The sequence below is a fragment of the Choloepus didactylus genome, chromosome X (genome assembly GCF_015220235.1).
Source record: "Choloepus didactylus isolate mChoDid1 chromosome X, mChoDid1.pri, whole genome shotgun sequence".
Taxonomy (NCBI): Eukaryota; Metazoa; Chordata; class Mammalia; order Pilosa; family Megalonychidae; genus Choloepus; species Choloepus didactylus.
In genome coordinates, this window is record NC_051334.1 from 144,378,938 (window position 1) to 144,451,026 (window position 72,089).

At 39.8% G+C, this 72,089-nt stretch overlaps 1 protein-coding gene and 1 pseudogene across 1 annotated transcript; one reads left to right on the forward strand and one right to left on the reverse strand.

Moving 5' to 3' along the window:
* Positions 1-24,274: 24,274 nt before the first annotated feature.
* Positions 24,275-24,497, reverse strand: LOC119522013 (annotated as a pseudogene).
* Positions 24,498-36,513: 12,016 nt separating this feature from the next.
* ATP1B4 (ATPase Na+/K+ transporting family member beta 4) lies at positions 36,514-52,249 on the forward strand. Its single transcript, XM_037822164.1, is given in 9 exon segments — positions 36,514-36,576; positions 40,509-40,770; positions 44,732-44,860; positions 45,121-45,225; positions 48,147-48,343; positions 48,975-49,031; positions 51,243-51,338; positions 52,092-52,119; positions 52,122-52,249. Coding segments are annotated over 9 exon segments (1,065 nt in total).
* Positions 52,250-72,089: the final 19,840 nt, after the last annotated feature.

Here is a 72,089-nt window from a genome sequence, read left to right on the forward strand (position 1 = left end):
GGAACTAAATCCACAGGGACTGTGCATTTGGTGAAACCAGAAGTCTGGATTCTGAAACAAGTGAGTGAGCCTGCTGAATGTCTGGAAGCCATGCTGCGGTGTGGGGAAATTGTGGGTTGGTGTTTGGAGGCAGACTAGTAGTTTTTTTAAAAAAACCCAAAATCAGCTGCAGATACAGCAGTGAGAACCACACAGTGAAGCATGGCAGGAATAGGCTGTGTGAATGCCTCAATATCTGGCATGGAAGATAGCCTTTCATGTACCCACTGCTAGTTGTCTCAGAATGAGAAGGGCAGAGGGGAGCCCAAAGAGGAAAAAACCCATGCCCCTTGCAGCCATCTTCCCAGTGGGCTGGGAATGCTCCTGCCAGCACCAGAGACACAGCCCAGAGCTGTGCCAAGGGACCCAGTGGGACAGGAAGTGTTTCTGGCAATACCACACACATGCCACAATATCGGGTGTAGACAGTAGCCTTTTGTGCACCCACAGCTAATTGTCCCAGAGCTGGGAAGATGGAGCTGTTTGAAAAAGGGGAAATTAATATGCCCCATTCAACCATCTTTACAGCTGGCTGGGAACGCCCCTTCATGGCCCAGTGGCCCAGGTCTTCCCTTGAGGGATGGTGCACACTTGTGATGTGGCACAGCCTTCCCTCAGCAGAGGCCCTAGAAGGGCACAGCTTGGAAGAAGGACCCATCTAGAAATCCCAGGGACCCTACACCAATATCAAGGACTTGTAGATCAGCAGCAGAGACAATCTGTGGTGAGACTGAAATGAAGGTTTAGATTCTTGCAACAGCCTTAAATCTCCAGGAACACATGGGAGGTTTGATTATTAAAGCTGCCCTGCCTCCCTAACGGCTCAGACACATGTCCCACATTCAGGGTAGACAGCACCAACAACACACCCAAACTTGGTGGACCAATTTGACCCCACAAGAACCAGACCCCCACACACCACAAAGACAATGTTGGGGAGAAATGACTTGAGGGGAATAGGTGACTCATGGATGCCATCTGCTGGTTAGTTAGAGAAAGTGTATGCCACTGAGCTGTAGATCTGACAAATTAGAGATTGGTGTCTGAATAATACTTCATATCCTAAAAGAACCCTATCAAGTAAAGCAAATGCCAAGAGTCCAAAAACAACAGAAAATTTTAAAGCATATGAAAAAACCAGACAATATGGATAACCCGAACCCAAACACCCAAATCAAAAGATCAGAGAAGACAGAGTACTCAGAGCAATTAATCAAAGAACTAAAGACAAACAATGGGAGCATGGCACAGGATATAAAGGACATGAAGAAGACCCTAGAAGAGCATAAAGAAGATATTGCAAGAGTAAATAAAAATAGATGATCTTATGGAAATAAAAGAAACTGTTTACCAAATTAAAAAGATTCTTGATGCCCATAGTACAAGACTAGGGGAAGATGAACAATGACTCAGTGACCTTGAGAACCATAGAATGGAAAATGAAGGAACAAAAGAAAGAATGGGGGAAAAATTGAAAAAATCAAAATGGATCTCAGGGATATATGATAGAAAAAATAAAACATCCAAATTTAAGACTCATTGGTGTCCCAGAAGGAGAAGAGAAGGGCAAAGGTCTAGAAAGACTATTCAAAGAAATTGTTGGGGAAAACTTCCCCAACCTTCTACACAATATAAATACACAAAACATAAATGCCCAGTGAACTCCAAATAGAATAAATCCAAATAAACCCACTCCAAGACATATTCTGATCAAACTCTCAAATACTGATGAGAAGGAGCAAGTTCTGAAACCAGCAGGAGAAAAGCAATTCACCACATACAAAGGAAACAACATAAGACTAAGTAGTGACTACTCAGCGGCCACCATGGAGGCGAGAAGGCAGTGGCATGACATATTTAAAATTCTGAGAGAGAAAAATTTCCAACCAAGAATACTTTATCCAGAAAAACTGTCCTTCAAATTTGAGGGAGAGATTAAATTTTTCACAGACAAATGCTCAGAGATTTTGCTAATAAAAGACCTGCTCTACTTCAGATACTAAAGTGAACCCTACCAACAGAGAAACAAAGAAAGGAGAGAGAGATATATAGAAATTTAACAGACATATATAGAACATTACATCCCAAATCACCAGGACACACATTCTTCTCTAGTGATCATGGATCTTTCTCCAAAATAGACCATATGCTGGGATGTAAAACAAGCCTCAATAAATTTAAAAAAATTGAATTTATGCAAAGCACATTCTCTGACCACAATGGAATACAAATAGAAGTCAATAATCATCAGAGACTTAGGAAATTCACGAACACCTGGTCTTTAAAAATGAGGGAGAGATGAAAACATTCCCAGACAATCAAACGCTGAGGGACTTCATCACCAAGTAGATCAGTCCTATAAGAAATGCTAAAGGGAACTGTGCAGGCTGAAAGGAAGGGACACTAAACAATTGACTGAAACCACATGAAGAAATAAAGATTTCCAGTAAAGATCACATGGTAAATATAAATAACAATATTAGTGTATTTTTGATTTGTAACTCCACCATTTACTTCCTACAGGATCTAAAATACATGAAGTTTAATGATAAATCAGTGGTTTTGGACTCAATGTAAAATATGTAATTTTTAATAAGAACTACATAAAGGTGGGGGAATGGAGGAGTATAGGAACACAGTTTATGTGTCCTATTGAAGTTAAGTTGGTATCAAAGAAAATAAGACTGTTATAGATTTAAGATGTTAAATTTAAGCCTCCCGGTAAACACAAAGAAAGTATCAGAGAATACGACCACGGAGATGAAAAGTAGAGTGTGGGTTATGAGAAGTGGGGGAAGAGGCAATGGGGAGTTAAGAAATGAGTGTAGGGTTTCTGTTTGGGGTGAAGGGAAATTTCTAGTAATGGATGTTGGGAAGGTGATGGTATTGCAACATTCTAAATGTGATTAATCCCATGAATGGAATGCTAGGGAGGGGGTAGAATGGGAAGATTTAGGCTGTATATATGTTTCCACAATTGAAAAAAAAGATAGTCTAAATAGATAATGACAATTAAATGCCAAGGATGATCTTCAATGGAATCTGAGGATGGAGAAGAGGAGGCTCAAAGGAACACAGTTGGGACATAAGAAAAAAGAGGAAATATAGAATGTAAGTTTTGTATCAATGTCAAATTTCTTGAACTTCTTAGCTGCACTTAATGGGATTGCATAAAAGAATGTTCTTGTTCATGGGAAATGTATATGTGAATTATATTGTTTGTTCAAGGATGTGTGCAGCTTGCTCTCATATGTTCAGAAGACAGAGCAATAGATGATGGATGATAGATAGGGAGGGAGGGAGGGAGGGAGGGAAAGAAAGAAATGGTGGTGTGACAGGATGTTAAAGTTGGTGGATCGGGGTATTGGGGAAGGGGTTTTGGGGTATGCTGGAGTTCTGTGTGTGGGGTTTGTATTGTTTTTGCAACTGTTCCTGTAAGTTTGAATTTATTTCAAAATAAAATTTAAAAATAATAATAGAGGGATATATGGACTATAATTAACAGTAATATTTTAATATTCTTTCATCAACAGTAACAAATGTACCACACCAATATTATGGGTCAATAATGGGGGGAAAGATAAACTGTATGGGAGGATTTGGGTTTTCTTTTTTCTTTTTATTTCTTTTCTGGAGTAGTGAAAATGTTCCAAAATTGATCATGTGGATGTATGCACAACTATGTGATGATATTCTGAGCTATTGATTGTATACTTCAGATGGTTTGTATGGTGCATGAATATACCTCATTAAAATTTTATCAAAAATTCAAAAGAAACAAACATGGCTTTTTTTTGGGATACGTAACAGCTTCAAACTACCATGTATCCCTCGTTTCTTCCATTAATGCCAACTTTTATATTAATTTGATTTTTTGTGTTGTACCATATTGAGTGCCTTCTCATGTCTATCTGGACATATTTTTCATCTGTTTTCCTTGAGGTTACACTGGGGTTAAATTTGACAACCTAAATATGTAACATCATACTTGGTTTGATACCAACTCAACTTCAATAGCATACACATACACTTTTCTCATACATCTCCATTCTCCTACCTTTTTTTTTCTTGTTACCACTAATATCTTTGTGCATTGTTTTTCCAAAACTATAAATTCATAATTTTTTTATGCATTTGTGCTTTAGAACCTGTATGAAGAAGTGGAGTTACACACCAAACAATACAATACAATAATACTGACATTTATAATTACCCAAATGGCTACCTTTACTAGAGGAAGTTATTTCTTTATACCAGTTTGAAGCACTGTCAGTCTGAAGAACTCCCTTTAGCACAGCTTGTAGGGCAGATCTAGTGTTGATGAACTCCCACAGCTCTTGTTTATACAGAAATGTATTAATCTCTTCCTCATTTTTGAAAGTAAGTCTTGCTGAATATAAAATTCTTGTCTAATAGTAGTTTTCTTTCAGCACTTTCTGCATTTCAACCCACTGCCTTCTTTCCTCCATGATTTCTGATGAGAAATCAGTATGCAATCTAATTGGGACTCCCTTGTACACAACATATTGCTTTACTCTTTTAGCTTTCAGAATTTTCTCCTTTTCTTTTACACTTGAAAGTGTGATCAGTATATGACAGTCTGTATTTTTCTCATATTTATCTTGTTTGATGTTCTTTGGGCTTCTTTGATGTACATATTCAGCTTTTTTGCCAAGTTTAGGAAGTTCTTTGTCATTATTTCTTTGAATATTTGTTCTGTTCCTTTCTCTCTTTCATCTTCTTCTGGGACTCCCATTATGTGTGTATTGGTATGCTTGATGGTGTCCCAGATGTGTCTTAGGCTATTTTCATTTTTTTATATTTATTTTTTCTTTCTTCTCCTGAGCTTGACTTATTTCAATTGTTAAGCTTGCTAATTCTTTCTTCTGCTAGCTCCAATCTGCTGTTGCAACCCTTCTGGGAATTTTTCATGTCAATTACTGTGGTCTTCAACACCAGTAATTCTGTGTTGTTCCTTTTTAAAATTTCTCTCTCTTTTCCAAAACTCTCATATTCTTCATTCATTGTTTTCATGATATCCTTTAGTTATTTCTCTGTATTTTCCTTAATCTCCTTGAGCATTTTAATTTTATTTAAGTCTTTGTTTATTATGTCTACATTCTGGTCTTCTTTGTTGGTGTTTCCTGGATTTATATCCTCTTCTTTGGATAATCTATTATCTTGTGTTCCTTTGTTTCTCTTGTACTCTCTATGCACACCATACATTTTAATGTTAAAATGATAACTCTGGGGTTTATTCTCAAGACGTATGTTTCATGATTTTGTAACCAGCTGGTAATAAGACAGATTTTCTTGAGCTTCATCCCTCCTATGAGAAAGGTCTGTCCAGGGCAAATGCAGAGTGCACAGTCCTCCCTGTTTTTTCTGGGCCTGTGTCTTGTCCTCAGCTTTTGCTTGTTAGTTGTTTTGAAGTTCCCCTGTTACAGGAGCTTGGATGCCCCCTCTAGTTCCCTGGAGACATACCTCCCTCTCCTGGGTGTTTAAGGTAGGCAGGCCTTTGTCCCAGACTGTCCACCTGTATAGTTTTTTACACTTCCTTTGTTGTCTTCTTCTGCTCTCCCCAAATCTGAGCTTTCTTGAACTGCACAGAAAATGCAGCCCTTCAACACATTTTCCCCATAGTATTGACAAAGTGTAGCATCTTTAAGTCTCCTCTGCAGCTGCCTGTGCCCAGTGTGAGTTGAAACAATGTCTGCCCTCAGAGCCAGGCCCCCAGGTATCCAATGCTGCCAATGAAAAGCCATGATCAGCAATCAGCAGTGCCCACCCCTGGTCTTGGGGAAGAGAATTTTTAGGTACCTTTCTGTCACCAGCAAGCTAGCCAGAGTATGGACCCTGTGGCAGCCTGCTGTGAGAGTCAGAGATAGCACCAGTAACTGCTACACAGGTAGAGCAATTTACTGGTCTTTGCCATAATTTACCAGCCTCTTTCTCCCACTTTTCCTTTGATGATAGACAGTATTCTACTTGCCTCTGGAGTTTCAACATAGTTGTTTCAGCGAGTTACTGCCTGTTTATACCATTCTGGTGGAAGGACTGAATGCTGGAGCTTCCTACTCTGCAATCTTCCAACAATCATCCTACATGATTAGTTTTATTGTATTTTTTGTTATTTCATGTGGATTTGAATTACTGTCTCAGGTCACTTGCTTTCAGCTTGAAGAACTTCTTTTGCTATTTCTTGTAAGGCATTTCTGCTAGTAAATTTTCTCAGTTGTTGTATCTAGGAATGTTTTTATTTCAACTTCATTTTGAAAGAGAGCTTTCCTTGCTATAGTATTCTTGTTTAACAATTTAATACTAATTTGAATATGTTATCCCACTTCTTTTTGGTCTCCTTTGTTTCTGGTGAGAAGGAAGCTATTAATCTTATTAAGACTTGTGGTGGTTTGAATCTTTTATGTACCCCACAAAAGTCATGTTCTTTTATTCCAATATTGTGGGGGCAGACTTACTGTGGGTGGGATCTTTTGATTGGGTTGTTTCCATGGTGCTGTAATCCACCCAATTGTAGTTGGAACCTTTTGATTGGATTATTTCCATTGACATGTGACCTGCCCATTCAAGATAGGTATTAATTAGTTTACTGGTGTCCTTTATGAGAGGATAAAATGCAGAGACATTTTGAAAAGAGCTCAGAGACACTTAGAAAACACACAGACACATTTTGGAGACAGCCATTGAAACCAGACCCATGAGAGAAGCTATGAGATGAAAATCAGAGTTTGCCCCAGGGAAGCTAAGCCTGTTCTTTTTTTCTGCCATTTGAAATCTACTGTAGAGCCCCTTCCAGTGATCTTCTTATTTTGGTTACTGTACATTTCAACTTCAGAATTTCCATTTGGTCCTTTTTAAAATAATTTCTATCTCCTTACTGATATTCTCTAAGCCCCAGATGCTTAGAGACAAACAAGCAAGAATGCACATGTGCTGAGAGAGAGAAGCTAAAACAGAAGCCCAGAGACATTTTGGAGAAAGCAATGGAAACAAGAAGCTAACCCTGGGAGAGGCCCAGCAGTCTCCGGCCAACTGCCTTCCCATGTGAGAGAGGAACCCCAGATGCCATTGGCCTTTTCTCAGAGAAGTTATCTACCTCTTGATGCCTTAATTTGGACATTTTCATGGCCTAAGAACTGTAAATTTGTGAACTAATAAATCCCCATTGTAAAAGGCAATCCATTTCTGGTATATTGCATTTCTGGCAGCTTTAGCAAACCATAACAGGGCCCCTATGTAAGTTTTGCTTGTTGCCTTCAAGATTTTCTCCTTGTTTTTGGCTTTCTGTGTTTTTAATATGGCATGTCTGATTGTGGATCTCTTTGTGTTTATCCTACTTTTTGTACATTAGGCTTCCTGGATGTGCAGAATTAATGTTTTTCAATATGTTTGGGAAGTTTTCAGCCATTCTTTCTTCAAATAATTTTCTGTTCCTTTCACTCCTCTCCTTTGGTACTCCTATTGTGAGTATTTAGTGTGCTTGATGGTGTCCCACATTTCTCAGAGACTCTCATTTTTCATCATTCCTTTTCCTCATCTTTGGATGACCTATTCTCTATCGTTCTATCTTATGTTCATGAATTCTTTTTTTCTGCCATTTGAAATCTACTGTAGAGCCCCTTCCAGTGATATTCTTATTTTGGTTACTGTACATTTCAACTTCACAATTTCCATTTGGTCCTTTTTAAAATAATTTCTATTTCCTTATTGATATTCTCTATTTGATGTGACATTGTCATCATACCTTCCTTTCCTTCTTCAATCAAGCTTCCCTTTAGTTCTGCAAACATATTTATGTATGGCAACTTTGAAATATATTTCTGTTAATTATGACTTCTGGTCACTATCAGATACAGTTTCTGTCACTTGCTTTTTTCCTGTGTATGCCATACTTTACTGTTTCTTTGCATGTCTCATAATTTTTTTCTTGTAAACAGGATACTTTAGTTATTTTGTAGCAACTCTGAGTACTGGCTCCCCTCTCCAGGACTTGCTATTTTTATTTGGTTGTTTTTATGTTTAGTAACTTTCTGGATTAGTTTATTGAAATCTATTCCCCCATGACCATCTCATTTTGAAGTCTCTAATGTCACCCTTCATGTGGTGCATCCTCAGGTATACCCACAGTCACCCTGGAATGACAGTGGTTTTCACAGGACTCTCTTTCTCTCTTTCCCTGACCACACCAACTCTAGTAATTGCCAACTGATTAATTTATTGTTTCCAACAATACCTTGGGGCATAAAGCCAATCAAATTCAGGCTTCTTCAAAGGCATAATTCCTGAGGTAAGTGTTTGATATTTGTTCTGACTCCAAATGGGCTCCTCCCATCTATCTTTTTCCCCTATTCTCTCTGCAAACACACTATCCTACAGTATAGCCTCTATCTCCAATGAATCTACTGTCTCCTCGCAACTGCCTTTCACCACAACTTCCACATTTTCATGGCCTAAGAACTGTAAATTTGTGAACTAATAAATCCCCATTGTAAAAGGCAATCCATTTCTGGTCTATTGCATTTCTGGCAGCTTTAGCAAACCATAACAGGGCTCCTATGTAAGTTTTGCTTGTTGCCTTCAAGATTTTCTCCTTGTTTTTGGCTTTCTGTGTTTTTAATATGGCATGTGTTTGTGGATCTCTTTGTGTTTATCCTACTTTTTGTAGTGCACCCTTAGATTTGTACTTTTCCATACTCTGTTGCAAATGAAGTCAGATCCTTTGGGAAGAGATTCTGAGCTCTGTTTCATGCTCTGCTTTTCCCACTGGTCAAAATCTCTGAGCCACAACTCTGGATCTGGGAATGGAGACAACGGCATGCTCTTCTCTGAATGATACCCCTGCTCTAGAAGCTGAGTGTTCAGTGGAGGGGGAGACAGTAGCCTTAGGCCTTCTTGGCTTGCCTCTCCCATTGTGGAAACACCACCTTACAAGCCAAGGCAAGGACAATCAGGGCCTCAGTATTCCCAGTGGTGCTGTGTCTAAGGTACAGCCTCCATCCCATTAGTGGAGGCTGGGTAGAAGAAGGAGGCCCTCACCTCTTGACATAACCTGTCCAGAACATAGCCTCAGCAATAGGTAACTGGGGGTAGGATGAGAAATTCTGACATTCTGCCTGTTCTAGTTTGCTAATGCTGCCGGAATGCAAAACACCAGAAATGGATTGGCTTTATAAAAGGGGGTTTATTTGGTTACACAGTTATAGTCTTAAGGCCATAAAGTGTCCAAGGTAACACATCAGCAATCGGGTACCTTCACTGGAGGATGGCCAATGGTTCTGGGAAACCTCTGTTAGCTGGGAAGGCATGTGGCTGGTGTCTGCTCCAAAGTTCTGGTTTCAAAATGGCTTTCTCCCAGGACGTTCCTCTCTAGGCTGCGGTTCCTCAGAAATGTCACTCTTAGTTGCACTTGGGGTATTTGTCCTCTCTCAGCTTCTCTGAAGCAAGGGTCTACTTCCAATGGCAGTCTTCAAAATGTCTCTCATCTGCAGATCCTGTGCTTTCTTCAAAGTGTCCCTCTTGGCTGTAGCAAGCTCACTCCTTCTGTCTGATCTTATATAGTGCACCAGTAATTTAATTCAGACCCACCCAATGGGTGGGCCAACACCTCCATGGAAATTATCCAATCAGAGTCATCACCCACAGTTGGGTGGTGAGCATCTCCATAGAAACACTCAAAGAATTACAAGCTAAATAACACTGATAGGTCTGCCCACACAAGATTACATCAAAGATAATGGCATTTGGGGGACATAATACATTCAAACCAGCACACTGCCCCTCCTGGGAAGATAGTTCTCTGACTGGGATCTAGGGGGAGCAGGGCCCTGTGTTCTTGGCTGCACCAGTCTGGGGTGGAGTTTCCATTTCAGTGAACTGGGAAGGGGAAGTGAGAGAGTGGGTCTTGGTTCAAATACCACAGACTCTCACTGTTGTTACCAAGTTTTAGTTAATTTTCTTAAATAAACATTTCTTAATTTGCTGAATACCCTAAGGACCCATTTCCAGAGACTTTAAATGGTTGGGATTTTTTTTTTCATAATTTTCAAAAGTTTAATTGGGGCACTCATCCATAGAACTCTTCACACTGTCATGACATAAATGGAAGTCCTGTGCACATATTTCTGCTGAGCTGTATTAAGTTAAGTTGGAGACGTCAGGACCCTTGATCCCTAAATAACTCAGCATGCATCTCTCCAAAATAAGGACATTTCTCCACATAACCAAAATACCATTATCACCCTGAAATAAACTAACATAATTCTATAATATCATCTAATAACCAGCCTATATCCAAATTTCTACAAGAATGTCCTTTATGGTTCTTTTTTTTTTGGAGGAGGGAGGTGGGATCACACATTGCATTTCATTGCTTTGTCTCTTTAGATTCCTTTAAGTTAAAACAGCCCTCTCACTTTTTTTTCATGATACAAATATTTTTTAATTCAATTTTATTGAGATATATTCACATACCATACAATCATCCAAAGTGTACAATCAATTGTTCACAATATCATAATATAGTTGTACATTCATCACCCCAATCAATTGTTTGAACATTTTCCTTGTACCAGAAATAGTAAAAATAAGAATAAAAAATAAAAGTAAAAAAGAACACCCAAATCATCCTCCCCATGCCACCTTATTTTTCATTTAGTTTTTGTCCCCTTTTTTCTACTCATCCATCCATAAACTGGATAAAGGGTGTGTGATCTACAAAGGTTTCACAATCACACTGTCGCCCCTTGTAAGCTACATTGGTATACAATCGTCTTCAAGTGTCAAGGCTACTGGATTGCAGTTCGATAGTTTCAGGTATTTACTTCTAGCTATTCCAATGCCTTAAAACCTAACAAGGGTTATCTATATAGTGCCTAAGAATGCCCACCAGAGCGACCTCTTGACTCTATTAAAATTCTCTCAGCCACTGAAACTTTATTTCATTTCATTTTGTATCCCCCTTTTGGTCAAGAAGATGTTCTCAATCCCATGATGTCTGGTCCAGATTCATCCCCAGGAGTCATATCCTGTGTTGCCAGGGAGATTTACACCCCTGGGAGTCAGGTCCCACGTAGTGGAGAGATCACCTGCCAAGGTGGCTTAGAGAGAGAGAGAGAGGGCCACATCTGAGCAACAAAGAGGTACTCAGGGGGAGAGTCTTAGGCACAATTATAAGCAGGTTTAGCCTCTCCTTTGCAGTAATGAGCTTCATAAGGGCAAGTCTCAAGATAGAGGGCTCAGCACACCAAACAGCCAGTCCTCAATGTTTGCGAGAACATCAGCAACAATCCAGAGACGAAGCCCAACACCTCCACATTTTCTCCCAGCTTCTCAGGGAGGTCCTGCATATATTTTTTATTCTCTGCCCAAATTACTCTTGGATGTGTTGCTATTTCACACTAACCTATGCAAACCCACCAGGTCCCACTTCCTATTAAAAGTTCCATGTACTTATGGTATTTGAACAAACTGCATGAGTTAAATTGTTTAGGAAATATAGATCCTGCACCAAATAAACATCTCTTTCCTTGGTCCCACATGGAATTTGAAGTTTTAAAACACAGTCAGTACTGTCCCCCACCCCCTGGCCCGATCCGCCATAGTCCTAACCATATCTGCTTCATTCATATCTCTGAAGTCTGGGCTCTTTTTCAGCTTTTTTTTTTTTTTTTTAACAGTTGCTGTATGTGTTAATACTGATATTCATATCTGCCAAGCTCCAGCTTTGAGTTTCAGGTGTCACACAGATACCCAAAGTTCTAAGGGTATATCAGGTTATACACAAAGGGATCAGCATCTCAGAATCTGGAGATAGCCATTACAATTCAGGAATAGATGTGACTGTTGTAAGAGCTTGCAATCTAGAGACCACATGATATAGATACTTTGATGAGTCCAGACTAGTTGTCTTTGAGAGATCGTCATTGGGGGCAATGCTTCTTGAGTACTGCCAATCTTCTGTTTCTTTACCAGGGTAGTGGTTGCCCTAAGGTGTCAGCTTTATAATTTTTTATTAGGATGCACAATAATTATTATATGTATCAAATTTGTATGTATTTTACATTTCACAATTTTAAAAAGGAGGAAATTATCAGGAAGGATGTGATTATAGTTACCGAATTCCATGCTTTTCCCCTTACACAATCCTTCCTTGCTAGAATAAGGTTAAGAATTATTGACTTCCTAAGGTCTCCTAGGTCCAGTCATGATAAGTGATCAATCAGATTAAGTGCCTGGGCTAATTTTGTAGTTCCCTACTTGTGAGGGTCTCTTTGCTGCCACTTTCAAAAGTTCCTTCCAATTCTACCCTCTCCAAAGTGTTGGTTTCTCCCTTTGTACCCAAGTTACATGAGCTGAGAGGTAACAGCCTCCTCCTTCACCCCCACCCCCAAAATTTACTACCCCCCTGTTCCTTGCCTGACAAAAGAATAGTGGCAGAAGCTTTGGCATACAGCTTGGAAAAGTTTCTGGCTCCTGATCAAGAGGATTAGACTAAGAAAGAGCACTAGCTAATGGTTCAAGTGTTAGTTAGGGATAATGTTTCTTTGCTTCTATTCCTAGCAGTACTGTACTAGCACAGGATTGGTTCAAATTAACACCTGACTTTCTATCTGTGAAATAAGACCAATCTATCTGGGCTCACAAATTACTTGGGAATAAATGTTTTTGTTGATACCATAAGGGTGACTGACCAAAGAAGTCAGAGAATTTTTATACATAAAATAACTCCAAATCTGCTTGTAAACACCATGCCATTCCACAACATCATTCCTTTTTTTAGCTACTTATTTTTTGAGAACAGACTGTGTCACTGAACAGATGCAGGCTTTGCTGGGAAGGAAAGAAGTGGAGGCAGGTTACAAGAGAAGTGTAAAGTATAGGGCTTACCTTCAAGTTTCTTATAATCCTGTGGAGAGAGAAAATGTTCAACTAGGAGGAAAATGGTTGTAGCAAAGCAGTGAAATATCTCAGTAATTTGGAGGGTGTAATCATTTCTTCATATGTCAGAGGTGAGGCTGACCTTTGAGGAAGGGGAAGAAGGTTTTTGGAGCTAATTAATGATGAAAAATTAGGGTGCTGTATACGTTCGCTACGAGTGGAGGCCAACAGATTTTCTTTCAAACACCCCTTTGGAAGCTATGTTTCCTCTCAAAAAGTAGCTCTGCTCATTCCAACTGGTATATGTTCTTTCAAGTCCTCAGCAGATTCTAGAAACTTTATTTCCCTGATCCCCCCACCTTTACACCAGTGTTACTGCCTGTCTTGGAAAGTAATAGGATTATACTCCTTGAATGGTTTCTATACCCTAGCTGGTCCACAAGTTTTGATTGACCTTTCACCTATTAGGGCCCAGGAGTGAAGTTTGACTCCATCAAGGAAAAGTGGTGAGAGATGTGATTCTGTGTAGGACAGTGTCTGACTCTCAGTGGGGTGGCACAGATGAAATGAGAGAGATGGGGACAATCCTCTCTTCTATATGATATGCTTTCCCAGTGACCAAAATTTTATGTTTTTATTTATTTAATATATGTTTCTCCAGCTAAAAGATAAGCTCCATGAAAGTAGTGCCCATGTCTTTTCATTCTCTGCTATATTCCCAGCACCTAGCACAGTATATGCAGATAGTAAGTATTCTATATTTATCCAATTGATTAATTAGTTAATTAATTGGGAATAAAATTCTGAGAGGATGAGAACGGAAACTAGCAAACAAGAGAGTAAAGGTTGTGAAAAATAAACTGAGTTCTTTGTTGGCAGACATGGAATGACTGCAAAAACAGAACAGGAAGTGTGAATAGTAGAGCTTTTTAGTAATGGTGGTGAGAAAGCGAGAATGGGAGGAACAAAACTAATATTTTTCAAGCATCTTCTAAGTGCCAAGTGCTTTAACATATATGAACTCATTCATTCATTAGGTAGGTACTATGATGATACACATTTTGCAGATGAAAGCATTAAATCTCAGAGAGATTGGATAACTTGCTCATGGCCACTGTTGTGAAACAATTCTGCATGGGTCTTTCATGATTCTGCAAGTCTTGTGGGCAGTCACTGACTGAATTTATTCTAGACTATCTTTTCAAGGATGTTTGTATAGTTAGCAGCTTCAGAAGATACGGTGTCTCCTTCTGGAGCAAAGGACAGGCATACCTACTGTCTATTCATAAATGATTCAGATTCATTAAGCTCAGCGTAGCTCTCCTGTAACACAACCCACAGTATGTGAAGGTGTCATCTGGCCCTCTTCAAGTAACTTTTATCAATGGGACTTGGGGGCAAGGGGAACTGATGCAAGGAAATGCTTATACTCTTTCTACTACTATTGGTGTGAGTAATTAAGTCCTTTGCTGCTGACCCAGGAGTCTCATGTCTTCTGCCAGCCTCCATGAAAATGTGGCAGGCTAACTTGTTAGCTTGCAAGCAAGGTAAAATCTCAGAACCTTCACAGTTGCTGACAGTCACAGATGTGAACAGTATCACAGTTGGGCATTCCACCCATGTCTGTTTGACTCCAGAATCCACATTCATTCCCCAGGATGGTGATGCCTCCTGAGCTACACTCACAGCTAGTTGCTACATCTTATGATTTCATTCCTCCCTGCCATTCCCCCATATCTATATGTCACTAGACCTCACCTCACTTTTTTTTTCCTTCAGGAACAGCTTTATTGAAGAATCTCAGAACATTTTAGAAACATCTTTAGGTAAGTTTTTCTTAAACTGGAACCTGCAGGCCCATGGGGCCAGTGTCTACATAAGCATTTTAAAGTTTGAATTTCAATGTAATATGAAAAAGCATTATTCTACATCACCTGAATAACCACTTCATAAGTAAACACTGAATTATATCAGTGCCTGGAATTGCAGTGTGTTAACTTAAAGTGGTACCAAGTAGTAACTAGTAACCTAAAATAATAGCATTAAGTGTTGTTCAAACTGGTCCCTAAACATTCTCAGGGGTCCTTAAATTCTCAAATTTGAGAAACACTGTTCTAAACTTTTACAAGAATGTTTAACTGTAATTGAAATTTGTAACCTGAGAAACCTAACATCCATGACATATCTAATTTGAATTACCCCCCCCCAAAAAAAAACACCATCAAAAACAAAAACTTAGGAACTCTTTATAAAAATATCAAATTTATTTCAATATCTAGTTTCATTTTTAAATTAGCTGTTGGACAATTTTCTGTAACTTAAAATTCATATAAAAAGTAAGGAAAACATTAATAAGCTATGAAAGACTGACCAAGAAAAAAAATTTTAGAGCACATATTTACAAAAGCCATGTTTAATAGCAAAAATTCCAGTTTTACTACTTAATGAGAAACAGTCTTTAGCTCTTTACTTCCAAATGTAACATTCTCATTTTGAAGTAATTTATCTATTTTCACCCCAATTACTATGCCCAACAAAATTTTTCCAAGCTTTCCTTAACACTTACGAAGCACGACTCAACTATTCATCTTAAGAGTTCCTTAAAAGAACTCTTTTGTTTGATCAAAAAGTATAGACATCACTACCACATGAGTTAAACAAAAAAATGGAGTAAAAAACAAAAGTAGTATATTGTAAGATGGCAGACTGGTGAGCTGTATGTTTTAGTTACTCCTCCAGGAAAGTAGGTAGAAAGCCAGGAACTGCGTGGACTGGACACCACAGAGCAATCTCACTTTGGGCATACTTCATACAACACTCATGAAAACGTGGAACTGCTGAGATCAGCGAAATCTGTAAGTTTTTGCGGCCAGGGGACCCGCGCCCCTCCCTGCCAGGCTCAGTCCCGGGGGAGGAGGGGCTGTCAGCTCCGGGAAGGAGCAGGGAGAACTGCAGTGGCAGCCCTTATCGGAAACTCATTCTACTGAGTCAAACTCCAACCATAGATAGACTGAGACCAGACACCAGAGAATCTGAGAGCAGCCAGCCCAGCAGAGAGGAGACAGGCATAGAAAAAAAACAACACGAAAAACTCCAAAATAAAAGCGGAGGACTTTTGGAGTTCTGGTGAACATAGAAAGGGGAAGGGCCCTGAGGTGCATATGAAAATCCTGAAGAAAAGCTGATCTCTCTGCCCTGTGGACCTTTCCTTAATGGCCCTGGTTGCTTTGTCTCTTAGCATTTCAATAACCCATTAGATCTCTGAGGAGGGCCCGTTTTTTGTTTGTTTGTTTGTTTGTTTGTTTTGTTTTCTTTTGTTTTTTTAATCCTTTTTTCTTTTTCTAAAACAATTACTCTAAGAAGCCCAATACAGAAAGCTTCAAAGACTTGCTATTTGGGCAGGTCAAGTCAAGAGCAGAACTAGGAGAGCTCTGAGACAAAACGCAATAATCCAGTGGCTGAGAAAATTCACTAAACACCACAACTTCCCAAGAAAAGGGGGGTGTCCGCTCACAGCCATCATCCTGGTGGACAGGAAACTCTCCTGCCCATCGCCAGCCCCATACCCCAGAACTGCCCCAGACAACCCAGTGTGACGGAAGTGCTTCAAATAACAGGCACACACCACAAAACTGGGCGTGGACATTAGCCTTCCCTGCAACCTCAGCTGATTGTCCCAGAGTTGGGAAGGTAGAGCAGTGTGAATTAACAAAGCCCCATTCAGCCATTATTTCAGCAGACTGGGAGCCTCCCTACACAGCCCAGCAGCCCAGAACTGCCCTGGGGGGACGGCACTCACCTGTGACATAGCACAGTCATCCCTCAACAGAGGACCCAGGGTGCACGGCCTGGAAGAGGGGCCCACTTGCAAGTCTCAGGAGCCATACGCCAATACCAAGGACTTGTGGGTCAGTGGCAGAGACAAACTGTGGCAGGACTGAACTGAAGGATTAGACTATTGCAGCAGCTTTAAAACTCAAGGATCACCAGGGAGATTTGATTGTTAGTGCCACCCCCCCTCCCTGACTACCCAGAAACACGCCCCATATACAGGGCAGGCAACACTAACTACACACGCAAGCTTGGTACACCAATTGGACCCCACAAGACTCACTCCCCCACTCACCAAAAAGGCTAAGCAGGGGAGAACTGGCTTGTGGAGAACAGGTGGCTCGTGGACGCCACCTGCTGGTTAGTTAGAGAAAGTGTACTCCACGAAGCTGTAGATCTGATAAATTACAGATAAGGACTTCAATTGGTCTACAAATCCTAAAAGAACCCTATCAAGTTCAGCAAATGCCAAGAGGCCAAAAACAACAGAAAATTATAAAGCATATGAAAAAACCAGACGATATGGATAACCCAAGCCCAAGCACCCAAATTAAAAGACCAGAAGAGACACAGCACCTAGAGCAGCTACTCAAAGAACTAAAGATGAACAATGAGACCATAGTATGGGAGATAAAGGAAATCAAGAAGACCCTAGAAGAGCATAAAGAAGACATTGCAAGACTAAATTAAAAAATGGATGATCTTATGGAAATTAAAGAAACTGTTGACCAAATTAAAAAGATTCTGGATACTCATAGTACAAGACTAGAGGAAGTTGAACAACGAATCAGTGACCTCGAAGATGACAGAATGGAAAATGAAAGCATAAAAGAAAGAATGGGGAAAAAAATTGAAAAAATCGAAATGGACCTCAGGGATATGATAGATAATATGAAACGTCCAAATATAAGACTCATTGGTGTCCCAGAAGGGGAAGAAAAGGGTAAAGGTCTAGGAAGAGTATTCAAAGAAATTGCTGGGGAAAACTTCCCAAATCTTCTAAACAACATAAATACACAAATCATAAATGCTCAGCGAACTCCAAATAGAATAAATCCAAATAAACCCACTCCGAGACATATACTGATCACACTATCAAACACAGAAGAGAAGGAGCAAGTTCTGAAAGCAGCAAGAGAAAAGCAATTCACCACATACAAAGGAAACAGCATAAGACTAAGTAGTGACTACTCAGCAGCCACCATGGAGGCGAGAAGGCAGTGGCACGATATATTTAAAATTCTGAGTGAGAGGAATTTCCAGCCAAGAATACTTTATCCAGCAAAGCTCTCCTTCAAATTTGAGGGAGAGCTTAAATTTTTCACAGACAAAGAAATGCTGAGAGAATTTGCTAACAAGAGACCTGCCCTACTGGAGATACTAAAGGGAGCCCTACAGACAGAGAAACAAAGAAGGACAGAGAGACTTGGAGAAAGGTTCAGTACTAAAGAGATTCGGTATGGGTACAATAAAGGATATTAATAGAGGGGAAAAATATGACAAACATAAACCAAAGGATAAGATGGCTGATTTAAGAAATGCCTTCACGGTTATAATGTTGAATGTAAATGGATTAAACTCCCCAATTAAAAGATATAGATTCGCAGAATGGATAAAAAAAAATGAACCATTAATATGTTGCATACAAGAGACTCATCTTAGACATAGGGACACAAAGAAACTGAAAGTGAAAGGATGGAAAAAATATTTCATGCAAGCTACAGCCAAAAGAAAGCAGGTGTAGCAATATTAATCTCAGATAAAATAGACTTCAAATGCAGGGATGTTTTGAGAGACAAAGAAGGTCACTACATACTAATAAAGGGGGCAATTCAGCAAGAAGAAATAACAATAGTAAATGTCTATGCACCCAATCAAGGTGCCACAAAATACATGAGAGAAACACTGGCAAAACTAAAGGAAGCAATTGATGTTTCCACAATAATTGTGGGAGACTTCAACACATCACTCTCTCCTATAGATAGATCAACCAGACAGAAGACCAATAAGGAAATTGAAAACCTAAACAATCTGATAAATGAATTAGATTTAACAGACATATACAGGACATTACATCCCAAATCACCAGGATACACATACTTTTCTAGTGCTCATGGAACTTTCTCCAGAATAGATCATATGCTGGGACATCAAACAAGCCTCAATAAATTTAAAAAGATTGAAATTATTCAAAGCACATTCTCTGACCACAATAGAATACAATTAGAAGTCAATAAGCATCAGAGACTTAGAAAATTCACAAACACCTGGAGGTTAAACAACACACTCCTAAACAATCAGTGGGTTAAAGAAGAAATAGCAAGAGAAATTGCTAAATATATAGAGACGAATGAAAATGAGAACACAACATACCAAAACCTATGGGATGCAGCAAAAGCAGTGCTAAGGGGGAAATTTATAGCACTAAACGCATATATAAAAAAGGAAGAAAGAGCCAAAATCAAAGAACTAATGGATCAACTGAAGAAGCTAGAAAATGAACAGCAAACCAATCCTAAACCAAGTAGAAGAAAAGAAATAACAAGGATTAAAGCAGAAATAAATGACATAGAGAACAAAAAAACAATAGAGAGGATAAATCTCACCAAAAGTTGGTTCTTTGAGAAGATCAACAAGATTGACAAGCCCCTAGCTAGGCTGACAAAATCAAAAAGAGAGAAGACCCATATAAACAAAATAATGAATGAAAAAGGTGACATAACTGCAGATCCTGAAGAAATTAAAAAAAATATAAGAGGATATTATGAACAACTGTATGGCAACAAACTGGATAATGTAGAAGAAATGGACAATTTCCTGGAAACATATGAACAACCTAGACTGACCAGAGAAGAAATAGAAGACCTCAACCAACCCATCACAAGCAAGGAGATCCAATCAGTCATCAAAAATCTTCCCACAAATAAATGCCCAGGGCCAGATGGCTTCACAGGGGAATTCTACCAAACTTTCCAGAAAGAATTGACACCAGTCTTACTCAAACTCTTTCAAAACATTGAAGAAAATGGAATACTACCTAACTCATCTTATGAAGCTAACATCAATCTAATACCAAAACCAGGCAAAGATGTTACAAAAAAGGAAAACTACCAGCCAATCTCCCTAATGAATATAGATGCAAAAATCCTCAACAAAATACTTGCAAATCGAATCCAAAGACACATTAAAAAAATCATACACCATGACCAAATGGGGTTTATTCCAGGCATGCAAGGATGGTTCAACATAAGAAAATCAATCAATGTATTACAACACATTAACAAGTCAAAAGGGAAAATTCAATTAATCATCTCAATAGATGCTGAAAAAGCATTTGACAAAATCCAACATCCCTTTTTGATAAAAACACTTCAAAAGGTAGGAATTGAAGGAAACTTCCTCAACATGATAAAGAGCATATATGAAAAACCCACAGCCAGCATAGTACTCAATGGAGAGAGACTGAAAGCCTTCCCTCTAAGATCAGGAACAAGACAAGGATGCCCGCTCTCACCACTGTTATTCAACATTGTGCTGGAAGTGCTAGCCAGGGCAATCCAGCAAGACAAAGAAATGAAAGGCATCCAAATTGGAAAAGAAGAAGTAAAACTGTCATTGTTTGCAGATGATATGATCTTATATCTAGAAAACCCTGAGAAATCGACGATTCAGCTACTAGAGCTAATAAACAAATTTAGCAAAGTAGTGGGATACAAGGTTAATGCACATAAGTCAGTAATGTTTCTATATGCTAGAAATGAACAAACTGAAGAGACACTCAAGAAAAAGATACCATTTTCAATAGCAACGAAAAAAATCAAGTACCTAGGAATAAACTTAACCAAAGATGTAAAAGACCTATACAAAGAAAACTACATAACTCTACTAAAAGAAATAGAAGGGGACCTTAAAAGATGGAAAAATATTCCATGTTCATGGATAGGAAGACTAAATGTCATTAAGATGTCAATTCTACCCAAACTCATCTACAGATTCAATGCAATCCCAATCAAAATTCCAACAACCTACTTTGCAGACTTGGAAAAGCTAGTTATCAAATTTATTTGGAAAGGGAAGATGCCTCGAATTGCTAAAGACACTCTAAAAAAGAAAAACCAAGTGGGAGGACTTACACTCCCTGACTTTGAAGCTTATTATAAAGCCACAGTTGCCAAAACAGCATGGTACTGGCACAAAGATAGACATATAGATCAATGGAATCGAATTGAGAATTCAGAGATAGACCCTCAGATCTACGGCCGACTGATCTTTTATAAGGCCCCCAAAGTCACTGAACTGAGTCATAATGGTCTTTTCAACAAATGGGGCTGGGAGAGTTGGATATCCATATCCAAAAGAATGAAAGAGGACCCCTACCTCACCCCCTACACAAAAATTAACTCAAAATGGACCAAAGATCTCAATATAAAAGAAAGTACCATAAAACTCCTAGAAGATAATGTAGGAAAACATCTTCAAGACCTTGTATTAGGCGGCCACTTCCTGGACTTTACACCCAAAGCACAAGCAACAAAAGAGAAAATAGATAAATGGGAACTCCTCAAGCTTAGAAGTTTCTGCACCTCAAAGGAATTTCTCAAAAAGGTAAAGAGGCAGCCAACTCAATGGGAAAAAATTTTTGGAAACCATGTATCTGACAAAAGACTGATATCTTGCATATATAAAGAAATCCTACAACTCAATGACAATAGTACAGTCATCTCAATTATAAAATGGGCAAAAGATATGAAAAGACAGTTCTCTGAAGAGGAAATACAAATGGCCAAGAAACACATGAAAAAATGTTCAGCTTCACTAGCTATTAGAGAGATGCAAATTAAGACCACAATGAGATACCATCTAACACCGGTTAGAATGGCTGTCATTAAACAAACAGGAAACTACAAATGCTGGAGGGGATGTGGAGAAATTGGAACTCTTATTCACTGTTGGTGGGACTGTATAATGGTTCAGCCACTCTGGAAGTCAGTCTGGCAGTTCCTTAGAAAACTAGATATAGAGTGACCATTCGATCCAGCGATTGCACTTCTCATTATATACCCGGAAGATCGGAAAGCAGTGACACGAACAGATATCTGCACGCCAATGTTCACAGTAGCATTATTCACAATTGCCAAGAGATGGAAACAACCCAAATATCCTTCAACAGATGAGTGGATAAATAAAATGTGGTATATACACAGGATGGAATACTACGCGGCAGTAAGAAAGAACGATCTGGTGAAACATATGACAACATGGATGAACCTTGAAGACATAATGCTAAGCAAATAAGCCAGGCACAAAAAGAGAAATATTATATGCTACCACTAATGTGAACTTTGAAAAATATAAAACAAATGGCTTATAATGTAGAATGTAGGGGAACTAGCAATAGAGAGCAATTAAGGAAGGGGGAACAATAATCCAAGAAGAACAGATAGGCTATTTAACGTTCTGGGGATGCCCAGGAATGACTATGGTCTGTTAATTTCTGATGGATATAGTAGGAGCAAGTTCACAGAAATGTTGCTATATTAGGTAACTTTCTTGGGGTAAAGTAGGAACATGTTGGAAGTTAAGCAGTTATCTTAGGTTAGTTGTCTTTTTCTTACTCCCTTGTTATGGTCTCTTTAAAATGTTCTTTTATTGTATGTTTGTTTTCCTTTTAACTTTTTTTTCATACAGTTGATTTAAAAAAGAAGGGAAAGTTAAAAAAAAAAAAAAAAACAAGGAAAAAAAAAAAAGATGCAGTGCCCCCTTGAGGAGCCTGTGGAGAATGCAGGGGTATTCGCCTACCCCACCTCCATGGTTGCTAACATGACCACAGACATAGGGGACTGGTGGTTTGATGGATTGAGCCCTCTACCACAGGTTTTACCCTTGGGAAGACGGTTGCTGCAAAGGAGAGGCTAGGCCTCCCTATGGTTGTGCCTAAGAGCCTCCTCCCGAATGCCTCTTTGTTGCTCAGATGTGGCCCTGTCTCTCTAGCTAAGCCAACTTGAAAGGTGAAATCACTGCCCTCCCCCCTACATGGGATCAGACACCCAGGGGAGTGAATCTCCCTGGCAACGTGGAATATGACTCCCGGGGAGGAATGTAGACCTGACATCGTGGGACGGAGTACATCTTCTTGACCAAAAGGGGGATGTGAAAGGAAATGAAATAAGCTTCAGTGGCAGAGAGAATCCAAAAGGAGCCGAGAGGTCACTCTGGTGGGCACTCTTATGCACACTTTAGACAACCCTTTTTAGGTTCTAAAGAATTGGGGTAGCTGGTGGTGGATACCTGAAACTATCAAACTACAACCCAGAACCCATGAATCTCGAAGACAGTTGTATAAAAATGTAGCTTATGAGGGGTGACAATGGGATTGGGAAAGCCATAAGGACCACACTCCACTTTGTCTAGTTTATGGATGGATGAGTAGAAAAATAGGGGAAGGAAACAAACAGACAAAGGTACCCAGTGTTCTTTTTTACTTCAATTGCTCTTTTTCACTCTAATTATTATTCTTGTTATTCTTGTGTGTGTGCTAATGAAGGTGTCAGGGATTGATTTGGGTGATGAATGTACAACTATGTAATGGTACTGTGAACAATCGAAAGTACGATTTGTTTTGTATGACTGCGTGTTATATGAATATATCTCAATAAAATGAAGATAAAAAAAAGTAGTATATTGTAATCAAATTACCTGATAAGAATATTAACTATTTCACATTTCTACTTAGCGCAAGCAAAAATAAAGAGGTTTCAAGGTACTAAAATGTTTGGCATTTGTACTGCAAGCTTTAAATTATAATTTTATTCTACACAAGTCATGTCTAAAAAAATGGCCGTGCTCGTAAATAAAAAAAATGTTATATCCAGCAGGCAGTATTCTACTAGTCAAGAGAACTCTTTATAAAATTAGGTTTAAAAAATGCAGAATGTCTGATATTTATATTACCAGTGTAAAGGCTAAAAATCACACAAACCATACAGAAAATAAAGAATTAAATGATTAATATTTGCTTTGAGGAAACCAGAAATGATTATATTGCATGAAATAAGCAATAATGACAAAGGATGTGATTAATAAACTTTTTTAAGCCCAAACATACTTTTCATCTTAAAGAGGACAATTCTCACTTTTACTTTCTTTGTCCAGAACAGGACCTGAATTTAAGCTGTTATTTGAATAAAGTTCATAATCTAAAGTCATTTTTTTCACCATAGGATATTTTTATTTCAGTAGATAGCCTAATAAATGATCAGTTATAAAGATTTTGTAGAATAAATGCCAATTTACCCAATAACTGTCACAGATACCAACATATTTCTATATCCAAGCGTAAAAGGTACTACAGTACTGGGGTCATAACTAACATGATTCTTCCATATAGTCAGACTTTGTTACTATATAATACGGTCACAAAACCCAAAGAAGAAACCTTAGTTGAGTCCTTCTCCAAAGCTGCATAATTTTCCAAATAATTTTCCTCTGGTTTCAGAGCCTGTTCTTTTCTTCAATCCTTTTTTAGTCATTTGGCTTTTGTAATATTTTTCTGACGTTTTTGTTTCTTCTTCTGCTCCTTTTCCCTGGCCTCAATCATCTTGGCCAGTTTCCAGGATAGTACAGCACTTGCTAGGAACAATGGAGTAAGGGCCAAAATCAGTTGTAAGGAAGCCATATGGGTCCTTTGCAGCCCATTCCACAACATGCTCAGCCCAAGCCTTTATATCAAACATCTTTGTAGTGGTCTTAGGAAAACTTATGCTTGAGTCGTGATCTCTAACTTTGTCCTGGAATTACTAGAGAGCCAATCACAATTTCAGGTGACCCTTGGTTGTCGTCTTCTTTAGTTCTGCCATACAATTCTGAGAGAAGGTTTAAATTCTTTCTTTCCCCTAATGGGGCCGCTGACCCCTGGGGGCCACATTCACCCCAGAACCTCGGCCTGCACTGCCTCAGGCCCGGGCCTCTACACTCAACGGCAGGCCCGGCGGGATTCGCGGAGCTGAGGGACCCTGGTAACCCGAGCCCTGCCACGCCTCGCCTCCCCGGCGCGGTGGCCCACTCCGCTGAGTACCGAGGTAAATCTACCGCAATGACCTGACTCCAGCCTCCCGTACATCGTGCCCAGAGCCCGAGGCCCTCACCTCACTTTTCAAGTTGGATGGTTTGGGTGTCCCATTAGGCAGAGAAGAGGTTTGAAGTATCTGATTAATGGTCTTTCCTTTTGTCTCCTACATTAATGGAAGACTTTAATCTATCATCCCATTTTCTAATTCATGCTGTTGTCCCATGGTTATGGTTCTTGCAATAGTTGGCCTTTTGCCAGGCAGATTCATATTGATGGACAGGAATTCTCAGAGGACATAGCAGTTGTAGCACCTTAGACAAGTCATAAATAATCAGCTGGCTTTTTCTCTTTGGTAGCTAGTTGACAAATGCTACATCAAATGACACTAGGCTTCCTATATTCCTGCTGGGCCACCTGGATGGTAGTTAAGGGGCTGTACAACGGTGGGGTCCCAAGACGACATTTTTTTTAATCTTCATTTTATTGCTCTATATTCACATACCACGCATTCATACAAAACAAACAGTACATTCGATTGTTCACAGTACCGTTACATAGTTGTACATTCATCACCTAAATCAATCCCTGACACCTTCATTAGCACACACATAAAAATAACAAGAATAATAATTAAAGTGAAAAAGAGCAATTGAAGTAAAAAAGAACACTGGGTACCTTTGTCTGTTTGTTTGTTTGTTTCCTTCCCCTATTTTTCTACTCATCCATCCATAAACTAAACAAAGGGGAGTGTGGTCCTTATGGCTTTCCCAATCCTATTTTCACCCCTCATAAGCTACATTTTTATACAATTGTCTTCGAGATTCATGGGTTCTGGGTTGTAGTTTGATAGTTTCAGGTATCCACCACCAGCTACCCCAAATCTTTAGAACCTAAAACGGGTTGTCTAAAGTGTGCATAAGAGTGCCCACCAGAGTGACCTCTTGGCTCCTTTTGGAATCTCTCTGCCACTGAAGCTTATTTCATTTCCTTTCACATCCCCCTTTTGGTCAAGAAGATGTTCCCCATCCCACGATACCAGGTCTGCATTCCTCCCCAGTAGTCATATTCCACATTGCCAGGGAGATTCACTCCCCTGGGTGCCAAAATGACTTTTTATATATATTTCTAACTCCCAGATTAATTATATGAAGAGGTTTCAGTAGATATTTCTAATCTCAGTAGTCCTAACTATCCCTTTTGTTCATGTAGGTCTTTTGGTTTCATTTTCACCAAACTCTTTTTATCTCTAATGATTTTGGGATCTTAGACAATTGTTCTCTCTCTTCACTGAAGCTGGAGCAATAGCTGCCAGCATGGGACTGGGGAGAGAAAAAAGAGGCCATGGAGCAGTGAGGCCATTCCCGCTCATCATGTTTCCCTCAGAGGACTGTTCTTTCAGAAGGTCTGACGATTTATCTAGCACGTTCACCACAGTAATTGCTTGCCATCCTCACAACAGCCCTTTGAGGAAACTGAGGCCCAGAGAAGTTAAGTGACTCTAGTTCAAGATCACACTAGTGGTGCATTTATAGCAGCACTAGAGCTAGGATTCTTTTCCGTCTTGGATACTTGGTGAATTCAGAGGATAGTGCCCTGTTTTTGACAAGGTAAAGGAGAGTAGGAACGTAAGTATGAGGATTCTTATTTTTGGCACCTTCTGGTTGTCCTACCCAAAAGACAGAATCTCAGGGGGCTAAGGAGAGAGTCAAGTCAATGCCAAACCATGTTATGCTTCCTTCCAAAAAGTCAGGGTGGAAGGATCATTTGGGTGGGTTAAGGACTGCTGTACTGCAGAGGTGGGGACAGGGAGTCCCAGAGTCTAACTAGACCGCAACTTTTTCTTTCATCTCCCTGCACCAAAATCTGTGATGGGTAGGTGTCTTGGGATCACAGTCAGTAGTCTTCCTCTTTGGAGTCTAGACAGATGGCTGGTTCTCCTGACAGAGTTTTGAGCAGTGAAAATGGCCTCCCATAACCTTCTCCTGTCCCTCCCCTAATCCCCTCCAGCATCTGTTGTTCTTGTCTGGACAGAGGATGATTGTTTAATTTCTTCATTTTTGAACATAGATTTACCAAGCTGGGTCCTGCTTGAGTTGGAGCCAGAGGTGATGGAAAGAAAACAGTTCAAAAAACGACTACACACTCATTATTGTAAGTATGATAAATAGTGCTGAATTTTGAGTAAATCTGGTTGAAACGGGTAGTTTAGAGTCATGTATGTCACCAGAAGGAAAGCTAAAGGTGAAAATGTGGGAATGTATAACTCAGGGAATCTTCAATACAAATACAGTACAGATGTTAAACAGTTTTCTTATGGACTAGAACAAATGTACAACACTATTACAGGGCATTAATAAATGGGTATTTGGGGAAAATGTACCTATTGAAAACTATGGACTATAATTAACAGTAATCTCAATATTCTTTTATCAACAGTAACAAATGTACCACACTAATGCTAGGAGTCAATAATAAGGGGGGAAAGGGGTGTGGGATAGTTTGGGTTTTCCTTTATATTTTCATTTTATCTTATTATTCTTTTTGGAGTAATGGAAATGTTCTAAAATTGATTGGGATGATGATTGCAAAACTATGTGATGATACTGGTGCCATTGATGGTATACTTCAGATGGATTGTATGGAGTGTGAATATATCTCAATAAAATTGCATTTTTTAAAGAAAGGATTACATAAATTGGGATTTCCACTAGCCTAAACCAAGCAAGGAGGACTGGAGATAGGAAAGTGAGGCATTTGGAAGATAGGCATGTGGAAGGAAGGGAGAGTCTGGAGAAAGTGAGCTCAGGGTTTCCTTTCTTGGGCTTGTGTGGCTGTTTAAAGAGACAAGGAAACAATCAGCTTATTTCTGTCCTTCCAGATCCTCAGGTAGGCAGCAACTTGCCCTAGAGATACATTCCTTTGCAGTGTGGGCATTAGGAGTTCTTTAAGAACTGGGAAACTCATAGAGGCTGCATTAATTTAATCCTTTCATTTAGGATGCCTTGAGAAAAGAAAGATTATGGTGAGGATATGCATTGCCTGGAAAACCACCAGATTCCAAGGCTCTAGGTATCAGCTTCTTGTTCTCTTCTTTTTTATGATGTCCTGCTTCCTTAGCAAGTTTGCTGCAGAGTATTGGACATGCAGTCACCATGATCTGAGAGGACTAATACAGAGGGCTTTACTCTGAAAGTTTATGTCAGCCCTTGTGATAACCTACCTATGAGATTCAGTTGAACAAGAGAGAAGCAGTGCCAGTTCTCTGTGTATGTGAAATAGGCAACTGTCTGTGTCAGTGTTTCCCAAATCATGGTCCTCAGACCCCTGCATCATATTCATGTTAGTGCTTATTAAACCTGCAAATTTTAGGGCCCTTCTTTAGACCCTCAGAACCAGAACTTCGGAGTTGGGATTGGGTGAGCTGCATAATTAACAAACTCCTCAGGTGACTGTGCACACCAAAGTTCAGAACCTCTACTCGATACTCTTCGAGCTTTCACTCAAGTTGGTGCCTCTTTCTGGAAAGTTCTTTCCCTCCCATCTCTGCTTGGGGAAATCCTTCCTCATCCCTGGATACCAGGCTCAGATGTAATTGTCTCAATGAAGCTTTCCCAGATTTCATGTCTCTCTGACTCCAAATCCTGTTGCTATGGGATAGGGTATTTAAGGAGCGTAAGAACTGAGGTCAGGGCATTATTAGGATATGAGAAGGCAAATCTGTGATAGAGCTGGAGGGAAGATTTATGATCTCTTCGCCAACATTTCATTTGGAACGATGTTAAACCTACAAAACAATTGAAAGTATTTTATAATGAATACCAACATACCTTTCACCTAAAAATTTTAAATATTTTACAACCTTTGTGCTCTCTCCTCCCTCTCTCTCCCTCTTTTCCTCTCTCTCTCTCTCCCCCTCTCCCCCTCTAACTCTCTTCCTCTCTCCCTCTCCCCCTCCCTCCCACTCTTCGTCTCCCCCCCACCACACACACGCACACATTACACGTATGTATGTTTTTGTATGTATTTGGCTGCACTGCTTGAAACTAAATTGCAGCTACCATGCCACTTCACATCTAAATACTTCAGTATGTTTCTCCTATGAACAAGAATATTCTCTCATTCTTTTGCATAATCATAATACCATTATCACACCCAAGAAATTTAACATTGACAGGATAACATTATCCAACATTGAGTCCATATTAAAAGCTCTCAAATTACCTCCAAAACATCCTAGCTGTTTGCATTGATGTAGGACCCAATCAAGAAATTGATTGTCTTTTCTTTTTAGTCTCTTTTAATATAGATTCTAGACCAGTACTTTTGGCTATTTTTCTCCATGATATTGCTATTTTTTGAAGATTGGCAGGTCAGTTGACTTGCATACAATCTGGATTTGTGTGATTGTCTCCTGGGAGTTAGATTCAGATTAAATATTTTGGAAAGAATACTACAGAAGTAATTGCTGTTTATTTCCCTTTTAATCACAACAGGAGGCACATATGCCATTGCCCCATTGCTGGTGATGTTGGTGATGCTAAATTTGATCATTTAGTTAAGGCAGTTTCTGCTAGAATTCTTCATTATGAAGGTACCTTTTTTTAAAATTCATGTATAATCTATGGGGTAATACTTGGAGACTGCCTGAATATCTTGCTCCCCTACAACTTCGCCAACAGTTTTAACATCCATTGATGATCTTTGTCTATATTATTTATTAAGCTGGTAGTTGCAAGAGGAAATTTTCTAATTTTATTAGAATTTTTCCGGCATTCTTCTGTTAAGAAGAGTTTCCCTTCCCTTCTTCCTTTTTAATTATCACCACAGACTCATAGATTCTCTTTTTTAGTTTAATGTGTTAAAATTCATTCTCATTGTTATTATTTTTATGCTTATATCTTGGCCAATGGGATCCTCTTCAAGATAGACTTTGTGCCCTTTTGACATGTCTGAGCATAGTCTTCTTTTCTAGCTCATTTAGGATTTTCCCTGCCCCAGCCCTGGAATAAACCATTCCCTCAAAGAGCTCTGGTTACTTTAATGGGGGATGTTATTTTGAAACAAAGATCTGGTGCTAGGTGTGCTTGCTATTACAACAGTGTCAGGAGTTAAGTTTTGTTGAGTGTTTAGCCCCTGAATTTGTATACTTGCATTGAAGTTTCTACAAGGGTTATAAAGTTGGAAAACCCCAAACAGGGCAACCAATACTGCACCTCTGATCAGGTAGAACAGAGAATGTAAACCTCACCATAACCATGTTTAGAGAAGAGAATTGGTGACTAATTCATGAAAGGGGACTTTGGGAGGGATGATGTTGGAGGCAGAGATAAAATGACTCCAATAAGATAAATGCATATGTGCAGGAAGGGGGTAGGGATGAAATGGTATCAACCAGAAAGGGAGGATTTTGCTGCCAAGAGAGAGAGAATAGACAAATACTTAATTCAGTTTATACCATTATGGAAATGGTGGTGAGAATGGAAAGAGCGGGGAGTAAGCATGGACAAGCAAGGAGCCCAGGGACCATGAGTAGAGCTATTAAATGGCGGAGTGAGGACTTGACTCTGATTCCAAAGTCTGTGTTCTACGCTACTAATGCCTTTCTTTGCTTATCCTGTTGGGTACTTGCTCTAATGATAAACTAAGGAAAGCATGGTTAATTAAGGCAGTGTTTTCAAAATGTGGTCCAAGTAACCCCCTGCATCAGAGTCACCTGTTAAAGATGCACATTCCTGGGTTCCATCCTGGACCTATTCAATCAGACTCTGGAGATGGGACCCAAGAAAGTGTATGTTTAACAAACTCTCATGGTAATTCTTTGGTGTGCTGAAGTTGGAGCCACATGGTGTGATGTGATTGAGGGCCCTCAAAGGGTTTATCTACCTCCAAAATATAGCCCCATTCCAAGCTTAGCATGTCCACCTTCACCTTTCCCCTCCCACTTCACCCCCAAATATCCCTCACCGCCTCATCCCTCGCTTCCCCAACTGGCCCCAAATACTTAGCATGAGAGACATTAGTAGGCCAGATGGGGGTGTTGCCTCCAGTCAAAGGGGGCTTGTTCTCTTTAACACTCAGGTATTGGCCTTGTGAGAAAGAGCCCGTGAGAAAGGGCAAGGTATTTTTGTTTGTTTTTCTCCAAGGTGAGGGTAGGAAAATCTTCACCTATGTTTCTGGAAAGAATTCCTAGTGGGGGTGGACCCAGACATCATTGTTCCCTTTTCAACATTGAATAATTGTCAGAAGAGCAAGTGTCTTCCCTCTCTACCCAACCTCCTTCCCCCTCCCCTGCCCATGCTACTGGATTAAGATTTGATTACTGTCTTGACAAAGTCATGTAATGTTGGGAGTTACTTTACTAACAACACCCACCTAAGACACATAATAATAATGATGATTATAATAATAATCACCTTTATTGAGTGAACTAGGCCAAACCTTTTACATAAATTAGGTCATTTGATCCTTATATCAATCCAGTGATCTTACAGATGGGAAAACTGAGGCTCAGAGAAGTGAAGTAGTTTTCCCAAGGTCACAGAGTTATTAAGAGTTGGAACTGGATTCAAACCCAGTTCTGATTATTGAGTCCACACTTTTAAATACTATGCTATACTCCCTAATAAGCAATAATTCCACCTGACTTCAGAATTTTCTCACGATTTTCTTCTGAGGAATTCCAAGTCTACAGAATTGCTGAGACTGAAGAAGCAGGGACACCAGACTTATCATCTTTCAAGGCAGGGAGCTGATGCAGCAGAGAAATCAATTTGTATTCCATGGCCTTTCAGCAAGTGAATAACTGAAAGGAGCCATTGATGGAGCGACCTTAAGCTCTTGCTTATGAATTTGACTTTGATTTAAGAGGCAGCTGGGAGCCATTCTGATTTCTGACTGGTGCTTGCTGAATCCAGAGTGGGTTCAGGTTGGATTAATATCACTGTCTTTTGTGTGAGGAAATGCTGCTGCTGATAATAAACAGGTTTGCAGCTGTTGTTGGAAAAGACCAATGCTGCCTAACAGCCCCTTCTGTACTTAGCACACTTGATTGACTGTCTTTAGGTTTATAGCTCTCTGGAAAGAGTGTCACAGGGAAAAATGCTACCTCTTAGAATGTAGTTAACTCAATAAGAGCTCTCACTCCCACTCTACACCCTCCATTCCCAATAAACAGGGGGAAAAAGCCTTGTAAAGGTGCTCCAAATTTGTGTAGCCAACATTTTCTCTCTAGTTTGCCAATTCTTTCATGAGAATGCCCAGCCAAAATCTGCAGTGTAATGAAAAACCAAACCAAACCAAAACAAAGAAAACAAAACTATACAACCCAATAACTAGAAGGACTCTTTCCTGCTAGCAAGCATCATTTGTAATTTTGCTTCATTGTTAAAGTTACATTTAGTTTCAGGTTACCCATTTCTTAGTGACAGGGGTGTCAGGAAAAGCTCTCTGCACCTGCTGCAAAGTTTCATCTATGACTGAAGACAGACACAGACACACACAAATATAGTATCTTCCCAATTTTAGCATGTGTGCTGTTGAAGCAAGCACATGTACATATAAAGTAGCATCCTAGTTAAGCATATGTCTTGCTAAATTAAACAGCATCATATATAGACACACAAGATTTCAAAGTTAGAAGAGTCTTAAAATGCCATCTAGCAAAGCCCTCCATCCTACTGTTCATACCTGGCAGTTGGTGCTTAGAACATCTCTATACTGAGACACCAAAGTTTGGGCACCTCCAGTGACGAGTTGCTTCCTTACTTTCAGAGGCAACTGGTTTCTGTGACCAGTTTTTTTAACTAAGGTCTTTTAAAATATAAGATGAAATCCACTGCTCTTGCACTTTCTAGCCTTTGGGGGCTATTTCCTATTTCCTTCCTCTGAAATCACTCAGAAGGGAGCTCCTTTTCTGCATAGGCCCAACCCCTTTACCCGAGAGGGACTGAAACTTCTAACACTATAATGCCCAGCCAGGACCCTCTACACATTGCTTCTTCTCCCCCTCCAACTGCTCCCTTTTGATGGTTTGTGTCTCCAAGTTCCATTCCTTCAGTTGGTCCTGACCCACCTGTATTGCTCTGCTCCTCCCTGCTCACCAAGTGACCACAAATCTTCTGGAAGTCTGGGCTTCTGCAAGCCCATTGCATTGTCATCACTCAGCTTGCTGAAAGCCATTGGCTACAGCAAGTAAGCAAGTGATCAGAGAGGTGCATTGATTTTCTGAGAGGCACCAGTCTAGCTATGGCAGAAATAGGCTCTAGCTTAATAATCTGCTCATCACACACAGCAAGAGGCACCCTGACTTGTTCAAAGACACTGTGGTTGGTGCAGAGGATGAATAAGCATGATTCACTGCCACTCTGGCACCCAGGGCATGAAGAATAATAAAACCAAAGAATTGTAGCCGCTTGAGTAGTAAATTAAGAGATCCGGGGCTCAGCTAGATTCCAGACATCAATGTTACCATGGCAATAAAGGGCCCCAGCGTTCAGCAGCTATTACAGAGCAGATATCTAATAGGCTAGACTGTGTCACAGCCAAAGCCCAAGGGGCTAGCAAAGAAGACCAGTTAGCATATCCATTCATTAGGGGCCTCTGCACACTTCTTCTGTTAATTCCAATTAGATGTTTGAACCAATGTCTCTTGCTTGCATTATACTCATTGGTGCCTTTTAGCCATTGGAAGTAGGCTTGAATTTCCACAAGAACCTCACAATTTCCCAAACCCTCACTTTTTCCCTGGGGGTCTAGGCTTATACGGTCACAAACCTGTGGCCCTCAGTTCTTTGAAATGAAAGCATCCTTCATTGTACAACTGTACTCGACAGATGGAAACTCTGCTCAGGAATGTGATGCGCCAAGGGTTCTTCCTGGAACCCAGTGAAGTAGGTATCTGGGACCGCTATCTGGACCATTCAGTTCAAGGAAACCCTCTGGCCTCAGACAGTGAGCCTGCTGGCGATGCCTGCTGGCCACTGCTCAGAGGCTAGCTGTTCGGGAGGGGGAGCTTTGGGCACTGGGGACTGGCATCATCAAAGTCAGACAGTAGCTGTTCCAGCATGAAAGCCTGCCTTTCAAAGCCCAGCCCAAGCCCCACATATTCTGGGAAGCCTTTTCTGATCATTGTAGCCCCAGGTGAGTTCTCCTTCCTCCATACACTTCAGAGAGGACTCCCTATGCTGTGCAGCATTCAGAGGCAGCCTCAGCACTAGCCTGCCTGGAGCTTCCTTACCCATGACTTCAGAGTCTAAAGGGCCACTAATGCTGAAAAGGACTGAGGTCCTAAGGAGCACTCAGCAATGCCTTGGTGACTCCAACAGCAGACAGCTCTTAAGCTTCACAGCATATAGCCTCGCAGAGACTCCGTGAAGATTTAGCCAATCCCTGGGAAGGAAAAATACACAACTGCTCTTTGATGGCTGTGGGACACACTGATCACCTTCACTGCTCCACAATTGTAGAAATGACTCCCAAGAACAGATGCGATAAACTAGCCAATCTCATGGTAAAGTCAAAGGTGGTACAGCCGTCTTTTTCTCCCTTTGTAAATAGGAGGACCTAGTCCCTAAATAATTAAGGACTGTCCCTTGATTAGGGGAAGGGGCCAACCAATGAGACAGGAGCATGTTAGATTATACTGGGGAGGGTCTCATGACACAAGGGTTCACTTTCCCAGCTGCCATCAGCAGCCATGTGGTTTTACTGAAGCAGGCAACCAGGACAAAACAGGTTTATAGAAGCAACTGCTGAGACCTGTGCCCAAGGACTGTGCATGTAGTTTTGGAGAACTGGATCATTTACCTTTGAATCTGCTGTCAAATACAAAGCACTGCCCTTTTTCCTTCCTCTCTTGTCTCTGCAGCCATTGCTTCATTTGCAGCCCCATTGGCTACTTCTAGATCCATTCTGCTGCACTGTTAATCAGATTGCTTTTTTCCCCCCTCAAATTTGGCATAAATGGTTTCTCCTTCGACTACAGTCTTTTGCATGTTAGCTTTACAGTTTTCTGTCTCTGAGATCCTATGGGATTTGGTTATTTTACCCTGCCCAACAGTTGGCATTCCAGAAAGCAGCCTGGACTATAGTCAAAATACGTAGCAAATGCATAAGTATATAGGAAAAAAACAATTATCCAGAATGGTTGGGAATGGAAGACTCTGGAGAATGGAATTTTTTTGTTACCTGAGATGTCGCATCATTCCAAATCCTCTTTTGTCATCCACTCTTGGTTTTTGAAATGTTGATAAAATGACTATACTCTTGTTTCTGCCTTCATGAGGCAAGGTCAGTTAACCTACCCTTTGTTTTATTTTTGAAGTTTCCAAGGGCCTCAGGGTTCTCATCCTTAATATCAGGAATCAACACAAACACTGTAGTGGAGAAAGTGTAAGAGATAGAGCTCAATAACTATTAAAACCAGGTTATCCTCTGAAATATACTTTGTTTTTATTAAAACCAAAGAGAGGAATGAGTTTCTTTTTTTGTAAGTGTCCTCTGTCTCTTCAAGGAAGGGTATGGGGAGAGACTTGATTAAGAAGAGTCCTGATTAGTAATGTTTCAGTTAATGGAGTCCTTATTTAAAATGAAGCACAATTGATGCTGTTTTCATCAGAATAGACTTGGAGTTATTAACAAATCTATCTAAGCTATTGTGATGTTTTTCTTTGTTATGAATATGCCCAGAATCAGCATCTCCTATATTTCCAGTCATCTTAATATAATGAGGAGTGAGTTTTGAAGGAAGAGTCACAAACTCCACCCAGATCTTTTAATCACCCAGGCTCAAGTGGGGTGGACCAAACAGAACCAAAATGCTATGTGATGTTCTTGGCAGTGTCTACTAATTTTTCTCTGTTTGGAGCCCACATTGGCTTTGGGAGTTCCATATGTCTGGGAAACTGACACTACAAAGTTCTGGCTTGTTCCCTGCCCTGATGCTAAGTGATAAATATAGATCTTAACCACTACGTAAATTTGGTCAAAATTCCAAGGGATGTGTATGTGTGAGGGGCAGCACTGATGGGGCCACTCTGACATGTGGGCTAGAAAAAGGCTTTTTTATATCCAAACCCTTTTGGGGGAGGGGTGGGCTAAACAGGAGACTTTGCCTTTAAAATGAGAAAACATAATCCACGTTTGAAAGGGCTTATGGATTGACAAAATAAAAAATATTTTAGGTGGCTTGATGTATGCATGTGGGGGCAGAGCAAAGGGAATCTTTCCTGACACCCTGGATCCTTTTGCATGAGATCAGCCTTATGAAAAAGGCAAGTTATTCTTGGCCATCTCCCCTCACCCCCAAATCCCACCCGCGCCTCTCCCCCTGAACACACTAATATCCAATTCTCAACAGACATCATGACTTAAGATTTCCATTGAGCCCACCGTTTCTCAGGCACTGGAGGGGGCAAGTTGCTCACCTTCGTGACCTAGAATATCTCCCCCTCCCTTCAATGATGAGCTTGCTTTTCCACTAGGGCTTTCCCTTGATTCGGGGAAGGGGCCAACCAATGAGAGAGGGGCATATGAGATTATTTTGGGGAAGGGCTTATGCCAGGAGGTTTCACTTTTACTGGGAGCCAAGTGTCCCCAGCAGCTAGTGTCTCCTGTACCAGCAGAAGCTCTGGAACTCTTACCCACTTGCCTGCCTCTACTCCGTCTTTGCCCACAGAGCAGCCATGAGAAGGCAACTCCGGTCCAGAAGGGCTCTGGCCTTTCCTTCTGGTTATCACTACAGACTTGTGAGTCCCAGGGAGCAGAATATTTTGCTGTTCCTTTCTAGTGGGGTGGGGTGGGGGTTGTGAAGGTCTGGGCTTATGGCTACTTGTCCTAAGGATGAGCAGGACCAATGAAGTTTAAGGAATCCCAGGGATTCAAGAGGGAGCAGTGACTCTCAGTACCCAGAGCATGCCCAAATTACTGGAGGGACAGAGGAAACCCCTTTATCTGTGGAACTAAAATAAGGAAAGGGGAGGGTGCCAGAGAAAAGGGGGCCTTCTAAAATTTTTTTCTTGAGAGTCCAGAATTTGAACAGACCTTTTGGTGTTTGGGAGTAGGGGTTTCGTTCTGATAGCAAAAAAAATTAACCAAGAGAGAAGCAGAGGGGAAGAAGAAATAAAAGGCACTGCCTACCCAGCTGTCTCAGTCCCTTTGAGTAGTAGATTCTTAGGAACCCAGCTGCTCTTTATGTAAAACATAAATTCCAAACTATAGCTAAAATCATAGAACTCCATATAAGAAACTGAGAGTAATCCTAGAGATGATCTTTCCAGAATCTCTCATTACATTAAGGAAGTTGCTAGTACATTAAGGAAGTTAGAGCCTGGGAGTGACTTGCAAGTTAATGAAGGAGCCAAAGTGAAAATGCAAGTCTCCCCACTTTTAATGTTCTGCTAAATTGTGCAATATGCAACTTCCTAACCCCCTGATGCACCATCACCTTTTACCACCCTGCCTGCTACCCAACCCTGCCCAACACAACAATAACACACACACCCCTCTCTGGTATCACCATTTATAGGGTGCATTACAAATTTCTTTATCCTAAAGTTTCTTTGCATTTACTTGGCTATAAATCATTAATATATGACAAATACAGTTTTTCATGGGGGGAGAGTTCTGAACTCTCCCCCAACGATAACTGTGACTGTGCCCTAGGAGAAAACAAAGGCTAATCCATTTTCCCTTAGAAATAGCCACTTATATAGCCAGGGAGTTAAGTGAAGACTGACAACTGCCAGGAAAGGAAAACATGAATTCTTCTAATCCAACTTCAATTTACAGCAGCCTTCCCTTAATTATCCAGCCGTAATTTGTAGAATATTTCTTTTGACATTCCGGAAAGCCCCTTCCAGTGCTCAAAACAGTCATAGTTTGTGGGGCATGTAACTATTCTTTACTTGCCTTGTTTTCTTTGGAATGTTGCTGAAGTGTTGTATATAATTTCAATTGCTGTCAGCTCATTTGGATTTTAAATGCATCAGGGGATGTTGCTCTTTATGGGAAATAGTTGAGCAAATTAATAAGAAATTATTTGATGCAGTGAGTAACTGTGTGCTAATTTATCTTTTAAAATTAACCAGCCAACAGAATGTTTACAGGGTGTTACTCAATGCAGGACACAAATTTATCCTTTGGGTCATACTATTTGTTTTTATGTTTATATATTTATATAACTAGATTGCTCAAAATGGAGCCACCCTCTGTCTTGCAGACTCTTCCCTTTTAGGGCAACATGATGGTCCCAGCACACACCCACTACGATATCCCTGCACATTCATACACAATGTTACATGAAGACAGTACCACTTAATGAAACTAATAAAAAACGGAACATTGGGGGTAAACATTCTTGTTACCACATGATTCCCTACTAGACTTTGTTAAATAGTTAGCTGTGTTTTACAAAGATGTGTTTTACAAAGGATTTAATTAACAAGGAACTTTTTTAGGAAGACACAATATGAGGCTCCCTGTACCCGGAAGTAGGGGAGAGGAAAAAAGATATTTGAGGTTCCTGAAGTAAGTCTCAGGCATTGTGAGGGCTATGAGAAAATTATCGGGAGGGTAAGGCTTTAATGATAAGTTGTCTTTAATGGGATTATCATGAAAGCTCATGTATACAAATAATATCAGGCTAGGGCCAGGGCCAGGTGTCTCCTCTGTGGAGCAGAGCTGGCAGACAGGCATAGGCAGCAAAGAAAGAAAAAGAAGTTGTTCAAAAAATATAAAAAGACTATAAATTTCTCCATGATGAAACGTTTTCTGAGATTCTCAATTGCAGTAGATTCTATGGAGGCCAAGACGACTACCCTCTACAGGCCACATGGTTGGTGAGATTCGAGTAATAAGCTCTATGAGAGCATCCTCCAGAGTCCTGTTTCAGAAGCTTTAAGTCAGGCAGTTACCATTGACATTTGGTTAGTACCAGTGGGTATTTAGCTAGGGGCTTCACATTGTGGAGACCCACCAAAGAGTTAGCAAAACATAGACCCTGCCCCTTGGGCATTCAGAATGTAGTTTGGGAGGTCAAAAGCATAGATAGGTTCACACACAAGTGAAGGAGATTTGAGAACATTTATTAATCTATTCAACACTGAGTGATGGGGTTTATTCTCCTAAGTCTTACACTGTGAGTCTGTGTCAGTGTCAGAAATCCTTGACTGTAAGCTCCTACAATCTCTTGGGAACACAGAGCCGAACACGATGTTGTGCTTCATAAATGTTCTAAATCACCTCTAGGTACTTATCCTCAATGTGAAAGAGGAGAAACATCATTGTCTAGGGTATCAAGAGAGAGTTTCTGAGACTGTCAACTCTGTCGTGAACTTGCTGTATGACTGTCCCTTCTGTGGGCCTCTGTTGGATAAGTGAATCATGAAGGTCCCTGTCAGTTCTGATATAGTGTATGATATGAAGCTGTAAATTTGCACAAATTGGGGAACAATTCAAGAGTGCTTATAATCAAGGGCTAGATAATGCTGAGCAGACTGAAGGCTAAAAGTAAAGCCTTATCATTCTGTATCACTTTTGCTGATTTTGAAATACCCAATTTCTGAATCCCCCACCAAAGGCAGCATTTTTAATTGAGTGCCCTCTAAGTGGCCTTTGAAGAATCAAACAGGGAGAGGGCAGCATGTGGTCACTGGCCCCTATCATTTGACACATCCAACCCCCAACAGGTGCAGAGGCCCTGCCACTCTTCAGACTTGGACAGCATAAAGGAGGGAGGATGGCCTCATTTTCTGTTTCTGCAGTGAGTCTTGGCAGACTTCCAAAGAGCAAAGATCCAACACTCTAGTGTAAGAGCCAGGAGGAATTTGAAATATCACTTGGTGAAATTTGGGTTTTTCTTTATACACACACACACACGTATATATACATATATATATATATATGTGTGTGTGTGTGTGTGTGTGTGTGTGTGTGTGTGTGTGTGTATGTGTATATATATATACATTTTCTTAGAACCACTCAGAGAAGATTCCAGTTTCATTCTCAATTAATGGCTGCAATCAGTCAATCAAAAAATATTTGCTGAGCACTTATTACATGCACAGCTTTTTACCTAGGGTACAGAGGGGACTAAAGAAGTATCATCATTTGGGGCACCAGCCCTCAGGAATATTTGTCCAACTAGCTTAAGGTAGAAAGATTTTTCCAACTAGGGCAATAGTCGGCGAAGCAGCAGATAATCCCTCATCTCTTGGTTCTGTTAAGGCAGTCTAAGTTTTGAGGAGGGGTACAGCAGCTTGCCTCTCCTCCTCATGTCTTCCCCATGCTATTTTTAGATGCAACTGGGGTAGTGATAATGGGCAGCTGAAAGTGTACTGGGTGTTAGGCTGAAGCCAGCCTGGACTGGAGTTTGCCATCATGGACACAACTGAGACTACTCCATCCTCCAGACTGAAGAACAGCTCTGCCCTGAGTAGCCATCCGAAGTTAAGCAAGAGGCTTAATGGAGTCAAAAGGGATTAGAGAAATGACATTGCCCCTCCCCCAAAAGAACAGAGAGAAAGAAAATTTGCCTCTTGTAACAGCAGGTGTGTTTTGGGGAAAGTGGAAATTTGAAATTTCTCCAAATATTGAGTCGTTTTCCACTTATTTTTGGCTGGTGGGATGTGCCATTGGAAATATTTTTCAGAAAGGGAGCTGTGTTTTGTCACTGTTCCAGAATGATCAGGATGAAGTGAATCAGAACTACTTAGCAGATGAAGAGGAAGAAACAGAGGAAGAGGCCCAGGTGAGGATGGTGCCTGATTTGGAGGAGGAGGAGGCAGAAGAGAATGAGGAACAGGAGGAGAAAGAAGAGGAGGAAAAGGAAGAGGAAGAGGATCATGGTCAGCCAACAGGCATTTCAGCTTGGTGGCAGAAATTGCAGATCATGAATGAATACCTGTGGGATCTGGAGAAAAGGATGTCTCTGGCCCGAACAGGTCAGAGTTGGAGTAAGTCCCAGTCATCCAATGTCCCAGTCGGGTGTCCTTTGCTTTTGGCTTGATGTCCAGTGCTTCTTTACCATATGCCAGATGTGTTTGTCTACAAATTTCTCTTGACATTTCATCTAAAAGGACCAATGGCTGGGGAGATGCCTAGATGGTGGGCAGATCCCATCAGAACAGACTCCAAATGGGTGAACAAACTATTTTGTGTGGCTGCAATCCACTGGACCCAATATCAGTTGCAATGCAGGGAGGCAATGAGAGTGAGTCGAAAAAGCACAGGATTTTTTTAAGTCCCAGCCCTGTCACTTTCTATCAGAGTGATCTTGGACTTGCCATTTACCCTCTCCAAATCTCAGTTTCCTCGCCTGTCAAATGAGGGAAATAATCCCTGCCTTGATTTCTCACAAGATCAATGTGAGGCTAGGGTATGACACTCAAGTCTCTGTTAACTTGACCGGGGTTTATAAAACTGCACCACTTCACCTAATAATGTGAAAGAAGAGCCAGGAGGCCTGCCCTTTGCCCCAGCTTGTGGGGAGCTTCACTCTCGTGGGGGACATAGAGGGATTAGGTTTAAGGGGATAATTACTAGAGATTAAGGCTGAGCCTCTATATCATTTGATAGATGGCAGAACTGTACTCCTTAGCATTTCCCCTTTGTACCACATGCTGCCACCACTTTTACTTCATGACTTCCCTAGCACTTCCCTCTCAGGGTCCTACATACCTCTTAAAACTATTAACACTGAGCCTTCTCCACAGGAGATTTAGCCTATGGAAAATTCACGCTTGCCACTGTACAGCCCTGAAAAAGAGCAGCTGCTAGTTTGGAACTCAGTTAATCTTCAGGAGAAGGAAAAAGAGAGAGGGCGCCATGAATGAAATAAAAGCCCCCTAGTGCCAAGGGTTTAAGCTGATGAAGTTGATGATTGTGCCTTCTAAAGGCCCCTTTGGCTGAAAATTTTCTCCCTTGTGGTTTGTGTTTCTTGTTCAGTCCAGGCAGGGTGAAACAGCCAGGCCTGCTTCCTGGAATTAGGAACAGCAGTTGTGGGGCTTTGAGTAACATCCGTCTCCCTTCATCCCTCCTCAGTTCCCAGCTCCACTCCTGCTAATCTCTCAAATTCTCAACTGGAACAAATGTACGATTCAAGGGACATTCTGACATTCTGGAAGCTGCAGAAAAATGCTGGACACCCATTGGGGAGCCAAAGACTGCACAGCTGTTTCTCCCTTGCCTACAGAGAACTGGAAAATCAGGGCCTGTGAAAATAAGTATTATTCTGGAAGGGGAAGCCACACATTAACCCTTAAACAGCCAGCCATTGGAATTTCTGCAGATACGCTGATCTGAATTGTTCCTATGAAAGAAGAGCCACAGGCCAATAAGTGGGGATGAGGGGGAAGGGTTCAATATCCATATAGGATACGGTAGTGGGGACGTGGCCAGGCTCTCTTAAGGAGAGTCCAAGAATTCAGGCTTCTTCTGTTGGGCTACCCCTGGGCAAAGGCCAAATAGTTCTGTTAACACACAGGCCACCAAGCACATGCCTTGCTCTCCTCTTGCCTGAGGTGCCTCCTTGACCATTTACTAACCCTGTCACAGCCTGGACATTAACATGTCCAACATATTTACCCAGCTTGTTATTATACTCTGGGCTTTCCCTTTGGTAGCTAGGCAACCCCTATTCTTAGGACCTGTATGTTATTTTATTGGTTGCTGACAAGAACTGTATGAGGTAGTAACATTGTTGCCCCTGCTTTACAGATGCAGAAACTGAGGCTTAGAGAGGGTAAGCAACTTCTCTAAAGTCACACAGTTAATAAGTGGCAGTGCTGGCATTCAAACCCAGTTTGATACACACTAGAGTTCATTCTCTTGCTAGGACACCACACCATCTCCATGAACTCGAGCAATGAACAGGGCCCTGATGGGGAGGGCTCCAGGACCTGATGGGATACTTTGGTGAGAGGAGTGAAGAGTTTGGAGCATAGGTTCCTAGTGGTCTCTCCAAGTCTAGGTGGGGCATTGCAGGAAGAATTCTGGATTATGTAGGGAAAGGAACCAAATAAACCTTAGACATCTGGAGCAGAAAGCATTGGAGGGCTCAGTAGGTTCAGCTGCAGATGGTGCTGGGTTTTGCCTAAGGGGGAGGTGGCTAAGGCAGTTAGCCCATTACAGACTCCTGGGCACTAGCCTCCTGAGTGAGGCTAGTGCTGGTCTCACATCTACAGCTTTTTTTTTTCTTTTTTTGCCAGACATACTGGGCACGAAGGAAGATCTCTTCAAGAAAATGTGCGCATATTCCATTGTTTTCCCATGAAACAGAGTTTTCTAGCCCCCCAGGATGGCTCCAGCTGTAGATCCATTACCAGTATGGGGATGGGGGTGGAGGAACAGAGGAGGTACAGGGCACATCCCATTAGGATGCTAGTGGGCAGTAACCAAATATCACATGCCCATAGGCCCTGCTATTTATTCTCCAGGGATTTCAACTGAATCTATATGTTTATATTGCAGCTCTGCTTTAGTTCATCCTAAAAAAGCATAAATGGACAGTTTCATTTCCAGTTGGATTACTAAAGGTTTCTACCCCTTCCCCCCACTCCTTTTTTTTTTGTTTGATTTTATTTTGTCCATGGTTCAACTTTAAAATTAATATTTGAATTCATTTTTAGGTAGAGCAAATTTATGTAGTTTGTTCTAGTTTCTGGCTCATGATTCAGTTCAAATCTGTAGTTCTAATACTATGTTAGTATAGTGAGCTAGAACTAGGTATTGTCACCTGAGAGGTTCCCAAGGAAAACTTGAAAACTGCTTCTCAGCAGCAATCTCACACTCACTCACCTGACTCTGCCTCACTCTGTGCTTCCTAATCTGGGGGCAAATCTAGAATTACAGCCCACAGATGGGGAATTCACACAACTTTGCTTCTGGAACTATAGGGATAATATCAATAATAACAATGATGACGACTGCCATTTATAGGGCACTTACTGTCTGCCAGGCTCTGTGCTATGGTATTTATATGCATTATTCAACTCTTAAGAAATAAGTACTACTATCATCCTCAATTTACAGATGAGGAATTTGAGGTCAAGAGAGGTTGAACAGCATGTTTGTGATTACACAGCTAGGAAGCAGTATAGTCAGAATAGGGTGTAATAAAAAGGCTGAATTTTCAGATACTGTTAGGGATACAGATAAGGATATGAGGTAAGAGCTAATTTTATTCCCATTTTACCTGTGATGAATGAGAAATTGGAGGTTCAGAGAAGCTCTGTAATTTACCCAAGCTCACAGGTAGCAAGTAGCAGCAATTTAATACAGTTTCCTCCTCCTCCCTTCCCTGCCCTGTGTCCATGTTCTTTTTTTGAAAAGTAGAGCCACTTACAGTTTTGCTAAAGATGAATGAGATCTGAAATAAGTAGGGTCAGACCTCACTGTGCCTTGATTAGACGCAAGTCCAGTGGAAATTAATCAAAAGTTTGAATTACAGACTATGTGAAAAGAAATGTTATTTTCATCACTAGCAAATATACGTAATCACCAAAATCAAGCTGCTAGGGCTCTTTGGTGCACCTGTTTTAATGAATAGCGAAGAATGATTTGTACTTAGGACATCAGCTGTTGCCCAGAGGATTCACAAGCAATTCGCCCACTGCAGTGCTTTAAACTCCACTCCCCTGTAATCTTGTTCCTGGTCATCATTTGCTCAGCAAGTGCTTCCATCAAAGATGCTATAAAGGTAAACTGCAATAAGACCCCTGACACAGTTCTCATGGATTATGAATTGGAGAAATCTGAAGGAGCACAGACATACTAAATCTGGGGTATAAGAAAAGCCATCTCATGTGTTTTGGTTGGTTTGGGTTCATGAGTTCAAGCGCTAGGGCAGGGGTAGCAGGGCATGTTGGCAAGCACTAACCACTCTCATCTTTCATTCCTCTGCAGGCCTGATCTTGGTCATTTACTTCTTCTTCTATGCCTCCCTGCCTGCTGTGATCACCTTCTGCATGTACACGTTATTTCTGACCATCAGTCCTTACATGCCGACCTTCACTGAGAGGGTGAAGCCTCCTGGTGAGTGCCCAAATGTCCTGCATTGTCAGAGCTTGCTGGATGGAAATCTGCTTGCACAGCATGTTCAGTCTCAATTAACTTTGGCTCTTCCCAGTAAGGACTTAGGGATTCAATTATTAAAAGTAAAAGTAAAATGGTACTTGGCAACTTATGGTCCTTTTCATTGTGATTGCCTGGAGGGAAATGATATCATGGGAATTGATAAAAAAAAAAAATTCCAAGAATGGGTTAATATATCCAAAACCTGTTTTCATTGCCAGGAGTTATGATCAGACCCTTTGCCCATAGCCTTAACTTCAACTTCAACGTTTCTGAACCTGACACTTGGCAGCATTATGTGATTAGCCTAAATGGCTTTCTCCAGGGTAAGTTCCTTTGAATGGTGGAAAGCTCTTTTGAAAGGTGATGGGTGGGAATTCAAAATTAACCTGGCCCAGAAATCACAGTCTTCCCATCATGGTCTCCCCTTACCTTGCATTCCCCTCACACTTGCAGATACAATTGAAACTGTTACAGTTTGTGATTGTATATTACCTTAAAACCATACAAGCGAACTCCCCAGGAAGTCTATATGATTTTGGGGGCAGAAAACTTTTTTTTTGAACACCTAGCAGCATCTCATTAAAGGCTGGCCAAATCCAGGTGGTTTGAATAAGGTTTGCTAAATATATGCAATGACTAATTGTGAAAGACAATTCTGGGGGGAGGTAGTGGTGAGAAAAGGAGAAAGTTCTTCAGAGCTGGAAGATTCCTGCCTCCTATACTTTCTCAAGGTAAGAGAAGTCATTTCTTGGAGATGGGCCATCTTGAAGGGCAAGAGCAAGTGTCTTTATGAAACAGCATTCCAGAAGGCAGTTCGAGGATATATCTCTGGGTGGCAGTCACTCCAACATTTTCATCCCATGTGTTTCATGATGACTCTCTCTACAGCATCATCAGATACATTTTCGGGGATGAATGGATGACTTTGTGGGAAGCCCTTCCACATGGTGAAAACTGAGGTTGCAGCTTGTTAAGGTTAAACATAGAGAACATAGGTTCTGTATTTATCCAGCTTTCAAAGAGAAGCCCCAGTGGGATTTGCCTTACCACACCTACTATTTGTGGATAAAAGCTAGTCAGACTGGTTTGATTGTCCTGGACTGGCTAAAGTGGGGGTAGGGGAGGGGGTGGCCCAGGAAGTCTAGTATAGTGCACTGAATTACAACAATCCCTTATCATATTCAAAGAAGTGTTGTTTAAATGCATGCATTTTGTCATTTAACTTTAACTCTGCATGGTAGATTCTATTGTCCTCATTTTATGAATGGAAGAGCTAAGGCTCAGAAAAGAGAAATAAAGATCTAAGTCTCCCAGCAGCAACAGAGCCAGTGTTTGAACCCAAGTCCATGTTCTTGACACCTTTGTTACTCAGTGTGATCCAGGCACCAGCAGCATGGCATCACCTGGGAGCTTGTTAGAAATGCATAATCTCAGGTCTCCACCCCAGACTTGCTGAATCGGGACCTACATTTTAACAAGATCAGCAGGAGATTTGTATGAGCTTGTAAGTGTGAGAAGCACTGCCTTATGTCACTCTACGCTGTGGCAATATGACCAAGGAGTTAGAAACTCAGCTTTATCAATAATGCCCAGTGTTATTTTGGATACGTCTGAGCTTCACATTCCTCACCTGTAAAATGAAGGGAGCTGGATTTTTCTGAGTTCATGTAGTTCCTAGTTCCATTTTTGGCAAAAAAGAATATTTTGAACATCATAGCCAGCACAATATTTTATTTTCTTTCAAGATGCTTGAGAGCTTTTGCAAATATATTGCCAGGATCTCTACTGAGGAAAGCCCTCTGAGAAGCTAGTAGATAGAGAAATACCAATTCTGACCTGATGATGGGGGGTGGATGCAGTTAGGAAAAGCATTGGAATTTTAGCTCCGAGATTTAGATAGTATTTCCTGATAAAAAAGGAACACATCTCTGAAATAGACATCCCAGAGTATAAGTTTCATTCCCACAAGGCCTGAGATTTTGCAATAAGGGCCATGCCCATGTCACATTATTTTTAATGGAACTACTTCAAGAGAAACAATGAGCATGTGATTGCAGCTTCTATTTAGAAAGTTACCATGTGAGCATAGTTCTTATTCTAAAGAGAAAAAGATTAAAACAAAAGCTTGAAACTGTAGCTTTGTCAAAGACAACATAAAAGCACAACCATAATCAGAATAGTTTTCAAATTCCTAGTTGCCTGTTAGTAATATCTAACCCAAGTCACAACCTATCTAGATGATGATCCAGCGGTATATTTGGAGATTTGCCTCTGGTGGATCATAGGTGCATGTTCTCCTGTGAAAGACTGAGCTACCTGGAGCACTGAATGCATAAGGGTTGAGTCTAGCAGTGCTAACTAGGCCCTGTCATTTAGAATCAAATTGGGAATAATGCAGTACTTTCCAAAGCCCAGCTCTATGGCATCTGTTAGCACAAAGAATCAGCACACAAACAGCCACTTCAGCTCCTTCACAGATGTGTGTACCTTGGACACATATTACATTCCATCCATTATAAATGGACACTAACCCTGAGTGCCTCAGGTCACAGTGGGCAAAATCCCACTCCCTTCCATCTTAGTGAAGACCCTGGGATTGTCATTGATTTCTATCTTCCAATGTAAGCTTCCATTTTGCAGTGCACATCCTCTGTAAAGAATGTAGAGCTGGTTTCTTCCCTCTTCCCCCTCCTATTCTCTCCCTTCCTTCCATCCCACAAAACACACTTCCCCATTCTTTTGCATCAAGTGTCTCTCATTGACTTCCCAGGGAGATGTTTCTTAGTCTGAAGTTGAAGAGATTTAACCTGGGAGCTTACCCTCCTTATATATCCATGTCATTACATTATTCATTCCTTCTTCCAAAGTCTACATACTATGAGCCTATTCCCAGGAGTACAAGAGGCAGCCTTCCAAGTTTACAGTGAACTATATTTGAAAAGAAATAATGGAAAATAGAGAAAAGTTATAAAGTGGCCAACATATGACCCAGAGATGGATAGCCAGAAGTTCTGAGGTAATGAGAATCTAGAGGGCAGGCAATCAAAGTGGGCTAAGGATACTAGCCAGGAAGGCTGGAGAGATGCTGCTGCTGAAGGGCCTTGGGTACCTGAACCCAGGTCACAAGGTCCAAGATAGACTGAGTGAGATTTCAGAGAAGTACAGGCAAGCTGGAGAAAGGAAACATGGTCTTTCTCTGTAGCTCCTGGCTAATATAACCCTTTGCCACCCATGTACACTTTAGGCTATAATGACAGTCTTCAAGAGGAAATGAATGTTGATTGTCCCCTGGGGCAGTACTTTATTCAAGATGGCAATGAGGATGAGGACAAGAAGGCCTGCCAATTTAAGCACTCCTTCCTGAAGAACTGCTCTGGTCTGGAGGACCCCACTTTTGGCTACTCTACTGGACAACCCTGCATCCTCCTGAAGATGAACCGGGTATATTGGTCCTTGATACTCTGACATTGATAAGTGCGTGAGCTGGGTAGAAGGACTCTGGCCATTCCATTTCTGTTGGGCTCGGTCTTCATGCACCACAGGTTTGGCCATTTTACTGATAACATCAGTAATACAATCAAAAGAACCCACCAAGCAATAATTCTTTCTCCTTCTTTCTTCCTATTTTTATTCTTTTTCTCCCACCCTTAACTCTGCCCCTTGATGTCCTCTGTTGGGGATGGGATCCTGAGCTGTTTGGAACAGAGGACTGACCTTGTGATGAGGTGTGTGTGTGGGGGTGCTGTTCTTATATCATAATAGATGCATTTTCCTTCTCTCCTGCTATGCTTTAAGTCTGGCAAAGCCTTATTAGGCATGCTTCTCTTGAAATCAGAAAGTTGTTTACATCTTTAGGATTATCTTGCTGCAATTTCCACTGTTTATGAACAATAAGCACAAACACAAGCAGTAAGTTGGGCTGCATAGCTCTGAAGATGTTTTGCAGCTTCTGCTTTTTGCAACATTTCTGAATGGGCAGAATAGACAAAGCTTATGTCTCAGGGATTTAGAGAAGCCCTGTTTTACTGTCAAATCTGTTTTTTAAAAAAAAACACTAGTTTTCTTTTGATAGATTGTAGGCTTTTGTCCTGAACTTGGAGATCCTGTGAAGGTTTCCTGCAAAGTTCAGGTAAAGTACCTTTTTGAGTAAGCATTGCTAGCACATCTGTTTCATGTGAAAAGGTGATTCATCACTTCCAAAGGCTTTACACATGGATGGTTGGATATGATTTAGGGAAAGAGTTAATCCTTTTATAACTAGACTTCCCTTTAGTGCCTAGCAGGCCTTCCAGTTTCTAGAAACCATTTCATACATGTGTGTATTATGTATGTGTGTGTGTGTGTGTGTGTGTGTGTGTGTGTGTGTGATGACTTACACCTGTGAAGGCCAAAGAATGAACCTCAGCTAACTGCCACAGCAGGGAGCAACAATGTGCCGAGTCATTAACTGGGATTCTGTTTACACTTTTGCTTTTAGCTCTAATTACTTGTTTCTTTGAACTAAGCAAACAGCTTTCATTAGGGTCATTAGTCCCTGCTTTTAAAACTAAATTTCACATTTTGCATTACTGACCAGTGGTACTGGGTGTTGCAATAACAAATGACTAAAATGAAAGTTTCAACAGAACTCCATTAATATGCTAATTAACTGTCCTTCGAAGGACCATTAACTCCTATTTCATCTGCATCAATTAGCTCCTTTGTAGGAATAAGCCCTTGATCTTGGGTTTGTTTCTTAATCAGCAGTAGCTTCCTCCTGTTTGATGACAGCTGCATCCCCTGCCCTGGACAGCTGTTCCTGCAAATTTGTGAGGCTCATTCCCAGTACTAGAAACTCAGCTCAAAAACTCCATTCCTAAAGGTGGCAGATCAGAAAGTAGCAACGGCAGCATTTATTCAGCCAATATTCCACATTCAGCAAGCATTTATTGATCACTTATTATATACCACCACTTTGCTAGATTTGAGGGGTACAGTGATAAATACAACTTGGTCACTGAAATCAGGGCAATCAAGGATTATAGGTGCTATAAAAGGTGAAGTAGAGAAAATGCAGAAGGAAAGGTAACTTCTACTTAGGAGGTGATGACACTGAAACTGAGTTTTGAAAGGTCAGACAAACAAGGTAAGAAGGACATTCACTCTGTTCAAATGCACACATCTGTGTAAATATACACAAATGTGAGATGTGGCTACAAACTAGTGAATCCATTCCACAGGCCATTCGTGAAAAATAGATTTTATTGCTTTTTAGAAGAATATATAAATAAGTCATAAAGGCCAACTCAGTCTTAAACTAGCATATTAATTGGATAGAGTCTCACTTTTTGTTCCTTAGTGGAAGCCATTCATTTTTCAGCTTACAAGTTTCCTTGCTGAGAACTGTCCTTTTGAAAAAAAAAAAGAAATACTAAGTGCTCTATACATTCTGTAATAACCAATATTGGTCAAATTCACATCCACTTGTGGAAATCAAGCATGTACTTTCTTTTCTTGCAGGAGGAGATAATGACTAGAATAAATTAAGGAGATCTCAGTTTAAACTAAGCGCAATTACAGTATATTGACAAAAGTATTTAATGAGTTATTTACTAGTAGTGATGTGTTATTTGTCCTTATCAGCCCCTAGGTTTCTGCTTTTTAGGGCAAGACTAATGTATAGACAGAATGTGATGAGGGAAAACTCATTTACTTTCTTATTCCCCATACCTGAGCCCATCTTGCTTATACCCCTGACTCCATATACTCCAATTGAGCACCATAGAGAATATGGTCAGAGACATGAGTCTAGGTGAGCCAATTGTAGGCTGTGTCCCTAGGCATCAGATCATTATGCACTTGATCTGACTTCCAGTAGAACTCAGCCTGCAGTTTGCAAGTTATTGTGGAGTGGGATTTATTAAATGTGTTCCAACTTATACCTGCCTCAGCTCCAAAGCCTAATACTGAGTGCCAGGCCCAGTCTGATTCCTTGCAGAGGTGCTAGAGTGGTGGGCCCTCTCCCCAGAGCAGCACCAAATTCTTCAAGCCTTTTGGAGTTCTTCTTGTCTGGGTCTCCTGTGAGGAGCCAACAGAGAGCTTATCATGAGCACCTCGTCCTCCTCAGCCCAGGCCTTTTATTCAGTATTCTTTGAAGTGAAAAGTCAAGACAATCTCTTCCTGAAAACGCCCCTGTGGGGATAGGTCTGGGCTGACCTATGTCCTAACCTGATTTTATGGTTTTCCTGGGACAGCCAACTGTGGGTCACACAGTGATTTCACCTGGGTTACAAGCCCCTTTAGCTCAGGCTGTAACCCACTGAGTTGTCAAGCACCCCACAATACCTGTTTTTACTTACAGAGAGGTGATGAAAACAACATCCGATCCATCCATTACTACCCAGAATCGGCTTCTTTTGACCTCCGCTACTACCCTTATTATGGCAAACTGACTCATGTAAGCCTGTATTCCCTTCGGTCTTCATGTAAGCCTGTAGTCCCTTCAGTCCTTGCTGTCCAAAACGGCTCAGGGACAAAGGAGGGGCTGGCTGGGATTTATGGGAATTAGAGAGCAGCAGGGTAACGGGGTGGTGGTGGTGGTGGGAAATCGCCTCTGGCCATGACCAGGAGCTTCTTCTACCACTTTCTATGACAACCGCTCCTTTCCAGACCTGGAAAGGACCTAAGATATGCTTTGGTCTAACGCCTGAGAAATTGGGGTTCAGAGAGAGGAAATGACTTGCCCAAGGTCACACAGCTAATTAGTGGCAGAGCCGAGAGTAGACAAAGTACTACGGTTGCACTCAATTATTCCCAAGTGTTCACACTTCTCTATTTCTCCCATTTGAAGCCCAGGGACAGTGAAGACTTATCTCCAGCATAGAGACTTGATGGATCCTTGTTGTGGTTTGATTCATGGTCTGATATCCAGAAAATGCTATCATACTGAGTCAGAATTGGCTCCTCCCAGAAGACAATCAGACATCTGACAATGACTTATGAGAGAAATGTGTAATTTCCCCACTTTCCCAGGGCAGGGGGATTATATCAGTTGTTTTAGCCATTTGTGTCTTGTCATCATGGCATGTACTCAGTTCCCTTTGTGGAGGTTATTCCATACTGCACTGAATATCTGATTGCTTCCATCCAACCACCTTTTCCCACTCCCTCCCCTCATTTCCCTTAGAATTCATTGTTCTTCCACCTACAGGTTAACTACACCTCTCCGCTGGTGGCAATGCCACAGACGTGGTGAAGAACCAAGCAGTGCCTGTGCAATGCCAACTGAAGGGCAAAGGCATCATAAATGATGTCATCAATGATCGCTTTGAGGGTACGGTAATCTTTACCCTGAACATAGAAACCTAAAGACCTCAGGGGGCCACTCCCACCAGTTCTGTTTCTGTTTAAATTCATGTTACCCCTGGCAGCACCTGAATTCTTTTTCTTCAATCAGGACACAGCCAGATGGACATCTAAGACAGCAGATCATCTTTCCTTGCCTTTTGACATATGTATAAAATGAGATTGTGGGAGCTGTTTGATTTTTAAAGATAGTCTTTCCTGATGACAAATAGATTATATTAATTTCCTTTCCCCCCACTTAAAACTAAAACCCATTTTTGCTGCTAGGAGTCTCAGTGTAGTGTCAATATAGGCTCTGATACAAATCACGATAGCCTTGAAGGAGGATTTCTATGGTGATTACTAATCTATCATATTTTCTAAAAGATTGTTGTTTTCAGAGGTGAGATTCCTCCCAACCAGGCTGATACGCTGACACCTTTTCAGCTGCATGGAAAGATCCTTCTTGGGAATCACCAGTCAGATGTAAATCTACCATACCTAGGGAACTCTATTACCCAGTGGTGCTTGATAAGCTGGCTGCCTGACTACATGGACCTAAGTCTTCCTACAGGCAGCTATATACTGTTCAAAGACTGGTTTATCTTTGACTGGGACAGAAAGCAGTGCTAACTGGATACTGTTCTGGTATAGAGATGAAGATCTTCCCTGTGACATTTTTGGGAGGTAGGGCACACTGTTATTGGAGAGAACACCTATCATATGAATGTGATGGGTGTTTGATTCCAAAAGCAAACATTTCTGCAAATAGGTTTGTCTCAGCTTTGTGCAGAGGAGAAAACAAGAAATAAGATTTCCACCAGCTAATTTTTCTTGGATATTTGTTGGCAGCAGTTTGACTGTTTGTTGACAGTCTTCTATGAGACCATCAGGGGTGGGTGTGCTAATGTCCAGCTACATCTCTGGGCATTGAAACCAGAAGCTGCCAACTAATACATGGCAAGACAGAAAACTCCTGCCAGGCCACCCTAAATCTGAGGTGTATAAACCAGTTTTTCATTTGCTTAAATGATGATTTGAGGCAAATGTTTACCCAAGTTGTGGATCAGCCAGGCTGCTCTGTCTTATCTTTGGCCATGTGACCTTTTCACTGTTTCTTTTTCTTTTTCTTTTTTTTTAATATTCATTTTATTGAGATATATTCACATACCACACAGTCATATATAACAAATCATACATTCGATTGTTCACAGTACTGTTACATAGTTGTACATTCATCACCAAAATCAATCCCCAACACCCTCATTACCACACGCACAAAAATAACCAGAATAATAATTAAAGTGAAAAAGTGTGCTTCAGGTTTTAAAGCAGGGAAGGATAGTGAGGCATTTGCCTTGGGCCCCAAATTTAAGGGGCACCAAAAAACTCAGGAAATAGTATTTGAATGCAAGGTTTTAAAAAATCAAAAGTAATGCAAAAAGTCTATGGTGAACAAAATATCAAAATTTCAAATACAGATAACATTGGTAATGGTGCCATGCCAAGCCATTTAAGAGCATGATGCAAAGGTAGAATATCAACGATACTAATTTTTTTTTTAGAGATAACAGTAAAAATAATGTTTATTGTTTATTTTCTGATTACAACACAAATATATGCTCCTTGAATAAAATTTGGAAAACATATAAAAGTTTCAATGAGAAAAAGTAAAAATTACATATAACCCAACTTTTTAAAGTAACCAAATTTCTTATTATATTTCACTGAGGTTTTTTTTTTTTTTAATCTTCATTTTATTGAGATATATTCACATACCACGCAGTCATACAAAACAAATCGTACTTTCAATTTTCACTGTTTCTTAAAACCTCCACCAGGGGGTGGGCTGGGACAGGGAGAGAAGGTGAGCATCACAAAATAGCATAGTGTCACAGGGTCTGAAGTAGGCCACTTAGCTGCATTCAGACTCTGAATACCCTCTAAATGTTTACTTTCTCCTGAAACAGGGAACTGGCAGTTTGGTGGTGAAGACAAACAAGTGAAGAAGTAACTACTATATTGTATGACAAGAATTGTAAAATTAGTGTGTAGAAATGCTATAGGAACATGAGGAAAAATAACTAACTTGAGCTGAGAATGTAGCAGAGGAAATTTCACATGCAAAATTAAAATCATGAAAGACTATGGTGTGTTTGGGTAAATCTAAGCAGTTCATGTAACTGGAGTGTAAAGCACTATGAGACATGGCAGGGAGTGTCAAAAGATGGGGCTGGAGAGGTAGGCAGGGACCAAAAGAGAAGTCTGAATTTTATACAGTAGGTGAAAAGGAGTCATTAAAGCATTTCAAGCAGGGAAGTGATGTGATCATATTTGCATTTTAGAAAAAGCATTTTGGCAGCTACACTGTGAAGGGTAGATTGGAGGAGGCAAAACTGGGAAATGGGGGATGAGGGAGAAGGAGGATTTAAGAATGACTCCAAGGTTTTGTGCTTGGCTAGAACCAGTTGGATGGTGATATTGTTGATCTAGACTGGGAATACAAGAGCAAAGTAAGTTTGGAGAGGAAGATATTGAGATCAGTTTTGGACATTTTAGGCTTGTGATTCCTACCAGACAGACATTGATAAGGAGATGGGAATACATGTGGTGTTGGGAAGACAGAAAGCTGAGAACAAAAGCAACACTTAAGTGAATTCCTTTAAGAAATTCTAAGCTATTTAATCTTGGAATTTAAGGCAGTTATGGAAACACATCACACCAACCTAGTCCCTCAAATAGTGTTTTCCCTTGGCTTTCTGGCAGAATGACAGCTGTTGCTCTTTTGGAATCTCCTGCCCAGACACCTTCCAACTCTTATCAACAGAGTAGTGGGGGGCTGACCACTATTAACAAGTGATAGAAGAAATATTACTGCAGGTCTGTGGAAAACAGAATAAAACTGTCTCCTTTTGAGTCCTTTCCTTACCAAATTCAATGTTCAAAACTATCCTAAGGAGAAAAATAACAAAATGCTTAAAGACAACAGAAACTTTCAAACCATTTTAAAATTACCTCAAATAATCAAACTTTCAAGATTAAGTTGCAAAAGGTAATAGATCATTACATCTGGAAAGGATTTTAGAGAGCAATTAGTGAAAACAACCTGCATTGCATCTGACTCCAGGTCCAGTGCTCTTTCTACTCTGAGCTGCTGCTTACCAGGAAGTACTATCTTTATAAAAATAGATGAATAATATCCCCAAACATTTTTAAACATATGACAGTTGGATTTAGAGTAGTTAACATTTTATAGGAAGTCAATATTGGTGCTATATTTTATACATAATATATTATCCTGTTAAATACGTGGACTACTACACAGACAAGGAATTATGAATCATTTGTCATACAGTATTTCTCATTCATTGGAATCCATCATGTTCACAGTTTCAAAGAACTGTTGGATGTCAGCTGGTGTAGTTTGGGTTGTCAGATAGGACATGAAAAAATTGCTTTATTATACAGAACTGGGTATTATAATATATTCATTTAAATTGGATTCTAACTATTCAATAAATTTCTAGTAGATTAATTTAAATAGTCCACCATGATGTGCTATACCAGGATTTGTGTGCATTCCATCTGTTACAGTGCACTTTGTTTTACTTGAATTGTCAATGAGAAATACTACTTCCAAATGCTTTCATAGTTTTGTCCATGCTAGACTTTGATGATGATTTTTCACCCACCCCCACCACTCTGGAATCATTATTGTCCTAAAGAAACCTTTCTTGGGCATCTATTTTCTGGGGATCTTTATGTAGAAAACATTAACATTGTCTTGGGACTTGTTGACAACAATAAATTGAAATAAAAATGCATGATTTCCTCTTTGTAGACCGTATCACTGATTTTTCCCACAGGGATGATAGACAGCCGCATGAGTGGAAAACTTGACAATCAGCAGTCTATTGGTTGAAGATGCTGTTTTCTTCTTATTTTTCTATCGTTTTTGGTTCATGGCATTTAGCTACAGAAGGGTGAAACTAAAAGTTGTTTCATTTCTGAGCATTTTTCATTTTGCAGCCTCCATGCTCTGGTTTCTTTGGAAGCTACAAATACTTGATGAAACCCTGGCTAGGTGACTCCAGGGCACATCTGGCCACAAACTGTCTCCCAGAGCAAATCCCTAGTGGCAATTGCAATTAAAAACAGGAATATTTCGAGTCCCTTGTTCAACTCAGAGGCTGGGCTGCAGGAGGAAGCCCTTCTTTTCTTGGAAAGCAGAAGCTGCTCTGGACTGCTAGAGTGATATAGTTTGATTTGGGGAGTTTTCTATGATCCCAATATATTTTCCCCTATTCAGGCTCTTCATTAGGGTCATTTTCCTTACAGTTTTACTCTTAAAATATTCAAACATGATAAAATAATTTAACCAACTCATACAGAAATGTGATTTACATTGATTTTATCCAGGAAGAAGATGGAGGTTTGAGTGTTCGTGTTGTGGTGGTGGTGGTGGTGGGGGAGAGGTTAGGATGAATGGAGGCAAAGGGCAATGAAAAAGAAGTTGCAAGAATGAATAACCCTGTCTACTTCACAAAGTTCTTTATTTGCAGGTTAGGAAGGAAGAATGGTTGATAGGGGATGCAAAATGTTTCAGAAAGATAATTAAGCTCTCAGTCTAGTAGCTTAATCTCCAAGGTATACTTTCTTGCAGACTCCTGGATAGCCACAACACCAGTCAAGGTCCCAACAGGAAATAGATATCAAAATAGGATAATTGACACTTGACAAAATAGAATAGAATAATTGGAAGAGTGATTATTTACAAAGGTGTAGGTGTAAGGAACCACAAAAAAATAGTACGGGAGCACAGGCTAATAATAGCTGAACTCTTACCAAACTTCCATCCTAATGGACAAGGCAGGAAATAGTTAGTGGGACCCAGAAGGAGTAACTCATGTATAGTGGGTTGTCTTCAGAAGAATGATTACCTTATTTAAGGACTAACACAGCCCAAGGTGATCCTGTAAAGAGGGAAACAGAAGAATGAATACCTCAACTTATTTTTCTTTCCTCCCTCCAAACACCTGCTGGTTATTCCCATTGGCGAAACCCAACCAGATGTTCAAGTGTAAGGAAGCCCATTGATGTGGTCTATACAGGTCACCCTCCCAAGGAAGAAAGCAAGGTGGAGAAGATACATAGCATAGTCACCAAGTAGAGGTTCTGTGGACGTACTCCTTGGAACCAACTCCAGTGATTGGGATAATTTTGTCTCATGTATCCTCTGCCCTGTGACTGTGGCATCAGTGGCATTAGGATGTCCCATTATAGAAACTCTTTCCTCTATTATTTAGCATTTATTTCTTTTTCAAATTTCCTCCTTCATAAACAACTAATCTGGTATCCTTTGGTGCATTAATAAGGACCCTTTGACGTCTAAGTCACAAAATAAACAAAAAACTCAGATCAAGTTAAGGAAAAGGGGGAATTTACTGGTTCATATAACTGAAAAGTCCAGGTGTAGTTTGTATTCAGGCATAGACAGGTCCAGGAACTTAAAGATGTCATTAAAATCCAATCTCTCTGTCCTTATATAGATAGTGGCAATGGTGCTGAATACATAAATACGTGACTATACAGAGAATCATCAATTATTTACTTTGGATGGAATGTATGGTGTGTGAACAAAACAGTCTTAAAAAATGGGTTGATGAAGAAACCTTGAGGGTTTTATTGAGTGAAATAAGACAGACACATGAAGGCAAATATTGCAGGATCTCACTGATATGAACTAATTATAATACGTAAACTCATAGACATGAAATATAAGTTACCAGGATATAGAATGAGGCTAAAGGAGGGTAAGTGTTTGCTTATTGGAAATGGACAGAGGCAATGGTAGCACGTTGTGAGAATAACTAACAGTGCTGAATGGTGTGTGAATGTGGTGGAAAGAGGAAGCTCAGAGTCACATATGTCACCAGAAGGAAAGTTGGAGGTTAAAAGGTGGGAATGTATAAAACAGTGGATCTTGTGGTGGACAATGTCTGTGATTAACTATACAAATATTAGAAATCTCTCTCACAAACTGGAACAAATGTATGACACTATAACTAGAAGTTAATAATAGAGAGGCATACAGGAAAAAAATACATACTACAAACTATGTACTACAATTAGTAGTATTTTAACATTCTTTCGTCAACAGTAACAAATGTCCTATACCAAAACCAAGAATCAATAATGGAGGGCGGAGATGGTTAGTGGTATGTGAGGATTTGAGTCTCCTTCTTTTGTCTTTATTTCTTTTCTGGAGTAATGAAAATGTTCTAAAATTGAAAAAAAATAATTGTGGTGATGGATGCACAGCTGCATGATGGTATTGTGGGCAATTGATTGTACACTTTGGATAGTTGTATGGTATGTGAACAATTTCATATATATATAAATGCCAATCTCTCTCCATCTCTCTTTGCTGCTCACCATCATGTTGGCTTCATTTTCAGAATCCACGTATCAATACAGGCAAGACAGCTGCCAGCATGGCTAGTAATGTCCATTGGAATACAGAACTTCTTTTACCTGACTGTTCAAACAAAAATTCTGAGTCTCTCGGTGGCTTGAATTGAAACATGTGCCCATTCCTGAACCATTGACTGTACCCAGGGAAGGGGGGAAACTTCTCTGATTGGCCAGGCATGAGTCACATGCCCACACCTAGCACATAGGATGATAATACCTCTCAAGCTGCCTGGATTGAGAGTTGGTAAGAGGTGATTCTCTTTAGGAAAATTAGGTGATAGTACCAAAGAAGGGTAAATGGATGTGAATTAGCAGATGGAATAGATGTCCACTATATTTCATCAGTCTTGGCAAATCCTACACCTTTTATGGTTATATCTGAACTTTTAGACTAAAATCTTTTCAAAATTTTAACATTAAGTTCTCCTCCAAAGAACAGTCCTTTCATCCTGCTCAACATTTTATCAAAACACCTTTTGCTCAAAAGAGTGAGGGATGAGGACAGGGAAAGAAGTAAAGAAAGAAGGAAAGAGGGTGATTTTGTTTGCTAAAGCCAATATACCAGGAATGGGTTGGCTTTTACAATGGTGAGTTATTAGCTTACAATTTACAGTTCTTAGGCTGTGAAAATGTCCAACTCAGGGCATCAACAGGACAATACTTGGACTCTGAAGACAGGCTGCTGGCATCCGGGACACCTCTGTCGGATAGCAAGGCACATGGCTGGGGTCTACTAGTCTTTTTCTCCTGGGTTTTGTTGCTTCAGCTTCTGGCTTCTCCGTCTGTGGCTTTTTCTCTAAACTTCTTGGTGTTTCTGTGTGAGCTTCGCTTAGTTTCATTTCTTAGCTTCTGTGTTTTATCCTCTTATGAAGGACTCCAGTAACACCTGGATTGGGGTGGGTCACATCTCAATTGAAATAACTTAATCAAAATGTCTGCACCCACAGGAATGGATTAAAAGAACATGGATTAAAAGAACATGGGGTACAGAACTTCAAACCACCACAGAAGGAAAGAAGGAAGGAAGGAAGGAAGGAAGGAAGGAAGGAAGGAAGGAAGGAAGGAAAGAACAAAAAAATTAAAGACAGAGAGAGAGAGGAGAGAGAGAGAGAGAAAGTCTCCTTAATTTATTCTGTTTTGTCTTTATCAAAGAAAATTCTAGAGTTGAACTCTACATTAGAAGTCTGTCTTGCATAAAGATATTTTCCTTCCAGAAATGAAGGATGCAACCTTCATAAAACATTTCACTAGGTTCAGAGAAGTATTTTGACTTCCACCATGGACAAATGTGTTCATAAAACAGGAGCAGTATGAGGAAACATGCTTTCCCTCCTCTCTGAACCTCCAGCTGTTTATCACTGCTCTTCTGGACAACTAAGTATCTCCTCTCCAAAATAACTGAAATTGCGGAACTGTAACCTAGAAAATTCTTTGAAATTGGCTCTCTAACTACTTGTTAAATTGTACCTTGAAAGTTATCACTGTTCTGTATATATGTTATATTTCACAGTAAACAATGTAAAAAAAAAGAGAAGGTATGGAAATTTTTTTCAAGAGTCTACATGGATACCAGGAAGCTTGTCCTCCAATCCATCCTCCACACTTCAGCCAGAGTAACATCCTTTTAAAAAACAAATCTAGTCCCATTATTCCTCTGTTTAAATTCCTTCCAGGGCTATATGTTGCCTTGAGGATATAAACTCAAACTTATTAGCAAGATGTGAGCTCCAAAATGACCTTATTATATTCCTATATCAGTTTGTTTCCAATCCCTCCCTTCTTGTATGCCACATTTTACTGCTTGTGGTTCCCTAAAATATATCATGCTGTTTTGAGCCTCAGAATCTTTGCATATACTGTTCCATTTGTTAGGAACATTCTTTACTCTTATGCATTAGGGCAATGAAGGTAAGATGTCACTTTCAAGAGGAAGTCTTTTGTGAATCCACACAAATATGTTAAGAGTCAAGGTTCTTTGCTCCCATAACTTCTTATACCTCTATATAACAATTATCTAAATCAGGAGTCAGTAAATTCTTTATGCTAAGGGCCAGAGAGTAAATGTTTTTAAGCTTGTGGGCCATATGGTCTCTGTCTCAACTACTCAACTCTGCTGTTGTAGTGTGAAAGCAGACATGGACAAGTCATAAACAAATGGGTGTGACTATGTTCCAATAGAATATTATCTACAAAAATAGGCAGCAAGCCAGATGGGCCATAATTTGCTGACTCTTTATATAATACTTGACTCCTTCACTAGACAATGAGCCCCTTGAGAAGTTACAATTGCGTCTTAGGTGTTTCTATGTTCTAAAAGCTACCACATAATGTGATGTTTGATTCATTTTTGTTGCTGAATGAATGGATGACCTGAGGAGGAAGATTTTTATCACAGGCTTTTTTTAGTTTATAGAAATCTTTAATTTATTTTCAAATTTTGTTGAAGTTGAACTCAAAGACCCAAAAGGGTGATCTGGCACCAACTGTGGGTAGAAGAGAGGACTTTGATGAGTTAATGCAATATTAATAATTTAGGTTAAGCAATTTAGGAAACAACAAAATAGTCGCAATCCATAAGAAGCACAAACTATATGAACAATCTTAGAGAAAACATTCAAATATATTTTTGACATTTTATCATTGTGATGGTTTGAAGACTATGGATCCCAGAAAAGTATTTTCTTCAGTTAATCCATACCTGTGGGTATAGACTTATTGTGGATGGGAGCTTTTGCTTATGTTATTTCAGTTGATGCATTCCCCAACTGAGTCTTGGTCCTCTTACTAGAGTCCTTTGTAAAAGATGAAATACAGAGAAGGGACACAGAAGCTAAGAGAGAAACACACAGAGAAGCTGAGAGAGAAGAACACAGAACAGAGAGGAAGCCACTGAAGCCAGAAGCTGGAAGCAATGAAACCAGGGGGAGAAGGGAGAGATCAGCAGACATCGCCATGTGCCTTGCCATGTGACAGAGGAGCTGAAGATCACTGGTAGCCAGTCTTCAGGGAGAAGATATCATCCTGTTGATGCATTGATTTGGACATTTTTCATGGTCTCAGAACTGTGAACTTGTAAGTTAATAAATCCCCATTGTAAAAGCCAATCAATTTCTGGTATATTGCATTTTGTAGGTTTCAGCAAACTAAAACAGTCATAATGAAAATTTTTTTAAAATGTTTAATTGGAGAAGTTGTAGGTTTAGAGAAAAAAATCATGTAAAAAATACAGTGTTTCCATATACCCCACCCCTATTGTTAACACTTGGTCTTTGTGTGGTATTTTTGTTATAATTGATGAAAGACCATTATAATTTAACTATTAATTATAGTTCATAGTTTACTTTAGGGTGCATTATTTTTTCCAACATCCCACCCTATTAATAACAAATTGCATTGGTGTGATGCATTTGTTATAATTCATGAAAGCACATTTTTATAATTGTATGTCAACTGTAGGCCATCATTTACCTAGGGTTCACACTGTTCTACAGAACTCTGTTTTATCTTTTAATTTTTATTCTACTAGTATATATATGACCTAAAATTTCCTCTAGTAACCAAATTCACATATATAATTCAGTGCTGTAAATTGCACTCACAATGTTGTGTTACCATCACCACCATCCATTTCCAAAACTGAACAATTAGCCCAAAAAGAAATTATGTACAAATTAAGCAATTAATTCACCATTCCTTACTCCCAACCCAGACCCTGGTAGCCTATATTCTAGATTCTAACTCTGTGAGTATCCTTATTCTAATTATTTCACATCAGTGAGATCATACTATATTTTTCCTTTTGTGCCTGACTTATTTCACTCAACATAATGTCTTCAGGTTTCATCCATGTTGTCACATGAACTAGGACTTCATTCCTGTTTAAGCATGAATAATATTCCATCGTAATGTATACCAAATTTTGTTTATCCATTCATCAGTTGATGGACACTTGGGTTGCTTCCATCTTTTGGCAATTGTGAATAATGCTGTTATGAACCTTGGTGTGTAAGTATCTGCTCTAGTCCCTGCTTTCAATTCTTTTGTGTATATAGCTAGAAGTGGGATTGCAGGGTGATATGATAATTCTATTCTTAGCATTCTGAGGAACTGCCAAACTGTCTTCCACAGAGGCTGCACCATTTTATATTCCCACCAGCAATGAATGAGTGTCCCTATTTCTCTACATCCTCTCCAAAACTTGTAATTTTCCGGTTTTTAAATAGTAGCCATTCTAATGGGTGTGAAACAGTATTTCATTTTGATTTTTTATGCAATTTTATTGAAATACACTCACATACCATGCAATCATCTGAAGTGTACAGTTATTCACAGTTTCATTACATATTTGTGCATTCAACACCACAATTTTTGAACATTTTCATTACTCCAAAAAAATAAAAATGAAAATAAGCATAAAAATAAAAGTAAAAGTAAAAGAGAACATTCAAAACATCCCATACCCCTCCTCCCCCTCATTTACTTTTTTAATTTTTTAATTGAAATATATTCGCATACCATACATCATCCAAAGTGTAAAACATTTGTTCACAGTGTCATGATATAGTTGTGCATTCATCACCACAATCAATTTTTGAACATTTTCAGTACTCAAAAAAATAAAAATGAGAATAAAAATAAAAGTAAAAAGAACACCCAAAACATCCCATACCCCCCTCCTCCATATTATTCATTTACTTTTTGTCCCCATTTTTCTACTCATTTGTCCATACACTGAGTAAAGGGAATGTGAGCCTTAAGGTTTTCCCATTTACATTTATATAGTTATACACTCAACTTCAAGAATCAAGAATACTGGATTGCAGTCCAACAGTTTCAGATTTTTCCTTTTATTTTAATAAACTAAAAACCAAAAAGGGATATCTATGTAATGCATAAGAGTTATCTCCAGAATGACTCCTCAACTCGATTTGAAATCTCTCAGGCACTGAAACTTTATTTTGTTTCAATTTTCTTCCTCCTTTTGGTCCAGAAGGCTTTCTAAGTCACACAATGCAGGGTCCAGGCTCAACCCCAGTAGTCACATTCCACATTGCCAGGGAGATTTATACCCTGGGAGTCATGTCCCACGTAGGGGAGAGGGCAGTGTGTTTACCTGCCAAGTTGGCTTAGAGAGAGAGGCCACATCTGAGCAACCTCTGGGGGGTGACTCTGAGGCACAATTATGAGTAGGCTTAGCCTCTCCTTTGCAGTAACAAGCTTCGTAAGGGCAAGCCCCAAAATAGAGGGCTCGAACTACTAAGCTGGTGGCTCCCAATTCTTGCGAGAATGTCAGGACTTCCCCAGCTAGGGATGTTTACTATTTCCACATTTTCACACAGTCCCACAAGGGGGCTTTGCAAATACATTTTATTCTCTGCCCAGATTACTCTGGGTTGTTTTGGGGCATCACACTAACCTGAACAAACCAACAAGGTCTCACTTCCTATTCAAGTTTCCATGTAATTATGGTGTTTGAGTAAACTGACCATACAAGTTAAATCATATAGTGTGCTACAGAAAATATAAATTTTGTACCAAATAATCATCACTTCCTTTGGTCTCACACAGAAGTTGAGGTTTTAAAACACCGTCAATATCATCCTTTTTCCTTTAGTCTGATCTACCCCAGTCCCAACAAAGTCCATTTTGTTCATATCTCCAATTGAAGTCTGACCACTTTTTCAGCCTCTTTAACAGTTGATTCATGGGGCAAAACCAACACTCACAGCTGCTGAACTCTGGCTTCAAGTCCCAGGTGCCACACAGACACCTGAAGTTCCAGGGACCGAACATGTCACACACAAACAGCTCAGAATCTCAAAACTTAGAAAAAACAACTCATGAATAAATGTGACTGCTGTAACATCTTACAATCTAGGAACCCCCATATAAGCCTTTACCTTATAACCCATGCTCCCAAATTCAATTCTCAGATTTTACACATAATTATTAGTCCATATTAGTGAAGCATTATAATGATTGTCATTTCTGGCTTATTTCACTCAACCTACCATCCTCACGGTCCATTCACTTCATTGCATACCTCAAAACTGCATTCCTTCCTGCTGCTCCTCATGCAAAAACATTGTTATATTTGTACATTTAATCACTATCATTGACCACTCTAGTTTTCACTGTTATACAGTCCAAGTCTTTATCTTCTGTCTTTCCTCCTGCTGTCATACAGACCCCTAACATTCTTCTTTCAACCATATTCGCAGTCATCTTTTTTCAGTGTACTTACAATATTGTGCTACCATCACACGGTATTGTGCTATCCATTCCTAGATCTACACAATCAATCCCCTAGAACAGGGGCTCAACAGCAGATTTGAATGGGAAGAAAAAAGAATCAGAGAACTTGAAGATAGAGCAGTTGAGGAACAGAAAGGAAAAGAATTAAGATAAATGAATAGAGCTGGAGGAACTTGAGGGACATCATTAAACATACCAACATACGAATAATGGAAGTTCCAGAAGTAGAAGAGAGAGAAAGGGACAGAAAGGATATTTGAGGAATACTGGCCATCAACTTCCCAAATTTGATGAAAAGCATTAATCTACATACGTAAGATGCTTACTGTGATGATACTGTGAGCCATTGATTGTATACTTTGGACGGATTTTATGATGTGTGAATATACCTCAATAAAATTGCATTAAAGGGAGAAAAAAGAAGCTTACTGAACTCCAAGTAGGATAAACTTGAAGAAATCCACACCTAAACATGTCTTTAAAAAGCTTTCAAAAGACAAAGAAAGAATCTTAAAAGCAGCAAGACAGAGTGACTCATCACATAAAAGTAACACATCACAATCTCAATAAAATTAAGTTGTTTTCTCATTAGAAAGCATGGAGGCCAGAAGGCAGTGGAATGACATACTCAAAGTGCTGAAAGAAAAAAAAAGCCCTGTCAACCAAGAATTCTATATCAAGCAAACTATCCTTTGAAAATGAGGGTTCAATGAAGGCAGTCTTAGATAAATTAAAATTGAGAAAATTCATGACTAGTGGACCTAATCTAAAAGAAACACAAAAACATTGACATGTTTAACTTTTTGAGGAACTGCCAAACTGTTTTCCAAAGCAGCTGCACCATTTTACACTCCCACCAGCAATATGTAATGGTTCCAATTTCTCCATATCCTCACCAACACTTGTTATTTTCTGTTTTCTTTTATTACATTCATCCTAGTGGTTGTGAAGTGGCATCTCTCTGTGGTTTTGATTTGCATTTCCCTGATGACCAATAATGTTGAGCATCTTTTCATGTGTTTATTGGCCATTTGTATAACTTCTGTAGCAAAATGTTTATTCAAGTTCTTTGCCAATTTAATTGGGTTGTATTTTAATTACTGATTTGTGGGCAGATTGAAGTATGTACCCCAGAAGAAAGCATGTTCTAAATCTTAATCCATTCCTGTGGGTATGAACCCATTGTAAATTGGACTTTTTGATGATGTTATTTTTAGTTCAGGTGTGGCCATATGTATCAGAATGGGTCTTAATCCTATTACTGTGGGCCTTTATAGAGAAGATGCTCAGGGAAAAAGCCATGGGGAGGAAAAGGAAGCCAGAAGCCAATGGAACCCTGACGAGAAAGAAGAGGATATCATCATGTGATGGGAAAGCCAAGGAAAACAAGGATTGCTAGCCAGCCAGAAGGCTACTGACCCTTGGAGGAAGCAAGCTGTACCAGTTTGTGTATATTATGTCCCCCAGAAAAAGCCATGTTCTTTGATGCAATCTTGTGGGGGCAGACATATTAGTAGGGATTAAGTTGGAACATTTGGATTAGGTTGTTTGGCTGGAAATGTGCCCCACCCAATTGTGGGTGATGACTCTGACTGGACAATTTCTGTGGAGGTGTTGGCCCGCCCATTGGGTGGGTCTGAATTAAATTACTGGAGCACTATATAAGATCAGACAGAAGGAGCAAGCTCCTACAGCCAAGAGGGACTTTGAAGAATGCATAGGAGCTGACAGAGGAGCTGCAACTTACAGAGACATTTTGGAGTTGGCCTTTGAAAGCAGATTTTTGCTCCGGAGAAGCTAAGAGAGGACAAACGCCTCAAGAGCAACTGGGAGTGACATTTTGAAGAGAAGCTGAAGCCTAGAGAGGAACGTCCTGGGAGAAAGCCATTTTGAAACCAGAACTCTGAAGCAGACACCAGCCACATGCCTTCCCAGCTAACAGAGGTTTTCCAGATGCCATTGGCCATCTTCCAGTGAAGGTACCCGATTATTGATGCATTACCTTGGACACTTTATGGCCTTAAGACTGTAACTGTGGAACCAAATAAATCCCCTTTTATAAAACCCAATCCATTTCTGGTGTTTTGCATTCTGGCAGCATTAGCAAACTAGAACGCAAGCCATCTAGTCTCTGAAACTATAAGCCGTTAAATTCCTATTGTTAATCAACTCACTGTGTGCTATTAGTCATAGCAGCTGGGAAACTAAGACATTGTTAGAGTTCTGTATATATTCTGGATGCTAGACCTTTATCAGATGTACAATTTGAAAAAGTTTGCTTCCTTTCTGTGTGCTGTCTTTTCAGTTTTTTGATAGTGCCCTTTGAAACACAAAAGGTTTTTTTTCATTTTTTTATTAGCACAGTAATAGGTTTACAGAAAAGTCATGTAGAAAGTACAGTTTCATATACCTACACACACACACACACACACACACACACACTTACACACACAAACATGTGGCTTTCCCCATTATTAACATTTTGCATTAATGTAACTTTCTTACAATTGGTGAAAAAATTTATTATGATTATACTACTAACAGTAGTCCACAGTTTGCATTAGAGTTCACCTTTGTGTTGTACAGTTCTATGAGGTTTTTTATTATAATTTTTATTCTGGTAACATATATGCAATCTAAACTTTTCCATTTTAACCAATTTCAAATATACAATTCAGTGGTGTTTTTTACATACACAATATTGTGCCACCATCACCATCATCTATTACCAAGATTTCTCCATCACCCCAAAGAGAAACTCTGTACCAATTAAGCATTAATTCCCATTCCCCACCCCAACTCCAGTCCTTATTCTAGCTTCTTGCTCTATGAACTTGCATGTTACAATTATTTCATTTAAATGAGATCATACAATATTTGTCCTTTTGTGTCTGGCATGTTTCACTCAACATGATGTCTTCAAGGTTTATCCATGCTATAGCATGTATCACAACATTGTTCCTTTTCGTAGCTGAATAATATTCCATTATATGTATATACCACATTTTGCTTATCCATTCATCTGTTTATAGATACTTGGGTTACTTCCACCTTTTGGTAATTGTGAAGAGTTCCACTATGAACATCGATGTGCAAATATTGGTTCAAGTCCCTGTTTCCACTCCTTTGGGAATATACATAGAATTGAGATTGCCAGTTTACATAGTAATTCTACACTTAGCTGTTTTCCATAGTGGCTGCACCATTTTATATTTCCATAAATAATGTACAAATATTTTTATTTCTCTACTTCCTCTGCTACACTTGATTTTTCCATTAAAAAAAAACTAGCCATTCTAGTGGGTGTGAAATAGGCACAAAGGTTTTAAATTTTGATGGAATTCAATTTATTTATGTTTTCTCCTGTCACTTATGCTTTGATGTTATATCTAAGAAACCATTTTCTAACTCAAAGTCACAAGTATTTGCTTCTATGTTTTCTTCTGGGTTTTATAGCTTTAGCTCTTACATTTAGATCTATGATCCATTTTGAGTTACCACCCCCTTTTATATAACTTTTTTATTGGAGAAGACGTAGGGTTAAAGAAATATGGAGAAAATATAGCATTCGTATATACCCCAGTCATTAACACTCTACATTAGGGTAATAACTTTATTTCAATTGATGAAAGAATATTATTATAATTGTACAATTAAGTGTAGTCCTTAGTTTACATTAGGGTTTACAGTCTGTGTTCTACAATCCTATGCCTTTTTAAAGTTTTAGTCTAGTAACATACGTACAACTTAAAATATCCCCTTTTAACCAATTTCAAATATATTATTCAGTGGTGTTAACAATTTTGATAATCTTGTGCTATTATCCCCATCATCCATAGTCAAAACTCTTCCATCACTCCAAAGGGAAACTCCATATCAATTAAACATTAACTCCCCAATACTCTTCCCCACTCAGTCACAGGTAACCTGTATTCTAGTTTCTGACTTTATGACTTTATTCTGTTTATTCCATATAAATGAGATTATGCAATATTTGTCCTTTCATGTCTGGTTTATTTCACTCAACATGATGTCTTTAAGGTTCATCCACATTGTAGCATGCATCAAAATTTCGTTCTGTTCTACAGCTGAATATTACATTGTAGCTATATACCACATTTGTTTATGCATTTCTCAGTTGATGGACACTTGGGTTGCCTTCAGCTTTCTAATATTATGAATAATGCCATTATGAACATCAGTGTGAGAATTCAAATCCCTGCTTTCAATTTTTGGGGTATGTACCTAGAAGTTGGATTGCCAGTCATGTGGTAATTCTATACTTAACTCTCTGAGGAATAGCCAAACTTTTTTTCACAGAGGCTGCACTATTTTACATTTCCATCAACAATGAACAACTATTCCTATTTTTTTCACATCCTTTCCAACCCTTGTTTTTTGTTTAATTCTGTTTTATTGATTTTATTGATTTATTGATTTAATTCAGTTTTATTGAATTTAAATTTGATTTAAACTTGAATTTAAATTTAAATTTGATTTAATTCAATTTTATTTAATTCAGTTCTATTGATTTATTGATTCAGTTTTATTGATTTTATTCAGTTTTATTCACATATCATACAATCATCCATGGTGTGCAATCAACTGTTCACAGTACCATCACACAGCCATGCACTCACCACCCCAATCCACCCTTGAACATTTTCCTTATACCAGAAAGAATCAGAACAAAAATAAAAAATAAAAATTAAAAAGAACACCCAAATCATCTCCCCCATCCCACCCTATTCTTCATCTAGTTTTTGTCCCCATTTATCTACTCATCCATCCATACACTGGACAAAGGGAGTGTGATCCACAAGGTTTTCACAATCACACTGTCATCCTTCATAATCTACATTGTTATACAGTCGTCTCCAAGAGTCAAGGCTACTGGGTCCAACCCTTGATTTGTTTTTCATAGTAGTGTGCTGCTTTGGATGTATTATGTCCCCTCAAATGCAATGTTCTTAAATGCAATCTTGTGGAGTCAGGTGTATTAGTGTTGATTAGGTTGGAATCTTTGGATTAGGTTGTTTCCATGGAGATGTGACCCACACAACTGTGGGTAATACCTTTGATTAGATTATTTCCATGGAGGTATAGTCCCACCTATTCAGCGTGGGTCTTGATTTAATCATTGGAGTCCTATAAAAAGAGTTCACAAACAGAAGGACCTCAGATCAGCTCAGAAAGACATTTTGGAGATGGTCACTGAAATCAGATTTTTGCTGACACTTTGGGGATGCTAGCCCAGTGTTTGCTCTGGAGAAGCTAAGAGAGGAAAAAATGCCCAAAAGCAACATTTTGAAGAAAGCATGGTAGCTAATAGAGGAGCTAAAACACAACAGAGGATCAGTAGATGACAGCCAAGTGCCTTCCCAGCAAACAGAGGTTTTCTGGACGCCATTGGCCATCCTCCAGTGAAGGTACCTGTTCTAGTTTGCTAATGCTGCCAGAATGCAAAACACCAGAAATGGATTGGCTTTTATAAAAGGGAGTTTATTTGGTTCCACAGTTACAGTCTTAAGGCCATAAAGTGTCCAAGGTAATGCATCGACAATCGGGTACCTTCACTGGAGGACAGCCAATGGCGTCTGGAAAACCTCTGTTAGCTGGGAAGGCATGTGGCTGGTGTCTGCTCCAAGTTCTGGTTTCAAAAGGCCTTTCTCCCAGGATGTTCCTATCTAGGCTTCAGCACCTTAAAAATGTCACTCTTAGTTGCTCTTGGGGCATTTGTCCTCTCTTAGTTTCTCCGGAGCAAAAGTCTGCTTTCAAAGGCCATCTCCAAAATGTCTCTGTAAGCTGAAGCTCCTCTCTTAGTTCCAGTGCATTCTTCAAAGTGTCTCTTTTGGCTGTAGCTCCTCTTCAAAATGTCACTCTCAGCTGTGTTGAGTTCCTCCTGTTTGTCAGCTCATTTATATGGTTCCAGTAATTTAAGCTAGACCCACCCTGAATGGGTGGGGTAACACCTCCATGGAAATTATCCGATCAGAGTCATCACCCACAGTTGGGTGGGGCATATCTCCTTGGAAACACTCAAAGAATTACAATCTAATCAACATTGTTATGTCTGCCCACACAAGATTACATCTAAGATAATGGCGTTTTGGGTACATAATACATTCAAACTGGCACAGTACCGGATAGTTGATGCATTACCTTGGACACTCTGTGGCCTTCAGATTGTAACTTTGTAACCAAATAAGTCCCCTTTATAAAAGCCAATCCATTTCTGGTATTTTGCATAATGGCAGCATTAGTAAACTGGAACAAGTAGCCATTGTAGTAGATGTAAAATGGTATCTCATTGTGGTTTTGATTTGCATTTCCCTAATAGTGACTAATGTTGAGCATCTTTTCATGTATATATTGACTATTTGTATATCTTATTTGGAGAATTTCTATTCAAGACTTTTGCCCATTTTTAAATTGCGTTGCTTGCCATTTTGGGTCTGAGTTGTAGGATTTTTCATATATTCTGGATATTAAACCCTTATCAGATGTGGTTTCCAAATATTTACTCCTGTTCTGTAGGTTGTCTTTTTTAAAATATGGTTTTATTTAGATATATCCACATTTGCTACAATCATCAACAGTGTACAATCAATTATTCACAGAACCATCATATAGTTGTGCATTCATCACCATAGCCAATTTTTGAACATTTTCCTTATTCCAAAAGAAATAAAAATAAAAAAGAACAACTGAAACATTCCATTCCTCCCATCCCACCCTATTTCTCAGCTTTTGCCCCATTTTTCTACTCAGCTGTCCATACACTGGATAAAGGGAGTGTGAGCCACAAGGCTTTCACAATCACACTGTCACACCATGTAAGATACATAGTTATGCAATCGCCTTCATGAATCAAGGCTACTGGGTTGCAGTTTGACAGATTCAGGTACTTCCTTCTAGCTATTTCAATACTCTAAAAACTAAAGAAGGATATATATATAGCACATAAGAATGCCCTCCACAGTGACCTCTTGACTCTATTAAAAATCTCTCAGCCACTGACACTTTATTTTGTTTCATTTCACTTCCCCTTTTTTGGTCAAGATTTTCTCAATCCCATGATGCAAGAACCAGGCTCATACCTGGGAATCATGTCCCATGTTGTCAGGGAGATTTC